Raw genomic sequence first — 71937 nt, forward strand, 5'->3', positions numbered from 1 at the left:
ATATGTGTGACTAATTGGTGGTGTTAAAACATTACTCTTAATTATAAATAAGGTTTATAATTTAAAAAATCAAAGACTCAATTAAAAAGATACGAAAAAAATGATGTTAAAATATTCTAACTCTTTAAAATAAAAATATTCAAAATTTAATTAAAAATTATTTAAAATTTAAACTCAATAAAAATTTATATTCAATGTGTTTTGTATTAAATATATTTAATAACCTATTATATCATATTATATCATATTGGTTGAAATTAGTTTTTATAATGTTAATTTTTTAATAACACTTTATTAGAAAAAACCATCTTTTCAGAATTTTTTAAAAACTAATTAATATTATATATATTTTATTACAATATATCTTGTTATAAAAAAATTATTTATTTCTAATGCTTATATTAAAAATAAAAACAAAATTTAAATTAGTAAATTTTAATCTATAATATAATAATAATATAGTAATTATTTTATATATTATACGGATAAAAATTAATTATTTTTTTATTTATAAAATTTTTTAAGAGCTTTTATAAATATATATTTTGATAAATGTGATATATTTTTTTATGTAAATAATATTTAAAAAAAATCTAATAGTTAATCTATTACCTTTTTTGTTTTAGTCCAAATTCAATGTTTTTTATTGTTTTTGGAAAGAAAATCTTTTGAAGAATTTAATAATATGTGATGAGGAACACCGAATAAATTATACCAAAACCAATTAAAACACAACATAAAGACATCTTTAAAAAAAGACGTTTTAGGCGTGTTTATCTGAGTGGCCTCCTAACAATAAAATTGTTTTTAACACGTTGTCTACCTCACAATTTTGTAAACAGATGCTGCACAGATTTTTTAAAAGTTCAGATATTTTTCGCGTTTCATTTTTAATAATGTGAAATGTGTTAGCAACATGAAAATGATTAGGTTTGTTGAGTTTATTATTATTCGATCTAAAATTTGTCTCAAGAGATGGATAGTAACGATGCTTGAATTTTTTTATTGATGAAACAAATAAAGTTAGAAATAGCATTCTTATTGTGGTTAAAATACAATATAACTATGATGCTAGATGGGTAAAGAACAATGGAAATTAATACTTAAAAATAACACGCAAACATTACGTAACGAACCTTAAATATTAAATATCGAAATCGGGTTGCATATCTTGAATTTTAAAATTCATACTGTTACGATTTATGTGGATGACCTCAAAATTCAAAAATAACAACCTAACAACATAACCTAAAATTTTAAAATACCAACCTAAATAAAAAATGTATATAATTTAAAACAATAAGTTGTAAATAACTTAAAATTTAAAAAAGTTACAACGTAAGCCACTAACGCAAATAAATTTTTAGATTTTGTTGTCTATATGCTTGCTAAAAAAAATCGATGGAATAAAAAAAATGTAAAGGAATCCGTGACTATCGAGTTTGTAGAAACTGAAAGAGTTAACTATATATTATAGGGTAATTAACGTTCCAAAAAATACATGCATATCGCTACGTTTGGTTAAATATATGGTAGTTATAATGTGATTTTAGTTTCGTATAAAACTATAATTTATTTCTCCCGTGTTTAATTAAAGGGTGATTTATAACATAATAAGAGTAAAAAGGAAATTATAATTTATAAATAGTGCAAATTACCAACATAATGTCTTCATTTATTAGTAATTTTTTTATTAAATTCAATCACATTACAAATTTTTAAGCCTAATAACCTAATAAAGCGTCATTTCAAATTAAAATTTTTCATATATCCGAAAATAAAAATTTTCCATTTAAAGAATTTTGTTTTATTAATTTTGAGTGGCAACTGGCTACACCATAATTTCTTCTTCGGTCCCACGAGGCAGGCAACCAATTGGCTTCTAGCAGAAGACTTCATCAAAAGCCCACGGCACATTCTTCTAGGTACTGCAATTCTCAATACACCTAATGAGTTAGATAAGATCTCCACCTGATATCCGCCTGATTCATAAGCTATCGACTCTGAACAGGTTCTTCTAACTCAGAATATCCCTTTCATCCACTGTGTTGGTGCCCTGACGAAGAGATGGCCGAAGCTCACGCCAAAGGTGACGCCCTTAGGGTTATCAAAGCGGCCGGAGAGATGTCGCGGCCGATGGTAGGTTGTCGACTCCGCTTCTTATCTTTACGATTTTTTCTTACTCTAATCGCGGGATTTTGTTTTATCTCTTACTCGCACTCCTCATGTTCCCTTTTATGCAGCGTCTGCCTATACCGAATGGGCTCCTCCCCAAAGATAGCAACCATCTGTACATTACGGTCGCCGATGGGTCAAACCATTCTTACAAGATTGCATGCACCCCCAATGGGTGGAAAGAGATCACTCTCGGCAGGGGATGGCAGAGGTTCTATCATGAATACAAGCTACATCCATCTAACATTCTGCTGTTCAAGCACAAGGGCAGAGACGACTTCAGCGTTCGCATCTTTCAGTCGCCGGGTGTGGAAAGGACGTATGATACGACGGGTGATGACTCCGGCGACGAAACACCCCCCCAGGCGCCCAGGAAACGCACAACCACTACTGAAACGCCCCGGCGTCGAATGGGATGTATCAATGTCCCCAAGAGCTCGGCTGCAGCTGAGGTGGAGCAGACTTTTCAGTCCGAGCACCCCTTTTTCATCATGCACATCACAAAAAGGCTATTGGGCATCCACTTCCTGGTAATGGCTTTGTCTCTACACTCTATATACACCTATTTCTTTCTTTAAGTTTGGGGACCACATTATCTGTTTTATTCCCCTTAATTACATATGATTGTCCATTATGGTTTGGTCAGCCAAATGTCCCGCACTTTGGAGACGACGTCAACGATGATGCCATTGTAAATCTGAGAGCGGGGGAGATCTCCGTCCAGGCAGTCTACGGAAGATACGTGGGCAAAAGAAGGCGCAATTGTGGCAGCATTAGTCAAGGGTGGGGGGATTTCTTGAGGAAGTGCAACATAACTGCCACCAAGCTGGCCGTCTTTGAGATCTCCCGTACCCAACCTGAGGTGGAGCTGTTGGTCCAATTTGTTGATTTTGAATGAATCAACATGGGTTAAAGAGGATGTTGACTTTCTTGTTTTGGATTGTCCTGTTTCATTTGTCAAAAACTTTTTGTCCTGCGTTGTGAATGGTGATTGTATTGCGACGGCTACGCTTAACTCATTTTGTTCCTCTTAAAATTTTCTGTCCTTTAACTAAGTAGTTTTGACATAATCTGTGTGCCTTAGATTACTCTACCATATGAATTTCTCCAGCGCGGTGCAATCATCTCTTTAGTTGTTGTTTTTGCGGTTACTCTCCATTTTCATCGACTGTATGCACTTTTGTGGGGAAGAGCCAATTCTTCTGCTATGTTATATTTTTGGCATTGAAACCTTAGTTAGCATTGGACAAGCGCATCATATTTCTGAACTGTTTTGTCTTCGTGCTTCACTATTACTGTTTAACATGGGTAAAAGTGGAAGCTTTCCATCTTTCTCATCGGTTTTTGTTCTTCTACATTGGTGGAGGGTGCAGGTTCGGTTAATTGTTGTAATGACGTCACCATAATTTGATCCGGATTACAAGGCATGAGTTTTCCGATTAGTTTACTTGCATGCAAACAAACAGGTTCCTCGGTTGGAAGTAACCCACAAATTTTATATAATATCTATTGTTTATCGTTTTGCAGATTACACTTTGGTATGCACAATTTCATCTCTGCTTAGTTGTTGCAGGTGTAAAACGTTGGGTTCAACACTACAATGTTTATTTGGCACACTTGCATAGCATAGTTGCATCTCGTCTTATCAGTTCATAGAGCATTAAGCAACATCAAATTTATGTTCTTTTTTCGCAACACATGAGTTCAACGAACGATCTTTTAATCAGAAAAACTTTCGGGAGACACTAATACACCAGTAATTACCGTTGCACACCATTATCGTTTCACAATCTAAGCACGGGAAATCATTAGCAGATTAACCCTAATGTAATGTGTTTCTCGATGCCATGCTTCATCAGGACATTGAAGATACACAATGATATACAAAATATCTCAAACATAAAAGTCTTGACAACCCTACATAAACCTCCTCCTAGAGACACGGAAATAACAAAGTTTTAGGTAACCAAGGGATTAGCAGGAATAAAGCAACCTTTATGGCTGGGTTGTTGCCATGATTTTAACTTCGATCTATGGGGTCATACAATCAAGGCTATTGTCGCAAATAGATTCAAGCATGTGTATCTTAGACTCCAACCTCGTGATCTCTTCCCGAAGATCCGCGTTTTCCCTCTCCAGAGACTTAGCACGAAGATAGTTGAAGTCTCTGACGTCATTACCCGTGTATGCTAAAAGAACCCACAACATGCTGAACGCAGCGTCCTCCCTCGCGTCATCCTCCAGAACCGTGTAACGACCCTTCGCCCGTAGGTTTGGCCCAAACGGGTTTCCAAGGATTATAACATTGAAAGCATAAATTGGTCCCAGCTCCCGGTGGAATTTTTCCTCACGAAAGAAACACGGGCTGGGTATTTTAGTGTCGTAGCAATACATTGATAGCCAGAGCTCCATGCTGTTGCTAAGGGCGAAGTTATGCGACGCACACTCATCCGCCGGGATCATTGGTGCTCCTGTAAGTTTAAAAAAAAAATTAGCCTGAATTTGGAATTGTTTGCCTGTCAATAATAAACTAATTGTGAATATAGTGACATTCATGGAAAGGTCATTCTGAACTTTACCACCAACAACACAGGCAACGCGCCCTTCGAATGTTGGTAGGGTTCGGGGCGTCCGCATTGGTGATTCGACTGTGCCCGTCTCGGACATCATTTCCGCAGTTGCCTCCTTGTCCTCCTGCAGCGTTTCCATCCTTGATTCGTAGGCGTGAAGTGCCATGATGTAACTGTTGAACCCTGCGTACTCCGGTTCGGGGTGGCCGAGAATCTGCTTGTTGGCTTCTTCAAAGGAGATGTATACTCCCGTGTTGTGACCCTTCGTGACAACGAAAAAGGTGAATTGCTTCATGGTCTCCTCCATTGGGTCAGGACAAGCTAAGGGAGGCTGACTTACTTTTTGGGTTTTTACGGTGGGAGGATTTGGGGATTCAAATTTTGTTTGGTTTTGCTTCCGCCCCCGTCATCAGAAATAATGTCTTTGTAGGGTTAAGCAGTCTTCCTGGGGAAGCTTTGAAAATGATATTTTGGGTAACAACACCCTCAAAAGCATGAAATCAGCGCCTCCTCTCTTCACTCGCGTCACATCAAAATCTTTATCTGATTGATGTGTCACTGGTAATTCGACACACGTACCCTTCCCGGATCATGTAGGTGTTGGCCAAGTTGATACAAGAGTATGTGCTGACGTGTAATGAAACTTTTAATGCCTACTTCTCCTGCTCCCCTAAAAGTACCGGGTTGCGTTCAAGCCTTGGCCACTAGGTTGGTAAAGGCTATCAGAGTTAATTTCCCTGAAAGGGAACTACGGTACGTGAGTGCAGACGATGTTTGGTTGCAAATCCATGCTTTTTTATGGGCCACAGACTCGTGCTAGGAGGAGGGATTTCGGTTCAAATCCGGTTATTTGTATTGAAGACAGTAGCCACTTCAATTCGAGATTTATATACATTCGAAGAAAAAAATTATACAGAATTTCAAATAATTTGGTGACAACAAATTGCATATTGATATTTACTAATGATATTTACTTGTAACTTGTAGGTAACGATGATGGTAATTTATATTAATTCCCATTTCAAACCTTAGATATTACTTTCTGTTTTCTGTTTGTCCTTGTTTTATTGTTTTAAACGTTATATCTACACTGAACAGATATGACCACCGAAAGAAAAAGTAAAGGTTAGCAACGATTTTTTTAAAGTAATATTTTTTATTTTCAGATTGGTTCTTTGAAGAACTTTTGTTTTTTTATATGGAGAAGAGGATGCAGTAATACAACAATGTGGAGAAGAGAGATATTTTACATATATATGGTGCTAGCAGAAAACGGACCCTCCGTTTTCAGTTTGAAAAAAAATAAAAAAAGTTAAAATTACAATACGGACGGTCCGATTTGTAATTTCAAAAATAAAAAAAATTTTAATGTTGAAATCGGACCGTCCGATTTCCATTTCAACAAATTAAAAAAAATAAAAAATACAAATCGGACCCTCCGATTTCGTGTTTATTTTATTCTTCAAGCAAATCGGACCCTCCAATTTGTGGTTTATTTTTTTATCAAACAAATCGGACCGTCCGATTTGAATAAAACACCATATAAAAAAAAATACCTAATTTTCCCATAACAATGTATTACACCTATATTTAGCCAATATAAAAAAAATTAGCCGTTCTTTGAATATCAATGGGTTTAGTTTTATTAAATTGTATTGCCGAAAAAGACAATTTTTTTCCATTTGTAACACATCTAAACTAATGAAGCCGGAAATTAAATTTTAACCTAAAATAATCAGGATGTATAATTAGTATTCGAATAAAAACACAGCTTAAAATTTTTTATTTATTATATTATGTATTTCTTTATTGCAGTGAATCATGAAGCCAAATTCGATAGATTTCATTCAATAAATGTGTATCGAACATATTAGTTTTATAACGTATATGTTTGACGGACCTTACATGTGTGTCTTAATATTTAAAACCCTTCAAAATTATTAATTGATTGTAAATTTTTTAGTTCCTTAAATTTACCTTCTTTTTATTTACTCTGATTTTGGATGTATACATAAATTTAAAACGACAGTACATCTAGTTGGATATGTTTCTTTTTGTTTCTGTGTAACTTTTTTTAATAAATGGGTGATTAAAGTACAGCTTACAAATGAAACTTAAGCGGACCGTAATTTTTAATACGAGAATGTTGGCAGTAACTGTGATGTTACGCTAACAAATGTTATCTTCGTTACTGTAACGAAAGCAAATTTCAATTTTAACCTAAAGAAACCAGATAATGTAAGCATGATAGTAAAATGGTTATGATGGAAACTTATTTATAACGAGGCCTGCAATATTATTTTGTTGGAAACTGGCAAGGCTTCCTGGTAGGGAGCTGCAGCATGGCCTTTGTTTGGCATGGCGTGTTCCGGTCTGTTATAAAAAACGTATTGGGCCCGAGACATTTAAACGCTTTAAAACGTTAATGGCCCAGACCCAGCACAAGTAACTGTATAACAAGCCAGAAGTGTTAATAAATATCTCGGCTGGCATCTTCATAATGTGGGGCGTACACATCGCTTCAACGTCGATAATAAACTACTCATCAAACATAACTTTTTTAATTTAAAGTATCACTTATTTTATCTTACTATGTATAACAAGTAGAGTTAGCAAGGAACACAAGATGAAAAAATAATTTGAAGATGTTAAACACGACTTACGTTCAATAGTAAAGTTCGGCAAACGTGGACAAACAATTAGTTACGTTTCGCTGTTAGTGTAGATATATGACATATATGGTTAAGGTTTTTGGCCGTTTAGAGTAAGATATTATTGGGTGATTATGTTGGTTTGTAGCGCATTGCCCACCAATTAAGGGTTAAATTTGAAGATAGCCCAACCGTACTGACAACCCGACTGAAATATTGATATGTGAATCGAGTCTCTTTTCTTTAATGTTCCTCCGAAAGTTGCCAAAACCAAACCTGTTATTGAACCGGTCTGGTGAGTGGGTCACTGGCTCAATGCTTAAAGCAGTTGTGCTATATAACATATATTAAATTATTTTCAAATATAATTACAGAAGAGAACCCCAACATGGTTGCGTAAATTATTCGAACGACCCAAGCAGTGCCGCGTTGAACTATGCGAGCATTCATTTTTTGAAATTGGAAACTACATAGCGCCGGCAGGTTTCATCGAGTTAGTCAACTGCTGCCAAAGTTTAAGCGGTTTGAGTATTTATTATAATAACAGAGGCAACCGAACCGAGGTCACCAAACGTGCTTTGGTCTTTTCTAGCCCAATAGGGCGATCCGGTCCAGTTATTACAAATGTTGTTTCATTTATGTCGTTGCGTTTATGAAATTATCTTTAATTAACTCTACAACCCTAAACCGATGACATGTATGCGGAATTATTTTAAGATGTGCTTAGGGGTGGAAATAGGCAAGGCGGCCTGCCAGGGACCTGCAGCCTGGCATGTGTTTGGCCTGGTCTAGTCTGGCCTGATAGGAAATAGTTTAAGGCTCAAGCTATTAAAAAAGTCTATATTATTTAAAAGGCCATGCCAAGTCATTTGAAATAGGCTCTTGGGCCTGTCAGGCCGGCATGTGCCAGCAAATATATATATAGAGACTTTTATTGTACTAGTTGAAATGCTAGTAAAAAGATTTGATCTTGGGTTTGCTTTCTTATAATAATACCTTTGTCCACTAAGCCATTTGTCTCTTTAATTAGATATGTGTACTTTGCATCAATGTTATCCATATATTTATTATTTTATGTGCTGTAACTTTAAACATTAAAATATTTTTTAAATTTAATTATGATTTAAAAAAAAACAGGCCTATTGACATGCTTCAGGCCAGGCCAGATTTAATAACAGGCCAGGCACAATCTTCATAAAAAAACCTGTACCAGGCAACAGCTCAGGCTATGGCCAATATACTCTAATACAGGCCTGGCCTGTTAAGATGTAACCCCTGAGCTGGCCCGGCCTGTTTCCACCCCCATGTACAATTGATTTTATAGCCAGTCCGCCCCGTTTGTCCAGATTGTATTCGCCTGGCTGCATGGGTTGGGATGGGTTGGCCCACTAAGGCACTCCTTGTTAGCAGTGTTCTTAACTTCTCACTCAAGTTGTTGCTATCCTCTGTGAGAGCCAGGTTGGCGGAGGGAATAGTTGAATGACAGACACGTCCAGAGTTTAATTTGTTGTGAAATGCATATACTTTGTTCGGTTAACAAAAGTTCAATAAAATTGAAAATATCAATTACGATTTACTTGTATTTGCAAATTTAATTATATTAAGGCTTGTTAGTGTTCAATACGAACCGAATGAAATTGTAGTATTTATCCACGCTTATATTGAATTTACTACATTCAATAAAATGATAGGGATGTGTTTGTTAAAATGTGACTTTGGGTAAAATTAATTCCTTTTTTGAACAAGTTAAGTATTTAACCAAAAGTAAATATATATTTCAAAATATTTATTTGCCTACGAAGGTGCTGCACCTTCAGCCATAAATTAATATTATCGTTGCATGGAAAACATGTTTAACATCTATCCAATACTTATTTAAACAGAATTGCGTCAAAAATTCTCTTTATTTCAATAATTGGGCCCAAATAGCTTTCCAGCAAAATCATCTTTTTCTTATTAATTGGTGAATAACCGATGAAATTCAATACAATGAAACTGCAAAAAGTTTTTTTATTACTACAGTTAAAAGCTTTGCTCGAAGGTCTTAAAATCAAAGTCGATCCAAATGAAACCGATATTACAATTCCACCCATACCAGAACCGATTTAAACCGAAATAGTTTAGATTTGATCTGATTGGATTTTTGTACATACGGCTGAATTGGAGCGGATTTCGGATCGACTATTCATAAAAATTCCAATCCAATCGAAACCGAACAATGGCTGATTATATTATTATATTAACACATTACTTAAGATTTTAATTATTAAATGTTTAGCTTAGTAAACATGTCTTTGACATTATGCATATATGAGAATTACTGAATTAAAATTTAATGTTAAAATTGTTATTTAATATTTAGTTTTACAATTATATATTTTTGATCTTATGTTATGTTATCGTTGGAAATGGCAACCTGTGGAAGGCAAGACTGTTCAAACTCTACACAAAATTGCAAGTGAATCAAGAAATATATTGTGAACATTGAGTGTTTCCACACAGATTGTCAAGGGGTGGGTAGCACAGAAATAGGTGGGTCAACCTGAAAGGGTCACATCAATCAATGTTGGCACAAACGCTTCAGTCATGGGATCTGTATAAAATCAAATCTTAGCTTAAGCAAGAGTGTAACACACAACCAAAAAGAAAGCCTAACCACGGTACTCCAGCCAATTACCAAAGGCAGACATTACCCTAAACGAACAAATGGCGATAATGGACGACGGGGAGAATCTGCCGGAGGAGTCCCAGGAGACTGAGACCAATGATGCGTAAGTTAAATGTTGCTTCGTCTATGTTGCTTCTCCCCTGTGGGTCTTCAGAAGCTTACACCTTCTTCGGCCTAAAGGGTTTCTCAAAATAGTGTGTTTGTTCTCCGGTTAAGCACTTTGTTTAATTTACTAACAATTTTGACGTTGTTTTCCAGCGTTGTTCCCGCGATAGACATGGAAACCCTTCCCAAGGCCTCGGTCGCAGATGGAACGTCGACCCTTAATCTAGAGCTAACGATGAACGTGGTACGACTGAACCGTCTTTCTGACATTGGTCTACCCTCTTACCTTTGTACGAAATCGGAGTGTGTTATAATGTTTGTGTAACATTTTTTTTTGGTACAGAGCCCTAATGGTGGTCAGGGAGAAAACCTAACTGAAGATCCCAAGACCCAACATGATGGACTACTGCTCCTCGCAGTGAAGCTGCTCGAGGTACGTGACCCGTTTTTTTTTTTTCGTCCAAGAAATTTTAGTCCAACTATGTTCGAAGACATATTTATGAAATGTGCCTGGGTTTGGAACAAAGGCACCACCTTTCGTAACATATATTTGACATGCCCTATTTTAATGAACATGTGGTAATCCATTTATCGTCCAAAATAATTTTAATGTCTATTGTTTGACCCGAGCAACAAAAATATCCCACGTGACCATGTCATACCAAGACCACATTTGACCCATTCTAACATGGTGGTTAGGTCGAAAATGGTATTCAAATGCGATGTTGTTTGATGTTTGTGTTTTTTGCTTTCTTGACTGAGTACACAGAAGATCGATGCGCGGACAGTTGCTTTGGAGGGTCGCATGTCGGCGCTGGAGCGACCAACGTACCAGACGGGGAAGTCCGTTACTGAGATCCATTCACTACTAACCACCCAAGGGGCGAGTCCAACTTCAGCAGCCGCTATACCATCCACAGATAAGACCACAATGGCAGCTGATCGTTACCCGGAGATTGAACCCAACCTAATAGGGCAAAGACAAAGTTTAACAGCTGTTACTAAGGATATTGGATCACCAGCAGAACAAGTGAAAAGCTTGGAGAAAGGAAAGTGGTTGGCCATGTCAACTGTTACTCTCCTGGTTTTGACGACGACGTCATCATAGACGAGGCACTTTCAACTCCTCGCGCTATTAAGGGCGTTGACAGTTCAGGAAAGCCAAAGCGACCACTTGCGCAGTACTGGTGCTCTGGTGTGCCTAAAAGGACCACCCACTCTGCGACCATTACACTCGACTCAGTTGACGGAGTCTGTGAAAAAGTTAGTTACACACTTGCTAGCTTACCTAACTGCCTTTCTTTGTCTTATAAACAAACGACTAAAAAAACAAACGGGGGCTGTGCAGATTTACAGGGACCTACCGAGCATGTCTAAGCTTGAGTGCACAACAAAAGTATGTGAGATGTTCTCTCCCCCAGAAACATGCGGCATTCCACTGAAAATTCCAAAACTGGAGCCAATCGATTCTAACCATATCGTTGGGGAAGAACAGACTGACTGTAGGAAGCCCGCAACGACTCAGCAAAATATCCAGGCGAATGTTAATGTCTCTTCTGTAGGGGTTGGGAGTGCATTCAAACCGTATGGAATGATGAACGTAATGGAGTCTCCCGTTCTATTAATTCCACTGGCAAGAATCCCCACCGTTGAATGCTCAGTATACTACTAATTACGCATTTAATTTATTAGAACATCGTATGCTGTGGCTAACTAACATTATATTGCCTCTTCTTAAGGGATTCCAAATGGTTTTTAGGCCAACCGTTCACATGGACCTGACACTTGACGAATGCAAGATGGCCGCTTACATTTTTGGAAAAAATGATCAATATTTGTGGGGATAATCTGTGGTTATTAGAATCTTTATAATGTACCTAATATATTTTTTGTAGATAACGTTGTAATGGAACTGAATGTTGTTCCCCAAATTCCAGGGAAATGCTGTTCAAGTTCTCAACATTGGAAGTTCCTAGAGCAGGATTCCATTCGTTATCGCCGGTTTATATGCCCAATGTTGACGTGAGTACAACCCGACGGTGCCGAAAATATTAGAAAGATGAGATAGATAAGAAGACTGACACAGTTGTTTTCCTTTGTGCACAGATTATGAACATAATCCTCATGAGCGCCTCCATGCGAGCCTGCTGCGTTCTGCCACCTCGTGTTTGGTACACACCTTCGCTGTTTGCCGATGACGTCATAGCAATGAGGCCATTCGAGGTCATTAGGAGAAAATACATGAACAGATGGATGCCGGCAACTAGTCGTCTCGAACACGTTGTTAACGTAACCTTTAACTCCAAATTTTACCATTTTTCATTCAACTTATAGCCTAGCATTAATTTTTGCTGTGTTGACAGGTTTTGGTCCCGGTGTGCGAAAAAACATACACCTGGTACCTGATGGTGGTGGACGTTAAGCATGGGAGGGTCTACTACCTAGATGTGACAAGAGCTCCAGAGCACAAGGAGCGGAGGGGATGCAACATGCGAACCATTGTTAGTCTAATAGAATTTGCACAACATTCTACCTCACTGCAAATTTTCCATAACTTTTATAGACGTGAATGCGGTTATCATTCCGTGCCATCTTACCCCCCTCTGCTTTTCTTGAATGCAGCTATTGTTGCTCGCCCAGTTTTTCATGCTGGAATCTAACATGCTGAGCTTTTCCCATGTTAGTGCTGATCCGACCACTTGGGGACCAATTAAGTATCCCGATGGAGTCCCAAGTTACCAGGAATGGTAATGATTTCTTTTATAACCTCTCATCTCTACATGGCCAACGGAATTCGTGATTGAAATGACATGTTCCGAATTTGCAGCGATGATTCATGTCTGTGGATTTTGAACTGGATCCAAACAGAAGGCAAATTCAAAGTTTCAAACCTTCCCTGGCAGGTTCGTCCTCCATTATGTTAGCATGTTGTGTCTCTACGAAGGAGTACATGCATTTTGACCCTATGTTTTCCTTACAAGCAGATGGACCCGTTGAAATTAAGGATGAAAACTGCAACAAAGATTGTCCTTTTGGATTGTAACGAGGTGAAGGCAACAGTGGCCTCCAAGGCAGATGCAGTGTGGAGGAAGGTTATTCGCATGAAGGACTGAAAAACTTTCGAAATCTGGTCGAAACACGAATGACTACTGCATTTTGTTATAGATTAACGTTTGATTACAAGCAGGAAACTGTGATCTAAGTAGAAATCGTATTAGTTGTTTGGCTAACTTCTATTTCGTACTGTGTGGTACATGTATGTCTGGTTCTATATGTGTTTGATGGCTACTTTTGAGTGTGGATACTAGTGGTCCTGTCGACAGACTAGAGCACAACATCCACACCCCCCGAGGTACACCTACTGGTATTGAATGGGGATCTATGGCCAAAACATATTTGTACGTAGGTTATGGCAATTTCATTGCCATTGATGTTATATATGGCTGCTGCCTGCTTTTGCTAGGAAAACTATGTGAACCGTATGGAGTTTATTAATGAATGAAGTTATAGCTATTTTAGAAGTAATAGCAGGACCTGTGTCATTTTGCATTTGTTACATGGTAGTCGAACAAGAAAAGGGATCAAAATCTGACAGTCGATTTTACTCCCCTTCATTAAGAAAAGGTTTAACGATGATATCTAATTGTTGCTATATCCACTCTGAAGCAATATTACGGTATGGTATGAAATGATAATCATAAAAATAGTTTTGGAATAAATTTTAGATCTAATTAAAAAGACACAACACTCGTTCATCCATACGACTATTGATTATATGAATAACATTTAGGAAACAATAAATGTTGGTTCACTATTAATAATCATAGCTTAATCTGTTTAGAGTAATACTACCGTAAATGCAAGCTGTGGTAGATTAAAGGTTTTTTATTCTTCTAAAGTTTTAATATTCTTACATTTCAATTTCATTGCTTTGAAACTGTAACCTATTATGATATTTAACAATAACAATCAGCTCTTTTAGGCTAAAGCTTCTTTATTTTTGAATGTTATAGATATAAAATTTTAGATTATATATGTTTGCAAAAACAAAAAATAGGCCATATTAGAATATCTGCATTTAATGAATTGTTCACATGATTTTTTTTTTTTTAACTATTAGGGTATGAATGCATATAGTTAAAATACTGAATTTGGATCGGTGTACTCGTGGACCAATGAAACACCGATCATTGGGTAACTGGACAAACCCCATCTGAAACGGTTTACCGGTTATGACGTTGAATATATAAATATTAATAAACCCAAATGGGTGAAAGGGCAAACCTTCATGCACGATTTATGTCACTTTTGGGGCCATATGGGAACACATCACGGTTTACATTACCTAAATCAATACCTTCATGCATGAATCCTCAACGCAGAACGTCAAAATCATGGGTAATACAGCACATAAAATACAACTAATCCGCATAATCCCGTCCATTATGGAATTTATTATAAGAAACCACAACTGACCTAGTGTTCATATGAATAAACGTCAGTACGAGCAGAGTCTAACATTGTAGCCACCGAATAACATAGAAATTAGATTTACCAGTTTATTATTAACAACATCCTTATATGCAAACATAAGAAATCAGATAATATTCGGTTTCAGGCTAACATGTCGTCCTTAACATCGTAGTTGGAATAACAGCCCACAACTAAGTCGACCGTCGTCAGGGGTCTGCAAGCGAAAATTGTTCCCATAAGTCGCATCCAGCTTGACATGCATTTTCAGGCGGACAATTATCTGGGACAACGACGGGTGCCTGTTGCATATTAACAAGCATGTCAAACCACATAGCTGTTAAGACACTAATTAGGCAATGATAAGGGAACGCCTTGCAGCATGAACATTGTAGTGGCTAAATCATACTTATGCACACAATGATTAGCATGAACGATTTGTAAAGACGCTGCCTTAATAAAAGCCCAGTAGTATCTTGTGAGTTTAATCTTATTAAAACGAGGACTGCCGCTATACCATCGTCGGGCATTGTATATACCGGCAAAACAGGTAACATGTTAACACACAGTTCAATGGGAATAAAAAAATTTACACATAGAGAATGGCCTGCGTGCATTAATCACTAACTGTATTTTATTTACGCACACACTAATTTTCTAAAATTTTTAGAAAACATATGTGCAGGAACATAATAATGAAATAACTACTGCTGCTCCAAAAACACCGTTTAGTTGAGTTCAGAGATTTAAATGGCATTAATATTAAACCGTTCCATAGAGTTAGTTTTATTGGTAACGTCGTATACTAAATAGACCATGCAGGAATAAGTTAGGTGGTAACCTTCGTTCGCTTGCGTTTATTTCTCCCAGCAAGTGATTCTTTGTTCCTCGTTGAAGGTTGCGCGCCTCCGTTGGGGCATCTAGTCCTCCGGTGCCCGAGCTTCCCGCATGTGCTGCACTTTCTTTTCGTTTTCGGCGCAGAACCGCCTGCTTGACTCATCCGAGCCGTGCCTTTTGTCCTGACACGAATGGGGTCCTTCACCCCGCAGTCATTTGCTGTTGTCATATTATCCGTTAATGGTCTTAAGCCGTACTTTATTTCAAGGAACAGAGCATCGCTCATAAGCTTGTTTGAGTAAACCTTGAAGTCTTCATCGCTCATGCAAGCAACGCGCCCTAAACGCTTGCACAGCTGGGAGAAAGCACCCAATCGTGTCCTATAGGTCACACTTGGTTCAGCAGTGTGTTGCTCACCACATTGGTTATGTATCTCTAATTTGGCTGCCTTAGACCACCTACGCAGCACCAGGCTTTCAGGGATTTCCACCAAGTCTAGCCTTACACAAACGGAAAGGATATGCACACAAGGAATGCCAAACGACTCCATGCGCATGCAGCTGCAAGTAAATCTGTTCGAGATATGGTCCCTATAAACCTTCCAATTCATCTCAGGCCTCCGATACTTCTGAAGAGTATATGCATGAGGGTTGTCACTGTCATCAAATTCACATATTCTAACACAAACACACCGTTTCAGGCTATCCCGGTATCTGAGAAACATTTCGCGGGTGAACATAGTCCATCCAGACTTTTCCAGCTCAACGAACTCCGTTTGTAGCACAGGTGTTCCATACCATGAACGAAAGTCTAGCTCATCCTCGGTGTCACGCAGAAAATCCACACACCTTTGAAAATTTCTGACAAATTCTAACACCCCGTACCTGCTCTCAACAAACCTCCCTAGTTTGGCGTGTAGTGACTCGCACCTAGAGGTTGTCCGTACTCCAGCAAAAAATCTACCACAAATGTATGCGGTTGCCCAAGCGTGCTTTTTGGTGTACAAGTCCTTAACCCACTCAACCTCCCTGACACCGCACTCATTGACCATTGACTCCCAATACGCTTCGAACTCTTCGATTTCCATATCTGCCAGCATGCAGTGTCTAAACATTTGTGTGAATCTCGGGTCGCTTATGTTAGCAGTCGAGTTCCTCAGCAGATGCCAGGCACACAACCGATGATGTGCGTCAGGAAAAACGGTGCGGATTGCTATACGCATGGCCGGGTCGCCATCCGTGATGACTGATTGCGGTGCCTTACCTTGCATGCATTCCAGAAACTGGCGAAGAACCCAAATATATGACTCCTGCGATTCGCATGACACCATTGCTGTTCCGAATACGCATGTCTGGTTGTGGTGGTTTACTCCAGAAAATACTACAACAGGTAGGTTGTACTTGTTGCGGCCATAGGTAGCGTCGAATGCTAGCACATCGCCGAATATCGCATAATCTTCCTGACAACGACCATCGCTCTAAAACAAGTTGCATAGGTGTTGCCCTGATCCCAACTTGTAGCGCCAAAACATTTTCCCATCCATGCGTGCCAGACCTTCCAAGTACCCAACAGCTGCACTTACGTCTCCGCCTTGCAGACCTCTCTGTTTCCGTATCTCATTATACATATCTTGCTTTGTGAATGTTACCAGGTTAAAACCCCCTAGTTGTGCTGCGAAGGACTCATAAATCTTAGGTATGCTAATCCCAATCTCTCTCATGCTTGTTAGCTGAGCAACTTCTACCTCAGATATCTTCCTGTGTGACCGCAGATAATCAACAAGCTTCCCATACGCAAGTTCGTGGTTATGCTCCTCGACAAAACGCGACACATACCACCTCCCACTACCCTCTTTCCTCTTTATCCTCATCTCCGCCAAACATCCACATCGGGTTACAGCCTTATGCTCCCTTTTGCGATCAACCTTTTCCAACCATTTCTTCTCTCGAAATCCTTGCCTATTACAAACAAACGTGTACCGCACTATCTCTCCGGCAGTGTTTCTAACCGTCTTGCCTCGCCTTGATGCAAAGCCCTTTAGTCGGCTGTAATTGTTATAGAAGCCGCTAGCCTCCTGAGGTGAAGAGAACTCCATTTCAAGAACATCTTCAGCTCGCAACCCATCCAAACCCAAAAAAACGGGCAACATTGAAGCCCCCCTACCTTCCCAATCGGATGACTCAGCATCTTCCTCCACTCTGGTATCATACATTGTGTCCTGAAATAAGAAGACAAACATTATGCTACCAGCTGCCATTATGTGGAATGCATTCTGTTTAAATATTGCATATCCATGCATATTAACACTAAATAACATCAAAGCCTTGCATTTTAAATTAGTCTCAATGTATATTTTGCAGATGCAATCTTATACGCATCAGACTCGTCACATCATAGTCACCACATAGAATATAACTTCTCACAGCATAACCCTCACCCCTACTAAGAGTAAAACCAACTCCATGAACAATACCACCCAGCTGGTGTAACAGACCGTTCCCATCCAATTCGAATCCACTCACACACTATACAGATTGGCACGTATACCCGTCGTACCTGTGGATTCGACACACCAGCATTGCCCTCCATCCAGTTGTCCACAAGAGGCTCATTCCACATACACGCATCCTTGCAAAACTTGCTACTTGATGCCATTATTATCTGAAAGCCAAACATGTCAAACTATAACAAACAATAAACTAGGGATTGCACAAACTTCTTTGCCACAGTTACTATAATCAACTTGCCCGAATCAAAACTGACTCAGCCTATCAATGAAAAATTATGACACTTACATACATCAAAAACCCTTACTTTACCACCACATCTACTATCCAACATGCTTCCAACATCCTCACAGCCTCCACTTCCCTACTACATACACAAACTTCCAAAAACACAACATGCATTACAACTACGACACAAAGAAGCAAACACGTTCACCGTTAACTCCTAACATTACTAACAATACAGGTAGGTACAAAGCAATTTGTAAAAAAATAAATGCCGACGGCTTTTTCTTAAAAAAACAGAGTACAATAACGCATTCTTTGGAGCACCAAATTCAAGGGTTTGTAACCGGATTAAGCAACAAAATCAATTACCTCAACTTTTTTCAGACGACAATTTTTGCTCAATCATCTCATTAGATCAAGAATGGGGTTAAAACAACATTAACACATCACACAAATTTTCAACAACCTCATACGATATCTTTTCATAATTATCAAGAACAACAACAACATCAAATTAGGGTAGTAAAAACTCCATTATTTCAGAGACATGTTAAACTTTCAGCAACAATGTCACAATGGAAAAATTAAATTGAAAACAAAACGGAAAATGGCAGAATGAGTTCCACGCATCGACGGACTTACACAGGGCGATCGGACCCACGCGTCGACGAACAAAATTGCGCGATCTCCACCGCCTTTAATTAACACGACCCGCGATCTATGGTGAGAACTCGTGCGATCGGGCGGGTGAGATAAACAACGCCTCCGTTGCGATAGCCATTTACTTACATTCCAACCTCCGCCGTTATCACCGATCCACAAGTCGAAGGCCACCGTCACTTTAACTACATACACAAACAACACAAACGATGACGGATGAAGACGGCCTCGAAGCCTCCATGGGTGAGACCACACTATCAGATTAGGGCATATGGGGTTTTCCAAAACGACAGCGTATTACAGCCCAAGCACTCTACCTCTTACGCCAGCTTGCTGAGGGGCTACTCGGCTTCACTTTTCCTTTGAGCTGAGCACTCCTCCTGTCGTCATTTTTGCCTTTCTTCAGGGACATTAACGTAATTTCACAAACCGCTACAGGACAAACTCAAAAAACGTTACCGGCCGTACATGGATCATCAGAGATCCAGAAAAGTGGTCTGGACCACTTGAAAACTTTCCATAACTATATATTAGCTCAACTTTAAAATAACTAATAAAATAAGAAGAAAACGTAGGCTTGGTAGAGTTCGAGGTCTTCGGGGTTAAATTAAAATTTAAAATAAAGAATAAAATAGGGAAAAAAAGGTAGACTTGGTCACTTGGTACTTGGTAGAGTTCGAGGTCTTCGGGGGGAAAATTTTAAAAATAATAAAATAAGAAGAAAACGGAGACTTGGTAGATTTCGAGGTCTTCGCCCTCCCATGATTCAATATTGTCCATCTAAATTAAATCAAGAGTAATGCTACATAATTAATAAATTTTATTATTTTTAGTTAATAATTAATTAATAATAATTTATATTTATATTTATAAAAATTTTATATATAAAAATATATAATTTATATTTATATTTTTTAAAATTTATATATATAAATTAATATAATTTTTATTTATATTTTTTAGAATTTATGTACATAAATTAATAAAATTTATTTGTTAAAGATAATTTAATTACAAAAAATAGAGATAAAACAAAAAATAAAAAATATATATTAAAATTATTATTTTTACATAATATAAGAGTCAAATTATTTATGCCAATAAGTTATAACTCAAATGGCATAGTCTCCCCATATTTATTTAAGAAGTTGCGAATTCGAGTCTCTTATCTTTGATAAAAAAAAAAAAAGTCAAACTATTTATAAAAATATTATTAACTAATTTTATAAATATTTATTTATTAACTATTAACTCTCAATTATTTATCATTACTTTAATATTTAGTATTTATGATGATCAAATAATAATAAAAAATAATAAAAATTATTAATCCCTACAAATTTTTCTTAAATAATTTTTTTTAATTTATATCCTAAAAACATAAATTAAACATATTATAAATTTTTTTATAAAAATTAACTTTTATATTTTCAATATATTAAATACATCAAAAATATTAAAAATTTATTATTATTATATTTTTAAAATATAATAATAAAACACAAATTAATTAAATCCTTAAATCAATTAGTAGTAGATCAACGAGCTTGACACAGACTCCGATCCTCCTGATAATTAAAACAGTAAAATGGCGAGTCTTAATAAAAAAAATAATACCAAAGTCAACGAGCTTAACTGCTACTAATGGGAATTTTAAATTCTATTATATTCTAGTACCTAGTGAAGAGATAGGCATAATATTTTAGAAAATAAGACTTAATTTTGTGTTTTAATTTTTTTTTATATCTATTTGGTTTTTGTATTATATAATTATGAATTTATTATACAGATTTTTAGTAGATCATTGGTTGGTTTAATATTTACTATATAGGAGCGAAACCTATTTATTTTTGTGAGTATCAATTTTTAAATATACATTAAAGATTTTATTTTTGAACAAGACCAAAAAAAAAAAAAGTAAACTGAAATTTAAATGCTTGAATTAAAAAAAAAAAAGGCCAAAGGCACATAAGTAAAGAACTTGAGAACAAAAGAAATAAACTATAAACTTCCACGAAATCAAAATACTTTAAAATTAAAATGATTATTCTAAAATTTAAAAGAAAGAAAAAGAATATATTGCAAAAGGGAAATAACTTGTTGAAAAGAAAAATTAGAGAGAATTTAAATGAAAAATAAATATATGAAAAGAATTTTACAAAAAAAAAAAATTCTTGACAGATTTAAAAAGTCACTGGAATATGAGCGTGCGAGAGTGTTTTCTGAAATCGAAATCTAACCCTTATTCCTTTCAAACCTTGCTTATTTATAGACTAGTTCGATCAATCTTATACTGCCAAATGTCATCTCTAAACAATCACAAAGTAACAATTTCCGCCAAATGTAGACCTAAGAAACTGCCATTTTCGCACAGCTTGCCTTCAATCTTGATATGTCGATTTGTTAACTTTATTCTTCAACAGATTTTAATAAATCGAAACCTTTGACTTCCTTCCTCTTGACTCGACTTCTTTATCAATCTAATCAATCAAAATATTCGACCAACAGAATTAAATTGATTTTTTTTACTAATTTAATTAATAGAATGAATATGTATATACATAAATTATTCTCATGCTTTAGTAGCTATCTTACATGACATTAAAAATATTAAGTTGTTTACGTAAATAAATAGAAAATGTTAAAATTCTGGCTTATATATACAACAACTAACTTATTTACTAACAAAATTATTTAAATAAAATTTAAATTTATGACAGATGAATCTTTAACTGCCTGATTAAAAGATATCATAAAAAAAATTTAAATTTAATTTAGTGTTACTCACACATTTAAGTACAATATCAAGTAATCATTAGGCTGTCATAATAATAATTGAGAAATATTAGGTACTAATATTTTTTTATTAACATTAGCAAATATTTTGAACTAATACTTTATTTTTATACTATAAATAATATTAGGGAGCTAATGTTTTTAGTTAATATCAGCTAAGTTTTTTTAATTATTTTATTTATCTTAAACTTTATACCCTAAATCATAAACTCTAAAATATAGGTTTTAAATACTAAATTTTCTAAAAAAATAAGAATTTTTAGAATTAAAAAAATTGGTTAATGTTGGCTAATTAAAAGCTGATTTTCTATATTTTTTTATTATACTATTAAGATTTAGAATTTAAGATTTAGAATTTAGTAGTTAGAACTTAAAATTGGTTAAATATTAGCCAAAATCATAAATGTTATTGGCTGTATAGCATTTTTTGTAATAATTAATGATACACGTTTGTAATTATTTTCCTACAAATATGCACTTGAGAATATTATCTTTTTTTAATAATTTTTTAAGTTTAATTTTGATATACTAAATGTGTAAAGTGTTTTATACAATTGTGCAATCACATCTGTTCTTTTAGATGATCATTCATATAGTCAATATAAAAGGTAATTATTTTAACTAATATTGCGTTATATAATTAGATAACAGTGTCAGGTATCAGAATCTTGAGAGAGAAGAGGAAGAGATAAGAGTTTAGAAAGTTTAGAGAGAGAAGAGGAGAGAAAAGGAAAGAAGAGTGTGGAAGAGGAGAATACTATTATTCTTTTCTGATTTCAAAAAACTGAGATGAAAAGAGGTATAGTGCATACATTTATAGAGTGTGATTACATATTGTTGAGACTGGGAGTAACTAACTAAAGATGAGTGTAACTAATTGCTGAGCTATCATTAACAACTATTGTAATTATTCTATAATTAGTACAGATTTGTTTATATTATGACAGATTTGGTGCAGATTTGTTTTGAATAGCTTTTATTACCTGTTATTTTCTTTCCTTAAATTAGGTTGTAAATAATCTTTATATTCTGTATGTAATCACACTTTAGGTGAAACAATTCAAGAATAATATTCAAAAATCTTCTTTTCAAGTTGGTATCAGAGCTCCCAATTCTAAAAGCTCTGCTTCCGCATTTTTCCAGCATTTTTCCAGGCAGCCTTCATTGCTGCAACTATATCTGTTTCGGTGCCCTGCCGCTGCCACACGCCGCCACCGGAATTTTTTCGGCGAGTTTCTGAACGAGACCACTACCATCAGAAGCGGGATTTGTCGATCTACAAAGCCCAGGAGATTTCGTTGCCATCGGCCACTCAGCATGCGATCTCTTTGATTGCGACACTGCTTGCCTAGACACGATCGTCGGTTTTTTTCTTCTTCTGTCTTCCTTTTGCTACCGATTCTTACCAATGACGGATGATAAGACTGCGCCTCTCGTCAGCCCCAATGATCTACTGGTGTTACAAGGGTCGTATCGTTTTGATGGGCGCAACTACCTCCAATGGTCTTAACTGGTTCGCACTACTCTCAAGGGGCGAAAGAAATTAAATCATCTAGAAGGGAACTCTTCAGTCATGACAGACCCCAAATATGAAGCCTATGATGATGAGGATGCTCTTATCATGACCTGGTTATGCCATTCTATGACACCAAAAATCAGCCGTAATTATATGTTCTTCCCCACTACTAAGGAGATTTGGAATAATCTAAGTCAGGCATACTCAATGAAGAAGGATACTACAACATGTTATGAAATAGAAAACAAGATCTTCAATACCAAGCAAGGGAACCTCTCCGTAACTGACTACTATGGGACACTGAATCATTTGTGGATTGAGTTAAATCAGTATCAAAATTTGACTATGCAGTGCACACCTGATTCTACTACATTGACACAATTTATTGAAAGGATACATATATTTAAATTTTTGTCTGACTTGCACTCTAAATTTGATGCAATTTGGGTTCAAATTTTGGATAAAGAAAAATTTTGTTCTCTCTCAAAAGTTTTTCATATTGTACGAGGGGAAGAAACTCGGAGGTCAGTCATGTTGGAAGGAGGAAATTCTTTTGATGGTTTAGCTCTAGCCACCGGCAAAGGTCCTTTAAAAGGTCCCTTTTGTATGGAAAGCCTCCCTCAAAGACTCACCGTGATGATCGCTGGTGCAGTTATTGTAGGAAAACGTGTCATACTAAGGACACATGTTTTAGACTTCATGAAAAGGAGAAGGTCCTCGAACGTATTGGAGGATTCAAATGTGCCATACAAAGACGTGCTAACCACACACTCTGAAAGTGTGGAAGACCCAACTATCTCACAAGCTGCAAAGGAGGCCCCAGCCCTTAGCAAAGAAGAATTAGACCGTTTACGTGGTCTTATGGACTCACTTAGTAAGACATCTAGCCCTTGTGCTTTAACCATGACTGGTAAGGGTTCTAGCTTCTTATCCTTTAATTCTCCTAGCACTGAGAGTACCTGGATTGTAGACTCTAGTGCTACAAATCATATGACACCTCATTCCCTTTCTTTTTCATCTTACACTAATTCATCTGGTCACAAACAAATCACTATTGCTAACGGTTCCCATATTCCTATTACTGGATATGGTAACATCCACCTTCAACCTTCTATCCATTTAAAAAATGTGCTTCATGTTCCAAAATTATCTACTAACCTCTTGTCTATTCATAAGGTTACCAAAGACTTAAATTGTGCTGCAACTTTTTTTCATACTCATTATGTATTTCAGGATCTTGCCACGAAAAGGACGATTGGAATTGCTAAAGAACAGGACGGGTTATACTACTTACCGCATGAAAAGAGTACCACACAAAAGACACTTAATTCAAATCATCAGACAAACATACCGTCCTGGGCAAACTCTTAAATATGGCTTCAGCATAAACGTCTTGGTCATCTTCCATTTAGTACCCTAAAGTCTTTATTTCCTTTTTTATTTACAAAAGTGTCTGTCGAGTCTTTTCAATGTGATGTATGTCAATTAGCTAAACACCATCGAGCTACTTTTTCTCCCAGTAATAATAAAAATTCTAAACCTTTTGATCTTGTTCATTCTGATGTGTGAGGACCTTCAGCTATTAGTAATATTTCTGGTGCAAAGCGGTTTGTTTCTTTTATTGATAATTGTACTCGAGTTACCTGGATCTTTCTCATGAAAGATAAATCTGAAGTTTTTCACTTGTTTAAAAATTTTTACCAAATGGTTCGAATACAATTTGGAAGCCTGATTAAGCGATTACGTTCTGATAATGGCAGAGAATATGTGAACCAAAAGTTTTTCAAGTTCCTTAAGGATAATGGAGTTATTCGTGAATTGACCTGTGTAGACACCCCTCAACAGAATGGGGTGGCAGAAAGGAAAAATCGTCATCTTCTTGAGGTTACTCGAGCATTACTCTTCCAAACGTCTGTTCCTAAGTCTTACTGGGGAGAAGTTGTCCTTACGGCCACTTATTTGATTAATAGATTACCATCTCGGGTCCTAGACGGTGTTAGCCCTGTTTAATTTCTGACCAAAATTTACCCCTCTATCCCTATTATGAGTAGTCTTCAAAGTCGTATCTTTGGCTGTCCTATTTTTGTTCATATTCATAGTTCTCATTGGGGTAAGTTGGATCCTCGGGCAATCAAATGTGTCTTTATAGGTTATGCTTCAAACAAAAAGGGATACAAATGCTATCATCCTCAAAGTCGTAGATTCTATATCTCCAAGGATTTCACATTTCATGAGTCCGAGTCCTTCTTTCCTAGTTCTCAGCTTCAGGGGGAAAGTATTCCAGAAGCTGAGTTCCTTGAGTCGTCACCTTTTCCCTTGTTGTAGAATTTCACTTCTCCAGAGGATAATAAAGACCCTGAATTAGCATCACTACTAGAAAAGAATAATGAGGAGAATAATGAGGACATGTTTTTTGGAAAACAATATTAGCGAAGGCAGCAAGAACCCGTCCTGGTCAACCAGCAACTTCATTCGTCTGAACCGGAGGTAAGACCTCATACTCTTGAGATTCTTGACACCTTAAATACCACTTGTGCAACTAACCTAGATGAATTACCTATTGCCATGAGAAAAGAAAAAAAGATCCTGTGCCAAATATCCTATTTCCAAATTTGTGTCCACTAAAAATATTTCTGTACAGTACAAGAATTTCCTTTCAGCTATTGATTCTGTCAGAATCCCTACATCACTACAAGAGGCCTTAAACGATGAGAACTGGGTTCGAGCTATGAATGAAGAAATGGGTGCATTAGAAAGGAACGAGACTTGGGAGATTGTAGAAAGACCAACGGACAAGAAAGCAGTGGGTTGTAGGTGGATATACACAGTTAAATATCAATCTAATGGCACACTGGACATGTATAAAGCAAGGTTGATTGTAAAAGGATATACCCAAACCTATGGAATCGATTACGAGGAGACATTTGCTCCGGTGACAAAAATGAATACCGTCAGGATTATCCTCTCCTTAGCAGCACACTTTGGTTGTGAGATGTATTAATCTGATGTTAAAAATGCCTTCTTGCATAGAATTCTGGAAGAAGAAGTGTACATGGAGATTCCACCAAGATATGGTATCACTAGTGAAGAAAATAAGGTGTGCAGACTAAAAAAGGCTTTGTATGGTCTTAAACAGTCACCTCGTGCCTAGTTTGGAAGATTTACTTAAGCTATGATATCTTTAGGGTATCGACAAAGTCAAGGTGATCATACTCTGTTTATAAAACATTCACAGGAAGGCAAACTCACTCTACTCTTGGTCTATGTAAATGATATGATTATTGCAGGTGATGATGAGTTAGAAAAACAGACTTTGAAAGAAAAGTTAGCCACTCAGTTTGAGATGAAGGATCTTGGCAAGCTAAAGTACTTCTTTAGGATAGAGGTTGCTTACTCTAGACAAGGCATCTTTATTTCCCAAAGAAAATATATCCTAGATCTCCTCAAATAGATTGGTAAGTTGGATTGTAAGATCACTGGAGTGCCCATAGAGCAAAATCATAGAATTGAAAATGATGAGGAAAGCCCAAAGGTGGAGAAGGCACAGTACCAGAGGCTTGTGAAAAAAACTCATCTACTTATCACACACTAGGCCTGACATAGCCTATGCAGTTAGTGTGGTTAGTCAATTCATGCATGATCCAAGAGAGAGACATTTGCAGGCTGTAAACAGGATTATTCAGTACTTGAAAGCCTCTCCAGGGAAAGGACTGCTATTAAAAAAGGAAGGGATTCTATCCATGAAAGTATATACTGATGCTGACTACGCTGGATCAATTATTGATAGGAGATCCACCTCAGGATATTGCATGTTCTTGGGTGGAAACTTGGTAACATGGAAGAGCAAGAAGCAAAATGTAGTTGCAAGATCAAGTGCAGAGGCGGAATTTAGAGTCATGGCCCAAGGAATTTGCGAATTATTATGGATGAAGATCATACTCGATGACCTCAAAGTAAAGTATGAAGCTCCTATGGAATTGGTTTGTGATAATAAGTCTGCCATTAGTATTGCACACAATCCGGTTCAACATGACCGAACAAAGCATGTAGAAATAGACCGACATTCCATTAAGGAGAAATTGGACAATGGTCTTATAGCCACCAAGTACATTCCTTCAAGACTCCAATTGGCAGATATGTTCACTAAGGGACTTCCCACAGAGCACTTAAAAGACCTTACTTGCAAGCTGGGAATGATAGATATACATTCACCAGCTTGAGGGGGAGTGTTGTAATTATTCTATAATTAGTACAGATTTGTTTATATTAGGATAGATTTTGTGCAGATTTGTTTTGAATAGCTTTTATTACTTGTTATTTTCTTTCCTTAAATTAGGTTGTAAATAATCTTTATATTCTGTATGTAATCACACTTTAGGTGAAACAATTCAAGAATAATATTCAAAAATCTTCTTTTCAAGTACAACTTAACAACTTTTAACTACTTCTGCTACTTTCTTTTGCGTATGAAGCTGTCTATTTATATACACTTGTGAGTCTTTTTTTATAAAATCTAAGATTATGACTAATGAAGGCTTTGCTAGGGTTTCTAAACAAGAAGAAGACTTGGTGCAGCGTAGCACCAAAAAGGTGAAAACGCGTGCCAGCGTTGATCTTAATCAACCAAGCGAGGACATGGAAGTTACTGGTCCTGGTGATGGAAATAAGTCGGGAGCTTCCAAAATCTCGTATAAGGATACGCTCCTCACCGTGGCGGGCTCTATCATTGAGGATGAGCATGTTGACATGGAAGAGGTTAATGAAGACATACCGGATCCAGAGAATAGATGGTACCAAGATGCGGATAAAGACACCCATGAAGAGGAACCGTTCAATCCTTGTCCCACCATTCCTATTTCGAAGGAAGAGTTCGACGAGTAGTGTAAACCATGGAGATCCGCATTCTATGTCAAGCTTTTGGGCAAAAGAGTTGGCTTAGGATTTATGGAACAACGTTTAAAGAGAGACTGGGGTAAGAAAGGCTCTATTAATGTTATTGATATGGATCGTGATTATTTTTTGGTTCACTTTGCAGATGCGGAAGACTACTCTCATGCTTTAATGAAAGGACCTTGGATGATTGCCGGACACTATCTCATTGTGCAAAGATGACGACCTTTTTCTTGGAATCTGAGAAAGCAGTGAGGAAAATTGCTGCCTGAATTCGGATACCAAACCTCCCTATTGAGCTCTATAACCAGAAATTTCTATGGAGAGTTGGGTCTACTATTGGTCACATGCTCAAAATTGATCGGTCAACCTCAATCCATTCTAGAGGACGCTTTGCTAGGATTTGTGTCGAAATTGACCTTGCCAAAAAACTTGTCCCTAGGATCTCGGTTCTTGGATCAGAACTCTATATTGAATATGAAGGACTGCACCAAATTTGCTTCTCCTGCGGCAAGTATGGTCACAGGTCTGATTTGTGCACTGATGAGCCAGTGGGAAAGACGGCGAGCCAGGAAGCTGGCGCGGAAGGGAACACTATGGTTTCCGAAGATCCACCATCCGTCGAGACTGAGAACCAAAATGGAAAGAATCAAGATTCTAGCGGTGGTAATCAAGAGAATCAAATTTCCCCTGATTTTGGGCCATGGATGTTAGTTAAACGTAACTTTAGGCAGAAAAAGGGCATGAATAATCAAGGAAAGATTGGAGGCATGATTGGTCAAGATCTACCTAATAATCAGGAAAGAGAATATGAGGAAGATATGCCCACCAATGCCAATGGCTCACGTTTTATTACTTTGAATGAGGAAGGAATAAATTCTTCGGCTAAGAATTCCATGCAAGAGGAAGCCATTATAGCTTCAAGTGGGCCCGAGGCCTCAAAGGCCTTGATAGTGAATAAAAAATCATTAAAAAAAAGTCTTACGGGCTGGTGCAGGTAAAAATCCACAAAGTGGTAAAATGGGCCCCTTTAATAAAGTTGGGCCACAAGGATCTGAAAAAGGGTTAAAGCCTAATCCTAAAATGATCATCAAGAATCCTTCCTCCTCTCTTGAAGCTTCCAAGAGCTTTGTCACCGTGTCTCCTATGAAAAAGTCTCCTGAAACTAATGAGATGGAAGGGGTAGTGATAGAGTATATGCGAAAACTTCAAAGAGAGCAGAATGAGGCTTTTGTTGCTATGAAGCAAGTTGCCACAGGTCGTGAAGGTTTTGTGGTGAGGAATAATCCTCTACTGATGAATGCAAGCTCCTCTGAATCTCATATGAAAATAGAGGCTGTGCGGAGTCCAGGGAAAGATCTTGATAGGCCCCCAGATGAGAGTATGATTGATTCTGGTGGTAAGAAAATCAAAGAGAGGGATTTATCCCTTGGTAAGCAGAATGGCAAGTCAGGGTCTCATACCCAGGTGTAACGTTGTCACTGGTGACTCTCCTATCCTTTTTTGCTTGTTATAATGAATGTTATCTGTTGGAATTGTCGGGGTGCCGGTAGTAAATTTTTCCACTCTCTTATTAGAGACCTCAGAAAAGAATACAGTGTTAATTTCATTATTCTGTTAGAGCCTCAGATAAGTGGGTCACGTGGCTTTTGGATTAGGAATAATATAGGGTTTGATAGCTCTTTTAATGGCAGATCTGGTGGGATCTGGTGCCTCTGGGATTCTGGTACTTGGAAGATTGATGTCCTGGATCATAATAGCCAGATGGTGCATCTCAAGGTTGTTGGTGGCAACTCGACCCCCTGGCTCCTATCTGCGGTGTATGGTAGCCCCCATCGCGTTAACACAAGAATCCTTTGGAGTAAGTTGCGATCCCTGGCGGGTAATATTACCATTCCTTGGTGTCTTCTAGGTGATTTCAATGCTAAGCTCCACGATTATGAACGAAGGGGAGGCTCTACTAATGTTGTTCATAGTGCTTGTCCTGATTTCCAGAGTTGTATCTCAGACTGTGGGCTTATTGATCTGGGTTTTGTGGGTTGGCCATTTACTTGGAGAAGAGGTAACATTGTTGAGAGATTGGATAGAGGGTTGAGCAATTTGGAGTGGCAATTAGCGTTCCCTGAGGGAACCCTGAGGCATTTGCCCAATTTTAATTTTGATCACTCTCCTATTTGTCTGCAACCACACGTTGCTTCCTTTCAAAATAGGAATTAGAGGCCTTTTCGGTTTGTTGCGGCTTGGCTGGCGCATCCGGACTTTTCAAATTTGGTTTCTAATTCCTGGGATGTCTCTTCTTCTTGGAACAGTGGAGTTGTCAGCTTTAAAAATTATTTAAAATATTGGAATACAAAAATTTTTGGGGATATTTTCAAGAGAAAAAGAACTCTCTTGAGAAGGCTTCAAGGTATTGCCTCCAGTTTGGCTACTAGTGTTAATCATAATTATTTTCTGGAGAACCTTCAGAATCAGCTTTGGGAAGAATATGAGGAGGTTCTGACTCATGAAGAATTATTTTGGTTTCAAAAATCAAGATGTAAATAGATTGAATTTGGTGACCGAAACACAAAATTTTTCCATAGCTCAACTATGGTTAGGAGAAGAAGGAATAAAGTAACTTCCCTCATTGATGATTTCGGTAATTTGATCACTGAGCCAAAGTTATTAGAAGACTTAGCTAAGAATTTTTTTGTGGATCTTTATAAGGACTCCTTGCCTGAGGTTCCCTTTGTTCTCAATAATTCCTTTCCTAACGTTAGTAGTGAAGAGCTCAGTCAGATCGGCAGCATGGTTTCTAATATGGAGATTAAGGAAGTTATTTTTAATATGGGAAGTTTTAAAGCACCGGAAAGAAATGGCCTCCAAGCTGTTTTTTATCAAAGTCAGTGGGATCGTGTTGGAACTGACCTGTGCTCCTTGGTGCAACAAATTTTTGTGGAGCCAGAGAAAGTTAGGGAAATTAATGAAACACTTATCACCCTTATTCCTAAATCTAACCCGGTTACCAGCCTCAGGCAAATGTGCCCCATCAGTCTTTGTAATGTTACTTATAAAGTGGTTACCAAGATTATTGCTAATCGACTGCGGAAGCTCATGAACAATATTGTCTAGCCCACCCAATGTAGTTTTGATCCAGGAAGACAAAGCTCTGATAATATTATTATTGCTCAGGAGGTGATTCATTCAATGAGAAATAAAAATGGTTCGAGAGGGTGGATGGCTATCAAAATTGATTTGGAGAAGGCTTATGATAGGCTCAAGTGGGGTTTTGTTGAAGACACGCTCAAGGATATTGGTTTCCTTTCTCAGATGGTTAATCTTATTCTTCATTGCATTTCTACAGCCAGAATGAGAGTATTATGGAACGGTGAAGAACTTGATGAATTTACTCCTTTTAGAGGCATTCATCAAGGAAACCCTATCTCCCCTTATATTTTTGTCCTCTGTATAGAAAGGCTCTCTCAGCTCATTAATGCGACAGTTGATCATGGCTTCTGGAAACCTATTCACCTTAAAAGGGATGGGCCTGCCTTATCTCATTTGTGTTTTGCAGATGATCTCATTCTTTTCTCAGAAGCTAGACTTGAACAAGCTGAGATTATTAACAAGTGCTTGGCAGCCTTTTGTGATAGTTCTGGTTAGAGAGTTAGTTAGAAAAAAACTAGAGTGTTCTTCTCCAAGAATGTGGGTAGCAATGTGCGCATCGAAATCAGTAGTGCTTTGCACTTCTCCAGGACGGATGATCTCGGTAAATACTTGGGGGTTCCTCTCTTACATTCCAAAGTTTTGAAGCATACTTTCAACGATATCATTAACAAGTTGAATGCGAGATTAAATTCTTGGAAGGCCTCATCCTTATCCTTAGCTGGCAGAGCGACTTTGGTGAAATCTGTTCTTTCTTCTTTACCTACTTATACTATGCAAACTGCTTTGTTACCTGTCTCTACTTGTAATGTTATTGATTGTAAATGCAGGAGTTTTCTTTGGGGTGAAACTAACAGCTCCAGAAGGATTCACCTTCTAAGCTAGGATAAAGTTTGCAAGCCTAAAAAGTCAGGAGGGTTAGGTATTCGCCACGCCAGCACTATGAACCACGCGTTCATGGTGAAAGCGGGTTGGGGCCTAGTAGAAAGGAGGGATTCTCTTTGGGCGAAGGTGGTTCGCTCAAAATACAACGGAGGGAATGACATTATTCCAAGAGTGGAAAGGAAGAGACAAGAATCAAATTTTTGGAAAGGCATTTGCAGAGTTTGGCCGGAAGTTCAACAAAACCACATCTGGAGAATTGGAGATGGATCCAAAATTAATTTTTGGAACCATAACTGGGTCCCTGAGTTAGGGCCGTTGGTGCCACATGCTAATAAGGTTAGTTGTAATATTGATGAGTTTAGTTTTCTTACAGACTTTCTTTTGGTCACAGGGAACTGGGACGTGGGGAAGCTAAAGGCTTGGCTGGCCGAGGATGTTATTAAAAAGATAGTGGCTATTGCACCCCCTCACCTTGGAAACAAAGTGATCATATTGCTTGGAACCTTTCCTCAAATGGAGCCTTCAACCTGAAGAAGACATACCAGAAGCTCAATGGAGACTCTTCTAGTCAGAATGATAGGTTGTTCAGCCCGATCTGGTCTTGGAAAGGACCTGAAAGGATCCAGTCTTTTATGTGGCTGACCTCTCACGGTGCTATCTTGACAAATTTGGAAAGAACCCAACGTCACCTTTCCAATATTGCAATCTGTCCGTGTTGCAACACTTGTGACGAATCCATCATTCATGTCCTCCGCGATTGTCAGTTTGCTAGGAGAATCTGGGTTCCCCTGTTATGTAACGTTGGTCTTGTGAATTTCTTCAATCTGAACCTTTACGACTGGTTGATACTAAATCTTACCTGGAAAGGAGATTGGCCTTGTCTCTTTGGAGTTACTATCTCCTCCCTATGGTATTTTCGTAATAAGTTTGTTTTTGACAATGATAATACCCCAGCCTCTGTGCGGCTGGTTCAAGTGAGGGTATGTCATAGTGAGTTCAATAAACTTATCAATAATTTTCAACATTCACAATATAATGCTCCGACAGAAAGTAGATTGGTTCGCTGGTTTCCTCCTATAGAGGGTTGTCTCAAGCTCAATGTGGACGGTTCGTTTGTTTCTCACTCAAATGGTGCTGCTTGTGGTGGTGCTATTAGAAACCATCTTGGTCACTTTTTGAAGGGGTTCACTTGCAATTTGGGGAGCTGCTCTATAATGCAAGCAGAGCTCTGGGGTATTATTCATGGCTTACAAGTTGCGACGGCTAATAATATCACGAACATCATTGTGGAGTCAGATTCTATCTCGGCTTTAAACTTCATTAAAAAAGGGTGTTCTGATTCCCATCCTTGTGCTCCTCTGGTTGCTGATATCTGCATGTTAGCGGGTCGTATTCCTAATATTCAATGGTCCCATACTCTTCGTGAAGCAAATTTTGTAGCGGATCATCTTGCCAAAAAAAGGACATAAGTTGCCTTTTGGTGTCCACCTCTTTGATGCTGCTCCTCCTGACATCCTCCATATGTTGGCGCATGATTGTTCGGGTATTCCTTTTGTAAGGGGTTGTAGTTAGTTTTGGGTTCTCGACTCCCTGTTCATCAAAAAAATATATATATATATTTATATACACTTGAATCAAAATTAAAATCTATTTTTCTAACGATAAAGACTTAGTTATAAACTTTTGTTAAGGTGAAAGACTTCAAAATTTTAAAATAGAGATCTATTTATAAATTTAACTCAACTATTACATAACCTTAAAATTAAACCTAATATCAATTGATCTTGAGAGAGCACAATGTAGATTTAACTTAAATTTAAAGAACATAATTTGAGTACATATGTTCTTATGAACATTACAATGTCAATGAATTATTGCTTGAATTACTAGATCAGTTATAGTAGGTGTACATAAAAAATCACTTATCTAATCAACTACAGCTAATTTGATTGTTGATTTCTAATGTTGATAGCAGTTTTGTTACTGGATCTTTCCCTTAAACTCGATTCACTTGCGTATCAACTTTTTCCTTCCATGCCCCTCAGATTTGAAACTGATCCGTCATACCAAGATGTGCCATAAGAAGCCAAACATGTGTAAGAAGCTCTCCACCACGCCTTAGCTGCTGAGCATGATGAATCCCATTACAGTGGCAAGCAGCATAAGCCAGCATTTCAACCCACACTTCACTAATTACCTTCCACATCTGGTTTTCCCTCCAATCTTTCTTTTCCTTCAACTCTCTGATTAGTGTTGCCAGCATGCACCCTTCGAAAAACAGTGACTTGCTTTTATCTCCTTTTACCTGTGAAGGAGGAACCTTCTTACTCTCCTTGCAAATCTTGAGTAGCTTCTTGCAAGCTTTGTTCATGTTCTGTATGGATCTTCTCTCCTTGAAAAATTCAATCGCCTCCGCGCACGTGTCTTGGAACCTGATCTCCCCAATTCCATTCGGCAGCATGAACGGACTCATAACCAAAAGATGCAGCATATAATCTGATAATAATTTGCTTGCTTTTTTGTAATTCGGTTTCCCGGTTAAATCACCGGTGTCTGAAATGTAGCATAATTCAGTTGCTATGTGCCAAAGAAGAACGCTCTTGTCAAATTCTTTCTCAACACTCCACCTTACATCATCATCATCTAAAGTTTGAAGCACTTGGCCGCCTCTGTGGTTGCAAAATTTCTTTATCTCGTTTGCCACCTTCATCTCATCCTTAATCTCTTTCGCGACGAGTTCGATTTTTGTTCTCAAGTGCTGAAAGATGATATTCTTGAGGTCATCATCTACAATCTCAAAATCGTCATGCGTGAATTTCTGTTAGTCTTGATAAACACCTTGAATCATTTGAGCAACACAACACTTGGCCACACCATTTTTGAAAGCATTTCTACACTTGAGGCAGAATTTATGTCTTGAAATCTTGTAAAGGACGCCGCATCTTTCCCTCTTGGCTTTCAAGCAAAAGCTTATGAGGTTAAACTGGCCAATTCTCCCTGACCACTTGTTGTTTTCTCCGAATTGGAGTTTCGAAACGGCCGAAATCAAAAGAGAAGCCACTCTGTTCTTGTGCTTACTCAGCAATAGTTTTGTCCAATCTGAGAAGAATAAAGAAAATATTGAATACAATTCTAGGAAGACAGATCCATACAGCAACACATATGTGATGATCAATTCGGCTTTCGGATACGGACTCTTCTCCATGACATAGAACGCACACAGCACACTGACACTGCACGATAGCGTTAAGAAGCGGAAAAAAACACCAATAGAGGAATAAACCAGTTTCGCCTTTGTGTAGAACAGATCATACATGAAACCAAGCTCAACCTCCATCACCTCGAAAACTTGCTCGCTTTTCGCATTTTGTAAAGACAGTCTGCTTTCCAAGACATCGTGGACGGTGAGAATGAGATCAGCGAAAAGTCGCTTGAAAGTCTTCAAGAACTTGTCAGCAGTGGTCACAACTTGAGTTCCACCGAAAGTGTCGGTTTCCGGTAACGGAATAATGTTCCCTTCAGCGGCAGCATGAGTTTGATCACCGACATAGGGAGATTCAATTAGGCTTTCTACGTTAACAGAGAAACCTTCTCGAGATGCAGCCATGTAGGACTCCATGTATCTCGCATAATTAGGCCCTGGATCCGGCTCCGGAAACAAGGATTCCTTGAAACGTTGGTTGCTTGCTGATCTTAAACCCCAAATTCTCTCCCCAATTTTGACAATACCAGCTATTAATATTGGTATTGCCAAAACATTCAAGTCGGTGTTCGGCGTCCATGCTCTGATAAGGATATAAATGGCAACCATGACTTGAAAACCAAAGGTTATCAATTTCCTTGGCCACAGCTGATTGTCTTCCATTGAATAAGCCGTTATGGTGTCCGGGCCGCCGAGGTGAAGGAGAAGAAGTGGGGCCCAGAGAGCCATAACGACTTGCTTTGGCGCAACAGAATCACTGTTCTGTTCTGTTACTTTGCTTGAAATGACGCCGAGTGAGATTGTTGCAAGCCAATCTGCATACATGTAGGATATCCAAAGTATGAATCGGAGCAAGATGTTTCTGCTGCGCTTTCTCTTGCTTCCAAGAAAGATGAGGATGGTTTGCAATGTGAGGCTCCAGAGAACCATAATGCGGATCTTCCATTTGTCCCAGTTTTCCTGCCAGGTAGCTGAAAAAAGCAGCATTGAAACCTGAAAATGTTTGGCGGAGAGTAATGAATAATGCTTCTACTTCATTTTCTTGTTAGAGAAATGACATATATAATGAATAGCAGCATCGTTCTCGTGAGACCTGAAAATCCTTGGCGGAGAAGAATATAATGAATAAAGCTTCTACTTATTCATTTTCTTGATATCTGAAAATTTAGTTTTATCTCCAATGTGATGCTTGCTTATGTTGGGGAAATGACATTCACATATATATGCTGCTTAGGATTAACTTAAGTATGCAATTAGAGAATGACATTTGAAGCAATGATGCCACAAACCTGTGACTAGAACTTCTGCAGAAAGTGGCGGTTCGAAGTTCAAAACAATGAAATGCCTGTACTGTAAGAAATTCACATCAATGGTAGAGTTAAGAAATTGTCCCGACAATAACTACATATATGGCATTATCATCACTTGTTTAGAACAGAATGCTGGTGAATAATAAAAAAAAATATGGTGACTTCCCTCGAACGAAGAATAGCGTCAATAGAAAAAATATTAATTTATAAAATAATGGAAAGGAGAAATTAAAGTATCATCCAACCAAATAAAAAAAAAACAAAAAAACAAAAATACTATTTGTACCCCAAAATTAACCAGTAAAATCAACTACTAATATATTTGTGTATAAATACATGTGTAGTTCAATTTATTTTCAAAGTGTATTTATATTCTAACATGTATTTTATATTAGTAACAAATTTTGATGGTTGATTTTAGTATAAACATAGTATAATAAAAAAAAAAGGGTCATCCAAATTTATGAAGTATGATGGTTAGGTAAGCCACTGAGAGAACTCTTAGCGAGGGATTTGAGTCCACTATGCTATATATCTAACATAAAATAATTTGTTCATTGGTATAATCAAGGTTCTGAAATCAGTTCAAATTGACTGGATAACTGCAAACTGATGGAAATAACAGTTCTAAAACCAAAAATTTAAAAAATTGACGTTGAACCGTCGAACCGAAACTCGGCCAATGTTTTAAATTTTTGCAAAAATGGCGCCATTAAGAGCCCTAACTATTACCAACCTAACCATAACTCCACAACGCGTAGCACTCCTTCCAATCACCTTCGAGCTCACTCCCTCACTTCTGTCGAGCCACCGGTCTACTCTCGCCGCCGTCACAACTTGGATCTTCAAATGCAAAAAAGAGGCAGCCCTAGGCCTCCATCTCCTCGCCCTTCTTCAAGTTGTCCAGCCACCGGCGCTATTGTGTCTGCTCCGCCGCCGCTCGCGCTGCTCTAGCGTCACATCAATGCGTCTATTCCACCTCTTTTTGCCGCGTTTCCGCTGCTTTTCAACCTCTGTTCCATCGCGTTTCCATCGATATTCATCCTCTGTTCTGCCGCGCTCCAGCCCTTGTCTTCCACTTCGAGTTCCTCATCTGTGCTCTCTCTTCCTCGCATGTTTGAGTTCCAGTCCTCGTTTGTGCTCTCTTTCTCTCATCTGTTCGAGTTTGTGCTCCATCTTCCTCAACTGTAAAAGGTAATTTTTATTCATTGTTCTTGTTGGTACTGGTTTCTTCTTTATTACGTTGTTTTTCTTGCTACCGTTTAAAGTTTAATTTAACATTTGTTGTTTTTTGTTTTGTATCTTACATTTTAAACCCTTGTTTATTACGTTGTTGTTTTGCTTTTGTTTCTTATCTAGTTTTGCTAGTTTTTCACTGCTATTTTTAAAATTGCCATTGTTGTTACTGATGGTGTGAAAACTCTCGTTAATGATGTTGTTTTATTAATTTCTTTTTACCTGCAAAATTCGAACTTATATTTTTTATTTCAACATTGAAAATAACAAAAGTTCCATTAGTGTTTGATGCTGTGAAAAATCTTGTTGCTGATGCTGTCTTATTAAGATTCTGCCGTTGTAGCACTCATACACATGGTGTTTGATCAAATGCCTAAAAGAAATTAGAAAAATCTTTCAATGAATGTAATGAATTAATTATTTGACTTTAGTATTTGTATTTTCTTTTTGAATTTTTTAGATTTTGATGGATAAATGAATATCATAAGTATGTAAAAAAAAATAGTAGTACTGGAAAAAATTTATTATTAGGGATGAATGTTTATCAATTAATTTGTACTTGGGTTAGTTATAGTAGTGGTATGATTTTGGAAAATATATGAATTAAGTTAAATAGTCCTATAATTTAAATGACATTTTAAAGTTTATATTATACTATAATTATATTTTAGTGTATTTATTTATATTTTAAATATTAATTTATTATAAAACAGTTGTTTCGATTGAATTATGATTAAATCGGTTGAATCAACGAATTAATGAATTAGTAATTAAAATGATTTGATAATCAGTTCGATGACCGGTTCGATTTTTAAAACTTTGGGTATAATACATACTAACGGAGGCAAGTTCAAACACTTTTTTTTTAAATTAAATTATATATTTTTTAAAATTTTAAATTTTAAATTATTAATTAAAAAATAAATATTAAATTTAAAAAGCTATAAATTATTTAACATTTAGAATGTATGGAATAAATAAACTTAAATTAAATAAGATATGACAAAAAAAAAACTGTTACGTTCTTAAAAATATGTAACAAAAATATAAAATCAAAATGAAGATTTATACATATTATTTATGAAGTAGTTATTTATAAATGTTGTTAAATATATTTGTTTTTTTTAACTTTATTTAATTTAGAATATATATAAAAATTTATATTTAAAGTATTTTTTATTATAATTTTAATAGATAAAAAAATTGTATTTTTTAAATTTTATATTATCTTAAATTATTTTTAATTTTACTATACTTTTAGAATTATTATTTTTATTTTCATTATATCCTTTTTTGGTATTATGTTATTCTCTTCTCTAACTATTTTATGTATATAAATCAATTATTATCTCATCGCTACTATTATTATATTGCATTATTCTCTTAATCTTCCTTCTTTTTTATTCTACTTCCACTACAAAAAAGGTTAAAATGGCAGTTTTTTTAGAAATTACGGCGGTTCCAACCGCCATTATTACCAAAAACAGTGTCTCCAAGAAACGTCGATATTCTAGACGCGATGCTGATTATTACGGCGGTTTTCAGAAAACCGCCACAATTACCTATAGATAATACAGTGATTTTTTGAATTGTTTAAAATGGCAGCTATAACCACCATTCTTACCATGATGTAGTGGTAGGGGTGGCAAACGGGCCTAAATCCATCGGGTCGGCTCGCGTAACCCGCCAAAAAAGGCGGGCTGAGCTGGAAAATTGGGACCGCCAAATAGCAAAAGTCCGCCTAACCAGCACTGCTGAAACTGCGGATTTTGGCAGGGCGGGGCGGGCTTCCCCGCCGGGCTTAGTATTTCTTTGGCAAGGGGTATTTTTACAATTTTTTTGCCAAAATCTAACTTCTCCCAACCCAACTTACAAGAGAATGAAGATGAAAATTGAATATTTTGGACTATGTTTATTTTGTTTTAGAGACTATATTTATAATTATGTTTTGGATTATGTTTATTTTGTTTTGAGAATATTTATAATTACAAAGACTTTAATGTTTGTGAATATAAAAATTATAATTTATTTATACTTTTAGAAATTATAATAGTTAAAAGTAAAAAATAGAAGAAAATTTTTTATGCCTTTATATATATATTATTTAATAGTTAAAAATAAAATAAAAAATAGGATATTTGGTGGGTTTAACCCGCCGGCCCGCCAATCCGCCATTAGGCGGGGCGGGCTGAAATTCTGGGACCGCCTCACTAGACGGGGCGGGGCAGGTCAGCCTGCCAAAGGGCGGGCTTCTGGTAGGGCGGAGCGAGGCTGGCTTCCCCGCTTGCCACCCCTATGTAGTGGCATCATTTTTGTTTAAAATGGCGGTTTCTAACCGCCGTTTTTACTATTATAACCGCCATTTTTACCATTTTTACCAGGATATAATGACATCTTTTGTGTTTAAAATGGCAGTTTCTAACCGCCGGTTTTACCAAAATATAATGGCATCATTTTCGTTTAAAATGACAGTTTTTAACTGCCGTTTCTACCAGTGTATAATGCCATCATTTTCATTTAAAAGGGGGGTTTCTAACCGCCGTTTGTACCTAATTATGATGACAATTTTATGCTTTTTAAAATAAGATTGAAACCACCAATTTAAAGTGATATTTTCGAAACTCACTTAAAAATCTCGTAATAACCAAAAGGCATAGCCATAAATCAAACATCATAAGATAATTTTTAATTCATACATGATCCAAAAGTCATAATCCAAGTCATAATTAAAATGGTATAATCCAAAAACAAAGTATCAAAGATTTTTCAATAATACGTCTTAACATATAATCCTTAATACATAAATTCTTTATCATGCAAGCATGTCATGCTTCCTTGTTGTTTGCTCCAGAAGACCTACTTCCTAACTCTTTTGGAGATGGAATCTCACTCTCTTGATCCAATCCCTACAACAAAAATATAATTATTATGAGTACAAAAAATACAAGAAAAAGACATATATTGATATATATTTTAATATAGAATTTTATTTTTTCCTATAAAGTTCTCTACCCTTCCACCTATCACTAATGCTATTGAAATTTTCCTTATTAAAAACAGAACTAATCTATCAAAGGATTTCTCACAGCCACAAACTGAAAAGTTCCATTCCATTTCCTTCTTTCTTCAATTATTTATGAATTAATTGAGCTAATATGAAAGCGCTCAGCACAATATTTCATTATTGTACTAGTGTACTACAACATTATCTGATCAATAGCAAGAACTAAGAAATAGAGGAACGATAAGAAAATCTATAATCAAAATTAATAAAAAAGGTTTTAGAGGTTGATGGTTTGCATGATTTTTGGACACTATATGATTTTTGGCTAAGTATCTCAAATCCATGCACAGTAATCATAATATCTGAGTTCATAAACTATTATGATAGAACAAGATATTAGTTATTATATCCACAAATACTAGCTCAATATTAGCAAAAAAATTATCACTTTTCTAGTTACCTGCGTAGGAAACCAAGTTACAAAATCTTTATTGACTCTTTTTTCTATCTTTACATTTGAAGGCTTTCTACCTTTAGATCGTCTTCGTACAAAATCTTTGAAGTCACTGTCAAATATGAAAGTTTAACTCTAACTAAACAACTATTTTCAAGTAAATAAAAAAATATGTACACAAATCCGTAAGCACTTACTCAATGAACAGTTTAACATATGGACAATTTAGAATCACATAACGATGTGCTTGTTTTTTTTTTCATAAGTGACAACTCAAATGCTGTGAAAGTTCCCTTAGAGTTACCCATTTGTGAAAAAAGCGAATCCACATGTGTACTGTAATTACCATCTGGACAATCATCAACACGTGGTGGCCTATTAAATCTTGTCTCAATCCTTTCTAAGTATCGAGAGCAAAATGTAAGAGCTTCTTCAGCTACATATCCCTCAGCTATAGAACCTTCTGATTTAGCTTTGTTTCGTACATAGAACTTCAAATGTCCAAAATACCTAGTTTGTATAATTGGCTTTAGTAAGCAAGATATAACTAAGTGACAGGTTAAATGAACAATGTTTGAAAAGAGATATTTATCTTTCAATAGGATACATCCACCTATAGTGTACTGATCCTCCAAATTTTGCTTCATCAACTAGATGACAGGTTAAATGAACCATGATTGTAAAGAAAGAATGAGGGAACAACATTTCTAAATGACAAAGGGTAAGGATTATTCAAGGTTGGAGCTTCTCAAGTTCTGTAAGACTTAAGCTTTTAGAGCACAACTGCAGTAACTTTATCTGGTAGCACATTACGTATGGAAATGGGTAATAGTTGCTGCATAAGGACGTAGCAATCATGGCTCTTCAATCCAGAGAGCTTTCTTTGCTTCAGGTCAACACACCGTGAAATATTACTCGAGAGACCATCTGGTACTCTAATATTCTTTATAGTACGCAAGAATATATCTTTCATAAAATTTGACATTGTGAACAAAAAGGGATGATATCTCCCATTTTCATCTGGCTATAAATCTTTCCTTATACCCATTTCTTTAAGATTCTTACGAGCTTTGAGATTATATCCTTTGACCTTCCAGTCTCATTGAGCAAAGTGTATAACACATTGTCGCAAACATTCTTTTCAATATGCATAACATCTAGATTGTAGCACAATAAGTTAGACCCTTAATAAGGAAGATAAAAAAAATATGCTTTTCTTCCTCCATATCCCCGATTCATCATCTTCTTCAACAACTTTTCGTCGAGTCCTCTTACCTTTATTTGCATGTAGTTCCTTCCCAAATGAAACATTGATGCCTTCAAGTTGTTCCAATATTTCTGACTCTGTTAGTGCTGCTGGAGAATCCCTCAACTCAACTTTTCTATTAAATTTTGCACGACTTAGCCTAAACTTATGACCCCTTTCTAAGAAACGGCGATGCCCCAAAAAACACCATTTTCCACCATGCTTTAATCTATATGAATCAGTGTTAAAGTTACATGTGGGACAAGCATATTTACTGTGTACGTTCCACCCAGATAAGTTACCAAGGCCTGAAAAATCACTAATTATCCATATTAATGCTACTCGCAATGTAAATATTTCATTCTTGAACCTATCTAATGTTTGAACACCATCATGCTATAACTCTTTTAACTCTTTGATAAAAAGTTGTAAGTATACGTCTATGTTGTTCTCCGGCATTTTCTCTCCGAGAATAATCATTGACAAGATAAGTGATGTTGGCTTCATGCACTCCCATGGAGGTCGATTGTATGGAATAAGCACCATTGGCCAAACGCTATAGTTTGTACACATAGCTCCAAAGGGGTTGAATCCATCAGCTGCAAGACCAAGACGTATATTTCGAGGATCTTCGGCAAACCTATCATGAAGTAAATCGAATGTCTTCCAAGCTTCAGAATCCCGCGGATGCCTCATCTTCGAATCTTTCTTTTCTGCCGAAGCATGCCATCGCATTGATTGAACAGTCTTAGAACACATGAATAATCGTTGAAGTCTCAGTTTTAGTGGAAAATATCGCAAGATCTTTGCCGGTTTATTCTCTTTAGCATCGCTCCATTTAGATGTCTTGCATCTTTTGCATTCTTGCAAATCTTCATCCTCCCCCCAATATAACATGCAGTCATTAGGGCAAGCAGGTATCTTGGTATAATTAAGCCCTAGTTTGTTTATGATTTTCTTGGCCTCATAGAATGTATTTGAAATCTTTGCATTTTCAAAAGCATCTTTTATTAACTTGAGGATTTCGGTCATGGTTTTGTCGCTTATTCTGTATAAACACTTTATATGATACAGACTAATCAAGAAAGATAGTTTTGAATACGTTGTGCACCCTTCATACAATTGTTCATTACCATCTTCCAACAACTAGTAAAATTCTAATTTTCTCCATTATGCTCTTCATTTTCTGCATTGTCTCCATCTCCATCTCCATCTTCATTCAAGTCAGGTCCAACAACTCCAAACGCGTCATTGAGGATTGTTACCATTGGATGTTGAGATGTCGAATCATCTTGTACAATATGACTAGTTTGATGAGCTTGTGACCCATCCAACTCCAACTGCTTCTTCACCATGCCAATACCAAACTTTGTAATTTTCTGGAAATGGCTTGACTACTAAATGTTCAAAAACTTTTTCTCTTGTTTTCCACTTGCCAAAACCACACACCGGACAAGAGCATTTAATCTGACGACCCCCGAGAGATCGATGCTCAAAAGAAAAATCCAAAAACTTGTTTAGACCATCTTTAAACTCATGCGTATTTTGTGGTTTTTCAATCCATGACTTATCGATTGACATGACTAAGAGAGACTACAAATAGGAATTATAAAAAATCTATTCATTAAATCTCTCTCTCTCTATATATATATATATATATGTGCAAGAAAATTATTCTTGTATGCGCAAATTAGATATTAAAAACTTACTTTCTTAAATAGTATTCTAAAAGAAAATATAAGAAAATTATAATTACCTCTTTCAAATGATAATTCTGTGACAGTCATAATAGTTTTGTGAATTTTTTTTTTCAAGTAGTTGTGTATATGCAAATTAATTTTTTCTACAAAATATAGAAGGAAAATAAATGAATAAAGATTATAGTCGCATCCTACTTAATAACTGAAATTAAAATAAACTTAAAACAACCAATTTGGCTAAAGTGTGAAAACCGAAAGATGGAAAATGAGGAATTGGGGTCTGATTCTAATGCTCAAATTGATGCTGAGACGACTTTAGATTCCTTGGAAAAAGTTGCGTGCTTGGAATTCTTTGCTTTCTTATAATTGAGGAATAAAACTACTTATGCATTAAACAAGGAATATATAGACTGAAGAATAATTAGAAAAATTTTAGAAAATTCAAAAAGTTACAATTGAAAAGCAATACAAAATATATATCCTAACAATTGATTTAGAAAATTTGCATGTATCTGAGTGTAACTAGTGTCTATATTCCATTACTAATTAACAACAATGTTATTCATAATTTGAAACGCGCAGCTTAAATCTTAACAACAATTCATTCCAAAGTCATCAAATCCGGCAGCGTTGTTCTGTATTGATTCTTGTTCCATAAAATTCAAAAACAAAGGGCAATATTAATTTATTTTTTCCATAAAACTCAAAAATAACAATTAGAGAAGAAAGGAGGAGGGAATTGATTTAGGCACATCTATAATTCTTGTATTCTTTAAAAATAAAAAGAAGAAAAAAAGGCAGGGTTTGAGTTCACACACAATGATGTAACAAGGGTTTGAGTTCACACACAATGACTGCCACAGAACTATAAAGATTTGAACTGATGAATATATATAATTAATAAGACTAAGACTGGTGGTCTTGGAGCTAGTTCTGGACTATATTCACATTGCTCAGAACCACCATAACCATTAACTCTTACTTCATTGCTCAATGCCAGCAGCAACACCAGTGCCACCTAAAACAGTATATCACTTACAGATTCATTGAATTTCTCCTAGATTAAGAATTTTCTCCAATATGCAAACAACAAAATCAATTTTTAACCATATCACCAAATCAAATGTGTTGCATTAGCATCAATTTTTAACCAAAGATAAAAAATTAAAGTTAGATGAAAAGAAATCCTCAGCGAAGATATAACAGCCAAAGGAAATATCATAACAAGGCTTCCCAGTTTAGGGGAACTATCAATTTTGATTACCCTTGTAGTAAGAATCTAAAATAGTTTTCTTTCATTTTCTAGAAAGCATTCTGCTTCACCTAAACACATATACTCAGGTTTAAGGGAGCTATTGAGCTTACCTTGGTAGCAAGAACTAAATAGTTTTTCTTCTTTTTACAAACAAAGATCCTGTCTAAAAACTTTTAAGGCTAGCAAATGGTTAAAATAACAGGTTATTTGAGATCTCATTTTATTATTAACTTTGAAATCACGGTCTGATGTTCATGATAATCTCAATAATTTTTTTGTTTTGGGATTAAAGAGAAAATTAGACAGCAAAAGAGGAATACAAAGGACAACAGATTCTCTTTATAAAAATGAGCAATCAGAAGAAAGGGTCACCTAAGAAGTAAACAGCAGAGAGCAAAAATCAAAGTTGAACAAGTGAACATCAGATCTAGAAAAGCAAGAACCTTTTTAAGTCTTGCAACTTCTTCAAGGGTCTGTGAATTCACAATGGCAAACTGCACACAGCACAAAAGCAGTATATTCACAATGTTTATAATTTATTTTTTAAGCAGTATATTCACAATGTTTATTACACAATGAATGGAATGGGCCCTCCAATGTGGTTGTTGCTAAGATCACTGCACAAGAAACAGAAAGTTTAATTTTTAGTTCAAATAATTACACAATTGGTGCTTAAGAGGTACTAAACTCTCTCGATTAATCAAACAGAACAATGTTTAACATGTCACTCATCAGTAAACACAATAATGAAATTGAAACAACACTTACATTTCTAAGATGGATGGAAAATTCAAATTCCTACCAAGCTCTCCACCTAAATTCAGGCCATCAAGTCTTCTGTCAACCCAAAATACAAGTTTTACTTAGCCTTATTGCACTTAATTAAGCTCTATCAATCAAACAACTAATGAAACATTGAAAATAATAACATTATCATTTCCAACCAATTATATAGAGCATGCAAACAATAACTCAATATTAACCAAAAATAGTTTAAAAAGAGGAGAACTTATCAGTATCATTTGATAATTGATACCATACAATCACCCAAAATATTAAATATCCAACTTCAGATAAGGATGAATCTACAGTTTTACCACTTCAAAGCATTTGATATTCAGTAACCATCTACAGTTTAGGAGCATTATTTTCATTTAACTATTTTCTCAATAGAATTGCTGCTCGTCACTTTCAAAAGTTTCTTCCGAACCCTAAAAGTTGAAATCGGACAAAATGTCCAAAATATGTATTGCGATACCGTAAGAGGAGGAATGAACCTCTACACCGGTTTTGGTTTGGAAGTTGACAAAGGAATTCCTTTTCTGCGGAATGCAATCCCTAACGGCGGATCTGAATGGAAAGGAAGGAAAGGAGAGACTCGTCAAAAAGGAAGGAAAGGAGAGGAAAGGAAGCTGACCTGGATCGTCGTAGAGGAAGGCGTTGATGATTTTGGCAGAGAAGACACAGAGGACGACAAGGAGAGGAAGATGGAGGAGACGTCATCAGAGGAAATCGCCACTGTAGGAGATTTCGTCGATGGAGATCGATGCCGGAGGAGATGTCACCGGAGAAGATCGTCGGAGAATGCAAGAGGATCGGAGATCGTCGCAGAGGCCATCCAGGAGAACAGCGTCACGGCGTAGTGTTTCAACGAAGTAAGGGTTTCTGAAATTAGGGATTGATAATTCTTGTTTTATACTTAGGTGATAATGGCAGTTCAAAACCGCGCTAATTATAAAAATCGCCACAAATCCAAAAATAAATTATGGCATCAATGAAAAATGTTAGAATATTCAAATGTTATGGCGGTTCTTTAAAACCGCCATAATATAAATGCCATTTTAATCCCTTTTTTTTGTAGTGTTTTATTTTCTCTTTATCCGACTACGTAATTAATTATGATCATTAGTTATATTATTTTTACGTATGCTTGGTAAGTCATTTTTTATTGTTTTAAGGAAAAATTTAAGACGTAATGCATCCAAAATTTTGGGTAAAATTATTAGTATTTGATATCAACAATCTTAAAAAATAGGGTAATTCACACCATCAATTCACTTGAGGATCAAAATTATACCAATATTTTAAAGTGAATTAACTTATATGCATAGTCGTAAAATAAATCTATGTAAGTTAAATCAACTAAATTTGATTTACGTTAATGTAAATTAAATAAATTTGATTCGATTTATTACTTTTGCAACATATACATGTAAATTGAATCTAGTTGATTCGATCATAGTTGTCAGAATCAAATCGGTGATCTAACCGATCAAGTTACTGATTCATTGATTTATTGGTTTAATTGATAAATTACTGGTTGAACCGATAGAACCGGTCCTACGTAAATAAAAAATAAAAAATAGTAAAAAATGAGTAAAGTGACAATTAGGTCTTTAAAGTTTTTGACTTCAGATTAATTAGCTCTTGAAAAATAAAGTACCAATTTAGTTCTCCATGCACGATAGTAAAACGGTGGACACGTTATATCCCTCTATTAATTTATTATGTGAAATTTAATAGTGATGTTTATATATCCCTATTAGTCCTAAGTCGAAATTTTCGAAGACCTACTACTTAACTCAATACTCTAAAAAAGTTTAAAATAAATATCTTTACTAACATGTTAATATGTAAATGTAAATATTAAAATATTTAATACTTATTTTAATAATGGTATAAATTCTAAAGAATTATAAATTAAAAATGAGTATAAAACTAAAATTAAATTAAATAAATATAAAATAATTCAGTTGTGTATGTATATAATATATATAATAATTAGCACATAAAATAGCAAAAGAACACAAGAGCCTGATGGCATACCTTGTTGGAATGCAATAAGAGCACATGAGTTCAGGCTTTAACATAAATGTCAATAATAAAATATTCCTATTTGAATTCAAATAAACTTATGAATGTAAAATAGAGCATTTTAAAAATCATCATTTGACACATTAATATCTAAAAAATCATTATCAGAATTTTTAATGTTTAAAAAATTAATATAAAATATAATTCTTTAAAATAATATAAGAGCCAGAAATAACATATAGTTATACAATATATAATGACCAACTATATTTATATAATATATAATTAAAAAAAAATTAAAATACTATATCAATTAAATTATCATTTAATTTGTGAAATTAAATATAGAATTATTAATTTGATGACGTTAATTCTAACTTAAACTTAAACTTTTCAGAGCATAAAATCATTAAAGCATAAGTTTTAAAATTGGAGTAACGGTAGAATATATATGGAGAGAGGGCAAGGCAACCATCAGTGTTTTGAAAATGATAATAATACTTTTTATTAAGGACAATATTGAAAAATAAAATTAGATACCAAAATTTATGTTTTGCTATTATATATTATTATATATTATTAAGATTTAATTATTTTATCGATTTCTATAGTTTTGCGAAATTTTTAATTAAATTCTTATATTTTTTTTCAATTGAGTTTCTATAACAAATCAGATTTTATAATTAAATCTCTACTAGAATTAACAAAATAATCTGTTAAACAAAACAAATATGCCTAACACTTGACTGAATATTCTATTTTATTTAACGTAATATTTTGTTAATTCTAAATTTTTGTCACATTAGGAACTTAATTATACAATTTGATAAGGTATAGATATCCAATTAAAAAAAATATAGAAATATAATTAAAATTTGATAAAACAATAAGAACTGGCGGAATAATTAAACTTATTATTAAAATATGAATATGATTAAACATTTATATTTAAAGTATAAATAAAAATATAAAAATACAGTGATAATTAATTTTTAGTGTTAATTGAAAATCGATTATACTATTGTGAAAATATTTAATTATTCTAATAAAATCTTACTAATAATTAGGAGTTTAATTTTGATGCACTAACAGTGTAAAACGGTTTACATAACCATATAATAATCACATCTATTATTTTGGATAACCATTTCTAGCACTTCTCTTAGTCATCCTTTTCCCTTATGACTTATGAGGTCTCTTTTTCATAAAACGATTCAATGTTATTGTCTATGTCAGGGACACAAAAAGAGGTGCTATCATTTCATTATTGATTGCAGTGTATTTGGCTTACCAGCATTTTTCAAAAACAAGTTTACAGAAATCACTTGATCAAGGTTCAATTGTTGCCACCATAGCTGTTGTTTGTATCACTATTATATCTTTGTTGTTTCTGATTTGAGTTGCTTTAGAATGTAGACTCATAATATGTTATACATAATAATGCCTAACTGTGGTGATCATTGTGTAATATATCATATTTGAATTTTGTACTTTTTTCACTAATTATTATTGATTCTATTCCGTTCGAGTCAACCGAGGTATGTGTCTCCGACGAGGTTGCTTAGCTCCTGGTAGAGTTATATGTTGTCTAAGAGGTAGTTTCCAAAAATGACCTCGGCGCGATGAAACACGGCGGCGGGAGCACCTGCAAAAAGCACTCCGACGCTCAAGTAAGTATATAAAGTATGAGAGATGAGAATAATAAATTAGAATGGATTCTGTCACCTGTCTTTCTGGGTTATTTGGGATTGGTTTTATAGAAGGGTGAGGTGGTGTCCGTTGCTTTAGTTGTTCCGATATTAGTGGTTTGAGGGAGTGAGTTTCGTTGTAGTTGGTAACGGTCAATGGATAGTCTCTGACTTGCACGTGTGTTTTAGTCAAGTAGCTCGTTTCTGTTTTGATTATCTGTTTCCGTGATTTATGGTCGGTTACTGATGTTGATAAGAAATCCGAGCTTATCGGGGTACACGTCATAACCCCCAAGGTCGGCTGGCATTGTGTGCAAATGGTAGGCGAGCTTATTTTGTCTTTTCGTTCGTGGTTTTTTATCCAAATGATATTTAGAAGAATTTTGGGTGACCTTTGAAGACCATCGTTTCTTCTCTTGCAAAACGTGCCCGCTTTTAATGCGTTCCCTTGCCGTTTGGGTTTTCCATGTCTTTTAGTGGATGAGATTTAAGTTACCCACTAAGTTAGTGGGCTTGCAATAATTTTTCATTGTTTCGGGAACTGCTGTTTCAAATTCTTCCTAGTAGCTGACTCTTGCTATGACTTCCAAAGGTTTGTCCTTTTCTCTGTAATTTCTTTTTCTTTCACTGTTCTTTCTTCTGAAATGGCGAGAGATAAAGAGAAGGTTGTGGAAGATGACAAGGCCAATCCGTATTATTGGGTGCATGATGACGTGAGGACCCGTTCCTCCTCATTTGTTAATTCTGACTCTATGGGTGAGATTCGGGGTTTGAATGTCGTGAAGAGAGGGTCGAATGTTGTTGTTGAGTTCCTCCCATGCTCTAGTGAGGATAGGGTTTGTGAAAGGAGGGGAGATTGGCAATATTTTTACTTTTATACTCTTTGCCTTGTTGAACTTCATGTAAAGTTTCCATTTTTGGCATTTGAATGCGACGTATTGACCCAGTTAAATTGCGCGCCTTCACAGTTGCATCCCAATTCGTGGGCTTTCCTGCGTGCCTTCCAGTGTTTAATGAGCTTTCTCTCTGTTCCCTGCTCTCTTGCTGTATTTTTTTCTTTGTTTCAAGCGAAAGGGGTAAGAAAGGGGTTGTGGGTATGTTTGAGTAGTTACCCTGGTCGTTCTCTCTTTCTTCTTTATAAGTCTTCCTTCAAAAACTTCAAATCCTTGTTTGTTAAAGTGAGAACAGCAGAGTCCGAATATCCTTTTTATCTTGATGATGAATTGATAGAGAGGTTCCCCCTGTACTGGTGCTCGGAACCCTGTCAGATACTTGAGGCTGTGGAGCGAAGTGAGGAAGAAGAGCGTTTGTTGGACTTTTTGGTAGAGAGTTTTGCTGGTGGGGAGTGTCTGTCTATTCCTGATCTTCTTCACTATCATGACTCTGGTGATATGGAGGGTTTGAGAACGTATTTAGGTACTTTCTTGAATGTTCTGTGTTTGTTTTTCGTATGTTTCATTTATTCTGATCTTTTTGTTTCTGTGCAGGTGGGCGAGTTCCTCTTCTTGATCCGTCACGTCTTCAGTCTTTTCTGAAGAAGAAGAAGGAGAAGCTTACTGATGCCTCTGCGGCCGTGAATGAAGTGGGTGGCGATGCTGCTCAATCTGCGGCTCAAGCGGCGTCTTCTATCAAAAGGAAAAGGGATGATGCTGAAAACTCTGTGGAGGTGATCTCGGAGGAGACCAGGGAGGTTGCTGGAGGTGGTAGGGTTGCTTTTGATCGGCAAAAGAAACTTCATAGTTTCATCCCTGGTTCTGGTTCGCATTCTCTGTGGAGTGACCAATTTGACTTTGCTGATCTTTCTGATAAAGTGTCTCAATATCCTGGTGACATGTTGATGACTCGTCGTATTAGTGTGGAATCTCTTGGTAAATTTGTTCAGGTAATGTTTGCTATGGTCCGAACTTTTTTATAGCTTTTTGGTTTGTCTTTTGATTTTTATTTTTTATTTCAAATTTGCCTAGATTGTTGCTTCTCGCCTAATGTGTGTTGGTCGTACCACCGAATTCATCGGCGCTGAGCAGCAGGCGGCTGTGAACAAGGTTGCTGATCTGGAGAAGTCGTACACCATGAAGATTGCTAATTTGGAGAGGGCCGCTAAGGAAAAGGAAGATGTTGTTATAAGTGCTGTGGCCAAGGCAAAGGAGTTTGAGGAGGAGGTTACTCGCTTAAGAGATCAGATTCGTCTTCTGCAAACCAAAGTTAAGGAGGGTGATGTGGCTAAAGGTCGTCTTACTTCCCGTGTCCATGAGCTGGAGGAGAATGGTATGGAGATGTTTTCTTATGGATTTGAACGAGCTGTAAGTCAGATCGCTGTATTGGCACCAGATTTTGACAGTGATCAGCTTGATATGACTAAGATAGTAGTTGGTGGGAAGTTGGTTGTAGATGGTACTGTGGAGGAGCATGATGAAAACGCTCCTCCCTCTTAGTTTGTTTATGTTTTGGATATGTATCATTGACTGTTTTCTTTTGTTTGACCGAGGTTTGGTCTTCTTGTTTCGTTTGCTATTTTGAACTTGTTTTGCTCTGGCCGAGGTTAGGCCAAGTTAATGTTATCACTTTCTTGTGATTTTGTATACGTAATTCCCTTTTGTATTTTGTTCGTTAGGCTTAGATTCACTTGATAGAAACAATTTCGATAATTTGGATATATTGGGCGTCCGGCCTCGTTAAAACCCTTCCTTAGGCAAAACCCTTTTTGTTTTGGGAGAAAAGCTCTAAGGGGGAAAAAGAGTGCCTTCATCCGCTAATTGTACAATTTATGACCTATACATTTTCAACGAGAAAACATTCCAGTTCCCTGACACTAGGTTGCCCTGTAGTGTCTGGAGTTGATAAGCCCCCATTTCGAGTACTTTTGCTATTCGGAAAGGTCCCTCCCAGTTTGCGGCGAGCTTGCCATGTGAAGGAGGTCGTCTTGCATCTTCAGTTCGCTTGAGGACAAGGTCGTCTTCTGAGAAAGTTCTCGGGACGACTTTGCTATTGTGTCTTCTTGCGGCCAATTGTTTCATGGCTCTTTGTTTGATTGCTGCGATATCCCTGTCTTCTTCGACGAGGTCAAGCTCGGCGCTTCTTATAAGAGTGTTGTTTTGTTCGTCATATAGTTCGGATCTGATTGTGGGTGTTCCGACCTCTACTGGAATTAGTGCCTCTGACCCGTATACCAGCTTGAAAGGTGTTTCGCCTGTGGTTGTTTGTATTGTTGTATTGTAGCTCCATAATACCTCTGGGATTAGCTCGGCCCATTCACCCTTCACATTGTCAAGTTTTCTCTTTATTGCCTGCAATATAACTCGGTTAGCAGCTTCGGCCTGCCCATTGGTTTGCGGGTGTTCGACCGAGCTAAAATAGTGCTGTATATTAAAATTGTTCAAAAATGAGCCGAGTTTATTATCGGTAAATTGCCTACCATTATCTGATATTATTTCCTTTGGTATTTCAAATCGGCATATTATGTTTTTCCATATAAAAGATCTTACTTTTTCGGCTGTTATCTTTGCTAAAGGTTGTGCTTCTATCCATTTTGAGAAGTAGTCAATTGACACTAAAAGAAATTTTACCTGACCTGGTGCTACTAGAAATGGGCCGAGGATATCAAGTCCCCATCTTTGAAAAGGCCAGCTTACCTCCATGCTGTGCAATAGTTCGGCTGGCTTTGTAGAAATGGCTTCATGCTTTTGGCATCTGTCGCATGTCTTGACTTTTGCTATGCAATCTCTTTTCATGGTCGGCCAAAAGTATCCTGTTCGGATGATTTTTGCGGCTAGGGCTCTTCCTCCGATGTGGTTTCCACATACGCCCTCATGTACTTCGTCCATTACCTCTCTCGCCTCCTCGGTGTTCAGGCATTTTAGCAATGGTTGTGAGATGCCGCGCTTGTACAGTTCCCCCGCCACACTTGTATATAGACTTGCTCTTCGTCTGAAGTGTTGTGGATTAAGCTCGTTTTTAGGCACGGTACCTGTATTGATGTACTCAAGAAAAGGTGTTCTCCATTCATGGAGATGGTTAATGTTTGTTATAGATATAAGTTCAATGCTGGGTTTTTTAAGTGTCAGCTGTGTTAGTGCTGATGTTTGTGTGTCTGCCCTAGTGGCAACAAGTTTAGATAATACGTCGGCTCTAATGTTCTTTTCCCTATGCACATGTAAAATGGTGAATGAACTAAACTTCGAAATAAGATCCTTTGCTATCAGCCAGTATCGCTTTAGCAAGGGATCTTTTACCTGATATTCCCCTCGGATTTGTTGTACTACCAAGAGGGAATCACAATGTGCTGTCAGGCTTTGTATCTGGAGGTTGAGGGCGAGCTTGAGTCCGGCTATGAGGGCTTCATATTCGGCCTGGTTGTTGCTTGCTGGGAAGTGGAACTGTAGCGACTGCTCGGCCACTACGTTTTCTCCTTCTTTCAGAATTACTCCGGCTCCGCTTCCTCCTCGGCTGGATGCTCCATCTACATGTAACTCCCAGTACTTGCTGTGTTCAGCCGAGGTTAGTTCTGATAAGAAGTCGGCTAGGATTTGTGCTTTTAGTGCCGATCTTGGTTGAAACTGGATATCGAATTCTGAGAGCTCTATGGACCATTTGGTCAGTCGTCCAGCTAATTCCGGCTTTGTTAGTATTTGTCGTAATGGTTGGTTTGTTCGTACTATTATTGTGTGGCTTTGAAAGTAATGTCTAAGTCTTCTCGCCGTCGTTACAAGCGCTAAAGCTAGCTGTTCTATTTTTGGGTACCTTTGTTCTGTTGGCTGCATGACTCTACTGACGAAGTATACTAGTTGTTGTGCTTTTCCTGATTCGATCACTAAAGCCGAGCTTATAGAGTGCTTGGAAACAGATAGGTATAAGTATAAGGGCTTGCCGATTTCATGTCTTTGCAGTACTGGAGGTGATGATAAAATAACTTTGAGCTCAGTGAATGCTTTTTCACATTCTTCCGTCCATAGAAACTTCTTGTTCTTTGTTATTGTCTGGAAGAAATGATATGATCGGCTTGATGCTGATGGTAGGAACCGAGATAGTGCTGCTACTTTTCCTGCTAGCTGTTGTACTTCTTTTACTGTTTTGGGGCTCGCCATGTTGAGTATGGCCTCACATTTTTCCGGGTTTGCCTCTATTCCTCGCGATGTTAGCATGAATCCGAGGAATTGCCTCCTCGTACCCCAAAAGCACATTTTTCTGGGTTGAGCCTCATTCTGTATGCTCGGACTTGCTCAAATATCTCTTTAAGATCATCGCAATGTGATTTCTCATGAGTGGTCTTGGCGACCATATCATCCACATAGATTTCCATGTTCCGACCTATCTGATGATGGAACACATTGTCCATTAGTCTCTGGTATGTCGCACCTGCATTCTTTAGGCCAAATGGCATTACTCTATAACAAAAATTTCCGTGTTCGGTTATAAATGCGGTTTTACTTTGGTCTTCTGGATGCATGAGTATCTGGTTGTAACCAGAGTATGCATCCATGAAGCTCAAACTTTTGAAACCTGATGCACTGTCTACGAGTTTATCGATGCATGGTAGAGGATAAACATCCTTAGGGCATGCTTTATTTAAATCTGTGAAATCGACGCACATGCGCCATTTACCTGAGTTTTTCCTTACCATTACCACGTTCGAGAGCCATGTAGTGAATCTAATTTCTTTAATGAAGTTGGCTTTGAGGAGCTTTTCGGTTTCTTCCAGTGCTGCCTTTGATTTATCTGCTCCGAGATTCCTCTTTTTCTGAGCTATAGGTCGGCTTGCTTTGTTTGTCTCGAGCTTATGACAGATGATGTTCGGATTTATTCCTGGCATGTCCGCCGGAGTCCAGGCAAATAGGTCGGCGTTGTCTTGTAATACTTTTACGAGTTCTGACCTTTCCTTTTCTTGCAGTGCCTGGCCGATGTATGTGAACTGTTCTGGCTTCTCTGTTAGTGGGATTTTCTAAAGCTCGTCTGCTGGTTGCAGTCTTTCTTGGGTGTCCTCCCGGGGATCAAGCTCTGCCAAGGACAGTATCTCAGTTGCGTTATGGATTGCTTTGACTTCTTGCTGGAATTCTAGCCTTGGAGCCGACCTTCTTAGGCTTGCGTTGTAACATTTCCGAGCTTGTTGTCGGTCTGAATGTAGTGTCGCTATCTTTCCGTCATGTGTCTGGAATTTTACACATAGATGAAAGGTTGAAACTACTGCCCTGAACATGTTCAGAGCAGGTCTTCCGAGAATGATATTATAAGGGCTAGGGCAGTCAAGTATAAGGTATTGTATGTCGACGGTTCGTGACAATGGGTGGTTTTCCATCATTGTCTTCAACCATATGTAGCCCTTTATTGGTACTCTTTCTCCAGAGAATCCGACCAATTCTCCGGATGAAGGTTGTATAAGTTTTTCAGATATTTTCATTTTTAGAAAGGTGGTGTAAAACAAAACATCAGCATTACTACTTGGGTCCAGGAGGACTTTTCTTACCAATAACTCGCCTGTTTGGATAGAAATTACCACTGGGTCGTCTGTGTGTGGCGCGGCCGAGCATATGTCCTTCTGATTGAAAACGATTTCTAGGTCTGAAGCGTCCTTGTTGCTATGTGGTGTTGTTCCTTCTATTGTGAGCATTGCGCGGTAGCTACGCTTTCTTGCCGAAATTGTTTCTCCACCCCCGGCGAATCCTCCCGATATGGTGTTTATGATCCCCTTGGGTGGCGTGTTAGTTGACCATTTGTTGGTTTCTTTGCTTCCCGAGGTCTGTTGGCGCTCTTCTCTATCACCCTCTTTATGCTTCCTTCCTTCAATGTATTTGTCTAGGAGGCCTTGCCGAGCCAATCTTTCTAGTAGGTCTTTGGCTATTACGCATTCGTCGGTTGTGTGGCCGTATTTTTGGTGAAAGGCACAGTGCTTGCTCTTATCGACGAATCTCTGGTCTTGATAACTCCCAGCTCTTGCTGGCGGTTTTATAATTTTGGCGTTAAGTATCTCTTTGATTATCCTTTCCCTCCTTGTGTTAAACTTGGTGTAATTGTCAAATTTCGGGGTTAGCCTGAAGGGCCTTTTGAGGTCCTTGACATTTGCCGATTTTGTGGCCTTCTCATCATCTCTCTTAGGTTGTCTCTTCTTCGTTTTTTCGGTTTCACAGAGCTCTTCAATCTCCATCTGTCCTGCCGCCCTTTCTCGGAATTCTTCCAATGTCTTTGGCTTTGTTACCGCAATTGTTTCCGTGAATTTTCCAGGTCGGAGTCCTGCCTTTATGGCGTGCAGGTGGACGGCGGGATCTAGGTCGGGTATTTCCATTGTTGCTTCTGCGAACCTGGTTAGGTAGTCCTTCAGGCTTTCTTGGGGACCTTGGCGGATGGTGCCGAGGTAGTCTGATCCATGCACGTATATCCGTGCTGCTGCGAAGTAGTCTATGAAGGATTTCGCCAACTCCTCGAAAGAAGAGATTGATCCTGCAGGTAATTTTGAAAACCAAAGTAGGGTTGCGCCGTCGAGATAGGTAGGGAAAGCTCTGCAAAGAACATGTTCGTTATTAGGACCATTAAAGAACATCATAGATTGAAATTTCTTAATATGAGCCCGGGGGTCACCAATCCCCTTGTATGGCTCAAGTGAGGAAGGCAGTGTGAAGTGTTTAGGCATCTGGTAATTAGTAATCTCTTCGGAGAAAGGGTTGTCCAAGGTCAGCTTCTCTTTTGGTGGGTTGACACTTAGTAGGTCTGCGTTGCTCTTTCCTTTGGAACCGTTCTCCTCACACTTGTTAACGCTGTTTTGAGTGGATAGTTCGGTGAGTCTCCTTACTTCAGCTTGTAATTCAGCCATTTGTGCCAAGAGCTCGGCCTGAGTGAGCTGAGGGACTCCATTATCGGCCATGCTAGAAGGTTGAGAAACCCTGTGTAAAAAAGAAAGAAAATGGAGTATGGTAGAAAGCAGTGGGGTTAGATTAACTTTCGGGCCCCACGGTGGGCGCCAGATGTTCCGTTCGAGTCAACCGAGGTATGTGTCTCCGACGAGGTTGCTTAGCTCCTGGTAGAGTTATACGTTGTCTGAGAGGTAGTTTCCAAAAATGACCTCGGCGCGATGAAACACGGCGGCGGGAGCACCTGCAAAAAGCACTCCGACGCTCAAGTAAGTATACAAAGTATGAGAGATGAGAATAATAAATTAGAATGGATTCTGTCACCTGTCTTTCTAGGTTATTTGGGATTGGTTTTATAGAAGGGTGAGGTGGTGTCCGTTGCTTTAGTTGTTCCGATATTAGTGGTTTGAGGGAGTGAGTTTCGTTGTAGTTGGTAACGGTCAGTGGATAGTCTCTGACTTGCACGTGTGTTTTAGTCAAGTAGCTCGTTTCTGTTTTGATTATCTGTTTCTGTGATTTATGGTCGGTTACTGATGTTGATAAGAAATCCGAGCTTATCGGGGTACACGTCAGATTCAAATAAAGAGGTTAGCTTTGTTTTGTGATAGAAATTGGCATTTAAGAGTTATGTCTTATATTGAGAAATTGTGTTATAAAAGATTTAGTTATAAATTAATTTGAGAATATGTAAATGAGATGAGATTAATAAATGATTTGAAATTAAAAATAAATAAATAATTATAGAATTTGTGGAGGTTTAAAAATCTCACAAAATAATTTAAAATCGTTACGAAAGTTTAATATAAAATCCTCACTAAACACACACAATGCAAAAATCCCACTGAATAGATTATGGAGATTTTTAAAAATTTTCACAAAAAATCTCGTAGCACCTCAAATTTTAGAGATTTTAAAAATCTCTACAAATTATTTGGTGAAGATTATAAATCTCTATAAATAAAAAAAAAAACTGTCCCAGATAAATAAAAATATTGTAACGAGAAAAGGAGAAATTAATAAAGTATCATGCAACTTTATGAAGGTTAGGTAAGCCACAGAGATAGTGCAGCACTCTGATAGCGAGATGTTTGAGTCAACTATCCTACATGAACATAAAATTATCGGTCGTCAATGTAATATAGTAGGAGTCTTTATGGTTCTCTCCGGTTTGAAAACCCAGTCAGATGCGGTCGATTTGAGATAAATTGGCTTCGATTTTATTCGAATTCGGTCGAATTTAAAATTAAATAATTTTACTCGATTAAACCATTCAATCCGGTTAAGATTAAAGTTTGAATTATCCGATCCTGTGCTGTGGTTGAACAAAAAATTGATTTAGTATATATTTATTTATTTTGATTATGATATTTAATGTATTATTTTTTGACAATGTAAATTTTTAATAGGTATTTTTGGTTCATTAAATGTGATGAACTAATATTAAACAATTTCAATGCATTTTTTTATATTCTTTTAATAAATTTAATTTTGATACACTACTGTCAATGTAAAATTATTTTACGCATGCATTCAATCACATAATGCTATATTAGCAAAAACAATTACTTTTAATATTGATTGAGTAAATAATCATAAAAATAATAGTTGTGATTACATAACTATGTAAAATATTTTACACCGTCAATATATTAAATTAAATTTTTTTTTAATCTATTTTCCTTTAGTTTTTTCTCTATTAGCATACAAACTTAACATATTCTATCTTTTTTATTTAAGTTTTGTCTAAGCATGCACAATTTTATCGTTTCCCGAATAAAGTTTCATTATATTTAAGTAAGAATTTTTAAAATAGATCAAGTCAATATTTAAGATCAAATCTAAACTAAAGCAAAGTCAATTTTATTCAATCCATAACGCTCTTATAATACATATTACAATATAAAATAATTAAATATTTATATTTATAATCAAAATATAAATAAAAATATAAAATTCATTGATATTTAACATTTGGTGTGATAGACAAGTATTGACTGAACCAATATACCTTATCGTGTGATAGCTTTTGAATTCTCATCTTTTGATTTTGATATTTATCTTTTTTTTTTTTTTAACACCTCAGAAAACATTTTCTTCAAATCTAAACTTAAGTCACAAAATCAAATTACAACTTTTATCTTTTACTGCACTGCTCACTGGTTTAAAAACTTGGATAAATTTTCTAAGTTCATTTTTTTGTATCAACAAATTTAAGCACGATTTGCAAAATGGAATATTTCATCTTTATCTTCAAATAGCTTCTCCAGTATCAATATTTACAGATTTTCTTTGTTATTCCTAACTATAAGGGTTTTATTATCATTCGTCACTACAAGAAAATGAAATATTTATAACAAAAAATTTGTATCAAATTTAAAATTGTTACAAAAAAATAGTTTTTTGTAATAATAATTAGTGATTATTACAAAAGAATAATGTTTTGTAACAACATTATAAATTATTACAAAATATGATAATATTTTATAATAACCTGTTTTATTTTGTTACAAATTAGGGCAAAAAACAGAAATAAGCCAAGGGAGAAAATAATTTACGTGAATCAGCCAAAATAAAAACTGCTTCATGAATCCACCAATGCACGTTTATATGTAGTTCGAACCAGCTTGGTTCGAACTCCATTTCTACATAATTCGAACCAGCTTGGTTCGAATTATACACAAACACACACACTAATTCGAACCAGCTTGGTTCAAATTACACACAAACACAAGCACACACTAATTCGAACCAACTTGGTTCGAATTACACATACAGTAATTCATGGTATAATTCGAATTATGCTGTTAAAAAATTAATAATTTATTAAAAAAATTTTATTAAAAAATTTACTAAAAAATTAATAATTTAAAAATTAAAAAAATATATATTTTATTTCATACGTTAAAAAAAGCTAACAAAATATTTAATTACGAGACTTCTTTAAAATATTAATGAGCTATCAATTCGAATTCCATACAATACTTTTCTGTCCATTTTTAATAGCTCATGAATATTTTTTAATAAATTTTTTTAATAAATTTTTTTAAATTATACTACAAAAAATATTTTATCCTATGCAAAATAATTTAAAAAAAATGGCTTAAAAATGTTAAGAGTACTATACAAATTTATAATGTTATAATAACTTAGGTAAATACATGCATGTATTCAAATTTTAAATAAAATACTCTACATAGTCAATAATAATTTAGAAGTGAAAGAAAATATTTTATTCCATACAAAATAATTAAAAAATATATTTTATTCTATACAAAATAATTTTAAAAAATGGCTTAAAAGATGTTATGAGTACTATAAAAGTTTGTAATATTCTAGTGATTTAGGTAAATACATGATAAAAATATTTTTTCTTTAATTTCTAAATTATTAGTGACTATGTGGAGTATTTCTTTAATGTCCTAAGTCATTAGGACATTACAAATTTTTATAGTACTTCTAACATCTTTTAAGCCATTTTTTAAATTATTTTACATAAAATAAAATATTTTTTTGTGGTATAATTTAAATAAATTTATTAAAAAATATTCATGATAATTTTTTAATAAAATTATTTAAATTATATGGTGAGATATTACATGATTCGAATTACGCACAGGGAAGTTTGAATCACTCTGATTCAAATTATATGGTGAGCAATTCGAATTCTATACAATACTCTTCTGCCCATTCTTGATAGCTCATAGATATTTTTTAATAAATTTATTTAAATTATACCACAAAAATAAATAAAATATATATTTTTTAATTTTTAAATTATTAATTTTTTTAATAAATTTTTTAATAAATTTTTTTTAATAAATTATTAATTTTTTAACAGCATAATTCGAATTGTACCATGAATTACTGTGTGTGTAATTCGAACCAAGCTGGTTCGAATTAGTGTGTGTCTGTGTTTGTGTGTAATTCGAATCAAGTTGGTTCAAATTATGTAGAAATGGAGTTCGAACCAAGCTGGTTCGAACTACATATAAACGTGCATTGGTGAATTCATGAAGCAGTTTTCGTTTTGGTTGATTCACGTAAATTATTTTCTTCCTTGGCTTATTTCTGGTTTTTGTCCTACAAATTATGTTAGTTTTTGTAATGAGATGGTGTTTTGTAATATTTTATAACAAAAAAAAAAGAAGTTACAAAAATTCAAAATATTTTGTAACAATTTTTTTTTTCAAAAACTCCAATTGTTTTGTAACAAAAAATTAATTTGTCACAAAATTTAATATTGTTTGTAACAAGTTAATTATTTGTCACAAAATATAAGTATATTTTATAACAATTTTTTTTTTCAAAATGTTATAAATACTTTAAGAATAAAAAAAAATTATGTATATAATTTTTTTAAAATAATTTTATTTTGTTTCAAAAATTAAATTTTTTGCATTATATTTTTTTCATTAATTTTTAAAAATCATAAATATTATTTTATATTCTTTTAAAAAATTAATTAAACTTAACAATATGTTGATAAATAATGTTCTTAAATATTTTTTATATATATAGAGTATATTTGATTTTAAAATTACTCTATTCTCCAATTTCATCAAAATATCTATTCATATTTATTTTTATTCCTTTATAAAATCCCTAATTTCTAACCCTAATTCCCAAATTGAAAATCGAAAATCTTAATTTCCTAAAATGAAACTCTAATCCCCTTCACTATACTCAGCTGCACCCCTTACCCCTCTGCCTCACCCTCATCGCGGCACACACTTAGAACACCACACCCACTCAGCTCACACTCCTTCTATCACACACCCACACACTCTGAACGGAGCTGCACCACGCTCAGCCCGTTCCGCTGCCACTGAACTGTCGAGCCCAGAGAAGAGAGAGTTGCTGCTGTGCTGTCGAGAAGAGAGCTCGCGTAGAGAGGGAGGACTCACGAAGGAGTGGTTGTTGCCCAGAGTTGCCGCTATTTGTGTCTTGCCGTCGCCATTCTGCCTTCTGTAACATCCCGCATTTTTGAAAATCTAAATATAAATAAATTGTGATTTTATCTTATTAAGTTTAAACTATATTTTAGAAATTATTCTGTTAGAAATAATTAAATAGATTTGGAGATAATTTTATTTTGAATCAATTAATATTCTTAAGTAATTTTATTATAAAGTAATATTTTGTATAATTTTAGTAATTTAAAAATAAGAAAGAATTGTATAGTTTAATTTAAGTGACTTCTATTATGAATAAGCTACGATTTATTTTATTTTGAACTCCTTATTTTTATAAACTAATTCATTAAGAGTAATTAAATTAATTTTATGAATATTTGGAGTTAAGTTAATTAATATTCTTATGTAATTTTATAATTGCTATTTCATATAATTTGAAATTAAATTTTAGTAATGTAAGCAACATATAACTTAATTTCTACTATGACTAAATTATGGTTTATTTTATTAGTTTGAATAGATTAATTTATTATGAATGATTAAATTGATTTTTATAAATACTTTGGGTTTAAGTTAATTAAGGTTTATGTACAATCTTTACTATAATTAGTTATTTTATATAAATTGGAATTAAAGTTTTGACAATAGAAAATAATAAAAAAATTATATCATATAATTTGAATAATTGATATTTTTGGATTTAAACCATATTTTATAAAATGTGATTAGTATGTTTACTTTATAATTCAAATTAAAAATAATTATTTGATCTTATTGATATATTGATAATTAAAATCTTATGCGTCTTGAAAATAATCTTTATAGTATTATATTTGATTTCTGAATTGTTATTTTATCTCAAATATTTTATAAAAATTGTTATATTACTCATGTATATTTTACCCTAATCCTAAAAACCCCTAATTTAAACCTTAATTCCCACAATCCCTAACCCTATTACACACGTACAGAAGAGAAAAAGAGAGATGGAGAAACAGAGAGGGGAAAAACGGGGAAGAAGAAGAAGGAAAAGAGAGGGAGGGGATGGAGGAGAAGGCTCCGGGAAGACCATCGTCGCCGTTGTCGCAGAGTGGAGGTGGAGGAGTGACCAAGAGAGAGAACCTAACGCGAGGAAGAGAGAAAGTTGCGCGTGAGGGAGACAGAGGCTTTGACGGAGTTGTTCTGCCACCGATGCCGCGTCCTATCACCGTCGCCAAGCTTCCATAGCCGCCGTCGTTGAGGGAGTGACCACCGTGGAACCCTGGCCGTCGCTGGTGCTACTCCACGCGAGAGGAAGGAGAGCGATGAGACAGAACATGACCGAGGGAGAGGAGAAGGGGGTTGTCGTCGTCACCGAAATTCTTAGTTGCCGCCGTCGTTCCTGCTGAGTTAATTGTGCATAGCTAACATAATCACCACCTGTGAACCTTATTTACTCTATAACAACCCTCTGTTTGCCTCTGATATTCCTGGCTCTGTTGTGTTTGTTGGAATTATCACAGTTGAAGCTTGTCACCGGAGAAGACAAGCTGCCGCGCCATCCTTTTTGTTCCGACACCAAACCTCCTGTTCGTAATGCTTCCATTCATGCTTTGTTTAACACCCTATTTCTCTGCTATATTTTTATCTTAATTTCAATAGTTGATATCTTCATTTTAGTATCACTGTATTCTGCTGGAATCGTCGAAATTGTGGTTGCTGTGAGTGGGATTAAAATTGGTGCTGCTGCCGCTGTCTTGGTCATGTTGGAGTTGTCGCTGTTGTTGTGGATTCAAAGTAAGCGAATTTATCATGGTTAATTCCTGCGGGTTCAGCTAATCGAGGTAGGGGGTTTAACTTAAACGATTTTAATTTAAGAATACTCATAAAGTTTATTGGATAACTGCAAATAGGTATAATAGTCGTGAGTGATTGATTGATTATATGAATGTTGAATTGTGGATAAGATTGTGATTGGAATGGTTGAGATTGTGATTTGAATTGTTGATTAGTGATATTGATTGATTATGTGGATTGGAAATTGTTTGATGACCAATTGTTGAGAATTTCTGAATTTTGATGATTATATTGGATTGTTATCGTTGAGCTGGTTATTGATGTATTGTGATGGTGATGAATTTGGTTGGTAGTTGATTTAGAATTGATTTTGAAATACTAAACTACTTGTTAAAAATCTAAAGTTTTGGAATGAAGCGGCAACTTTGAAAGTGAACTGGCATCTTAATAGTGATTGGAATGATATGCGACTAAAAGCTAAGCGAACTACAACAAGTATAGTTATTAATATTCAATTTTCAAGGTTTTGTAAATTCGTATTAACTACAGAATTAGTTATGATTTTTCAAAGTTGTATTGTAACATCAGATTTTCTGCATTACTTTTAAACGAACTCAGAAACTTTGAAAAGATATAACTAATTTTGTAATGATTGGAATTACGCGGGACCAAGTCTGGATTAAACCTGGGAATGTATAGAGTTGGACTGAAAAATTTGAGATATTTTTGTTAAATACAAAATTTATGGCGAATTTTTAAAGTTAGGTCGATAAATCTGTCCTGCAGCAGAAAAGTTCAAACAGGACAGCAAATTTTTTGTCTTGCTGCGATTCCTATGAACTGAGTTTTGAGGCGAAACTAATTTTGTTGTAAACTTTGATTAACTTGGTTCATTGTCATAAAACTTCAGAATTTTAGGAGTTAAGAATTGGGAGTTGTAAATTTTTTAATTTTAATGGTTAAAGTTGGAGAGAATCAGTTTTCAGTAAGTTATGCAACAACTTCCAATGCTTGTAACTCTTAGAATTGAATAGCAATCGGGTTGTAACCAAGACACACTTGTTGCTAGATAAGTTAGGAGTCTATAAACCAAACTTTAGCCTTATAGTCTATTTGAAGTTTTGTAGTAAAAGTTATACAAATTGAAAGATACTAAGTTAGTTGGTTTCTAAAACAAATTTTGACTTATTTTTACATAACTTTTAAATTATGTAACTTCTTTGTAAGTTCTTCTGAATGTTGATATATGCATAGTGAATTAGTGAATATTTTGAAAATATTTTGATTATATATGTTTGATTAAGAGGTAATAAGTAATCATGCATATTTGTTGATGATTATGAAATGTGGCTTACAACCTTTGCAGGATGTATGCAAATGAAAAATAAAGCTGCCAGTTGGAATTCATATTATTTGATTGTTAGTAGGCTATATTGTGAAATGAAAAATGCTGCTTGCTCAGTCTATTCTAGATTTAGAAAGCTTGTTGAATTAACCTTTGTATCTAAAATAAGAACAGTTAAAACCTTTATGGTTACTTGTTTTTTCATGTCTATATCCAGGTACTAGTGAGATATCATATGTTCAATTTCATCTACGCGGTCTTTGTTTTGTTCCCAAATTCACAATCCTAGTAACTTGTGCCTTGAAATTACTATATTGTGTATTGGCTGAGAAATAAGTAATGAATTGGCTGTTTTTGATGGAACCGTAGACGGTGAAAATATCCAAGTTTTAGGGGAGGTTTTGCCAAAATTTTTATAAAAATTTTGGATAAAAGTTAATGGAAAAAAGTTGTAATTGGTGTTATATCTTGTTTCTAATTTTTTGTTTCGGTTTTTTTTCATTTACAGGAATGCTAAAATGGTGACAACTTGATACCTAAAGGATTTAAGAATATTTTGATTCATAGAGATACTAATCTATGTTACACTTTTAACTTTTGGTTGAACTAGTGTAAGAAATATAACTTGTAGAACTAATCAATGTAGACACTAATATTATTTTATTTTAAAACAATTTTAGTTAAATGAAGCATGTTTGAATTATCTATATTTTTACATATTATATAAATGTTGATTTGTTCAGTAAAGTAGTTAATATGTCAGTTAATTAAAAAAAATAATTTAGTAAATTATACATGCAATTTGTATTAAAAAATAAAAAATTATTACAAAACAAATATTGTGCTTTTGTAACTAGAGAAAAAAAAATGTTACAAAATAAAGTTATATTTTGTAAGAAAATTTTATGATAGAAAAAAATATTTTGTTACCAAAAATATTTTGAAGATCAAAATTTGTTATCACATTTGTAACGAATTTTGGTTTTTGTATCAAAAAAATTTGTTACAAAATATTACTTTAAATCGTAATAGTTTCATTTTTTGTTATAAAAACTTTTTGTAATGAGACTAGGGGTGGCAATGGGTAGGGTAGGGTAGGGTTTGAACCCAACCCTAACCCTACCCGCGGGTTGAGTTTTTAACCAACACTAAACCTTACTCTACCTGTGGATTGAGAAATACCCAACCCTAACTCTATCCGCGGATTGACAAAAATGAAGGCTACTAATTTGTTAAAAATTGTATTTATATCTCATTAAATGAGAAATATTTTTTATAAAAATAAATGAGTAAAGTTTACAAATTTATAAATTTGGTTTAGTGGTTAAGAAGGTTTTGCACATATTTAAGATCCTTGGTTCAACTCCCATATATAATACATATTATAAATTTTTTTTGTTTTAAAATTCTGATTTTTTATAACAATTTTTTTTTGTTACAAATATTGTTTTTTCTTGTAATTTTTTTTTTCAGCTATTCAAGATATATATTTTTTTCAAAATCAATGGATGAGCCGTCCGCAAATCTTTAGTTATTAATTTTTGAGTAAAGTATGGATTTATTTCTTAAAATTTAGACTAAGTTCTAAATTTTTTTAATGTTTGGAATATTCTATTTTTAATCCAAATATTTTATTTCGTCTTATTTTAATTTTTAATCAAAATTATGTTTTTTAAATATATTATTATTATTATTATTATTATTATTATTATTTTCAAATTACTACAACGTAACCACTATAATTACAATTGTTATCACTCTTTAAAAAGAAAATCATAATAAAAAAATATTTAAAAAAAAGTTTAATTTTAACAAAAAAAACTAAAATTAAATAAAATAAAATATTTAAAATAAAAATAAAACATTTCAAAAATTAAAACCAAAAAACCTAAAAATTAAGACTAAAATAGTATTTTACCTGTAATTTTTTATTCACTACTTTGCATGTGTCATAATCACTGGTATGAATCCTAGGAGTGAGTATATGTTTTGATTATTTTATCCCTTTTTCCGAATATTTGGATTAATTCTTCTGAGAGCGCGTAAAAGTCAAATGCAGTTAATCAATTATCTCGAAATTAATTAATTATAAAACAAATAGTAATTTAATACATTATTGGCATGCAAAATTGCATTAGTAAACAGCATGGGAACTTCAATATTTATTCATCGTTAACAAGATCCAAGATTATTGGTACAAAGACTAGGAGTAGAAAGTAGTGGAGTCATATATCTACATAGACATATGGTTATTCAAGTTTTTTCCACCAAAACGAGCCTTGAGCTTCTTCACTTGGTCAATATCGAGGAAGGTAGTTTGTGCCACAATGTCAGAAGATAAGGCATTCCCAAACAGAAGAAGATCAAGAAGCTGAGCACCAGGGTTTGCACTACTGAAAGCAAGAAAAGCAGTGGCTTTTTTCTTACCAGAATTCACCTGAAAGTGCAACTGCCCTTGTGGGAAAACAAAAACATCTCCGGGTTTCAAGGTTTTCGAATAGAGTGCGAATGGTGTCATGAACCCGGCAGTTATCTCCCCTTCCACCATGATTAGTAACTCCGTGGCGCCGGGATGAGTATGCATTGGTATCGATCCTCCTTTCGCGATGTCTAACCTTGCCGCCGATACTCCGAGCCCGTTAACGGCCGGAAAATCGGTGACAAATGCGGAGGTTAATGCAGCTTTGAAGGTGTTGTTGGTGTCTCCGGCAACTAGGCCGGAATACACAAAGTCATCCGCGGTTACTGCACTAACGGGCTTGCAGTTATAGCCTGAAGGAGAATCTGGTCCCTTCAGGTCTGCTACACAGAAATCATTCACAGAAGCATAGGAATAATGGGGAATGGTTGAGAGCAATGAGAATAGGAAAAGAACGTGAATCCTCATGCTCTTCATGGAGATGAATAATGAAACAATGAATGTGTTTTGATGTTAAGGGAACGTGAGATTGCATAGCTATTTATAGACAACAATAATGGATAATGGATGTCCCTTTAAGCCCACTACTTGTTTAATTTAGGAAATCTCGTGTTCAGCGTGGCCATTTATCTTATATTATATGTTATTTGAAAGAATGAAAATATTATTCATTATCAAAATTTATTATTTTTTATTATTATTTAATTATTAGTTTAATTTATTGAGGAATGTTAGGGACTAACAATTTTTGTGATTTGTAACCATCAAATAGCCATTAATGATGGTTTTAATGGTATGAGATTGGTGTGAGCATTCAATGACTCACTTTTCTTTGTTGGTTACATGCTGGTCAGAATTTAACAAAATTGCTGGCCTCCTAAATTTTTCCTAATTTATTTAATTTAATAATTTAATAATATATTTTATTTTTATTTTAAATATTAATAATTAATTAATAATAAAAAATAATAAATTTTAATAACTTTTTAAATATTTTTCGTTTAAAAATGTTAGCTCTTTATAAAAAATTAACAACTAAATTAATCATTATATATTTATTTATAAATATATATATAATTTAATTTATTTTTAATATATATTTTATATTAATTATTAAAATTAATGATTAATTTTTGATATGATGGTATATTATTTGATTTGACAAATATATTGTTATGAATCAACTTGATGAGATGAGCCATTATTTTAAATCATTATAAATTCTGCAGTGAGCAGGGTTTGATTTTTTGCTTATCTCTTACCATTAACTCATAGTGGATACTACAATGAAGATGGTAAAAATATCTTCTCATGAAGATGCTTTGGTTAAAAGTGTGGTTTATTTATTTAGCCACACTTTAAACAAAAACAACACTTTTATAAATATCAAAATCTAACCATACAATCTATCAGGTCAAAAAGAAATATATTCACATGAAGGGCTTGTTTGGGTGAGCTTTTTAAAAAATATCTTTTTTCGAGTTATCTTTTTTTAAAAGATCTTATAGAAAAGTAAAAGTAATTTTATGTTTGGATATCTCATGTAAAAAGGTCTTTTTATCAATCAATTACGTTTGGGTATAACAATATAAAAGTACTTTTTTGTTTATTTATTACATGAAAAACATCTTTTTTTTAAGGAAAAAAGATCTTTTAAAAAAGGATTCCGCTAGAAAGACAATGAACTATTTGTACAATGTGTACAATGGGCTATTGAATTACAAAATGAACATCTCCCATACTATCTAGAATAACCATCCGAGTACTAGCGATAATAAACATCTTCTCAAAAACTTAAACTAATTTTGGTGTTCACCAAGACTCGAACTCTTGACCTTTCGGATCTAGCGCTCTAATACCATGCATGATACCATTCATCCCAAAAGTTTCAGCTGATGGGAAAGGTAACACTAATGATTATATCTCTAATACTCTCTAAACTTCCATTGTACACATTGTATAAATATTCCATTGACTCCTCATACTTTCCCTTTAAAAAAAGATGTAAATTACAGCTTCTCAAAAAAGATCTTTTTTTGATTTTACTAGTGCTTTTACTTTTACTACTAAAAATTTACCAAACACGTCAAAAAATAAAAAAAGATCTTTTTTCAATGAAAAAAGATCTTTTTTTAACAAAATAATGGCGCCCAAATATGCACGAAGACAATTATAGAATATTCATTGTAGTATCCACCTTAACTCATACCTAATACTAATTAGTAGGGTTTATGGGACAAAGATAGCAAGCACATATTCGTATATTCTGGAATCAACACAATTTTATTAATAAGCATAGCCCTTAAATATCACTTCTGATAACTTCACCTTTTATTGACAGAACCAGTGTTTCGTCACCTTTCTCACTATTTATTTTTAGGTGTTTCGAAGCTTGCTCATTTTAAAGTTGGAGTTCTTGAAACTTGTTTTTGACATTCCCAAGGAAAAGATTAAAAAATGTTTGTGGTTAATAATACATATTTCTATAGTGCTACGACAGTAAGTGTTTTTTTAGTAATCAAGTCTCTAATAATTGATCCAATAATCTGAAACCATCACCAACAAAAACCATCCAAAGTCCAAAAAAATGTGCACATGAATTTCGCACTATTGCTTTCATTTCTTTAGCGTGTCTTGGAGTCTGAAAAATAATATTCTACGTTCTACCTAGGATGGCAATTCTTTTTAGTGGGGCGAGTATATGCAAAAATTTATTCGTTAAGAAGTAGATTTGAAGAACATTTTTTTTACAGATAATGGGTATGGATACCCATGTAATAAACAGAACGGGACGGAGATAGAAATACCTGTCTCGGGGGTATTCGTTTAATATCTATATATATAAAATTACAAAAATAATCATATATATATATATTAATTAAAACCCTAATTTCACACCATCACTCCTCACTCATTTGTCTTTCTTTTCTTTGTCGTTCTCTCACGCTCTCTTAGAAGAGCCTCTCTACTCTCTCACTCACAATCTTACCAGTCACCAACTTCTTTAGTCCTTCTTCCTTCTCACGCATCGCCGGCTTCTTCCTCTCAGCCCCTCACGTTATCGTCCCTTACTTTCCTTCGTCGCCGCCGCCGCTCACTTTCTTCCTCTCATTGCGTCGCTGCTGCTCAAAGTTTCATCGCTACCTCTACCTGTGCTCTGTGCGACGCCTCAGCAACAACTCTGCTCCAACAACGCCTCTTCAATACGATGCCTATACTCCATGATGCCTCTGGCCCTCTGCTCCGTGACGACGCCTCAAATTTGCGATGTCAACTACAACTATTCTCTAACGTCACCTCTGCTCAGCGAAGACGATGACAACTCTGTTCCACAGCTGATTTCTGCTGATTGATGAAATTTGTTTTAATAAATATTTTAATTTTTTATTGATGAAATTGGGTTTAGAGTTTGATTTACGGGTTTAGGATTATGATTTTGATTCTGCTAATTGATAAATTTGAATTCATAGTTAGATTCTATTGTTGTAAAATTTAATTTAGGGTTTAGATTTGTAAAATTGGGACATATACTAAGTTTATTTTGATTGTTCTTTGAAGAAATTGAGTTTATGGTTTGATTTATGGGTTTAGGATTATGGTTTTGATCCTGTTAGTTAATGAATTTAAGTTCAAAATTA

At 35.4% G+C, this 71937-nt stretch overlaps 7 protein-coding genes and 2 long non-coding RNA genes across 10 annotated transcripts; 3 read left to right on the plus strand and 6 right to left on the minus strand.

The window, feature by feature from the left end:
• The first annotated feature begins 12080 nt into the window (after positions 1 to 12080).
• Positions 12081 to 13282, plus strand: LOC114925933 (uncharacterized). Its single transcript, XM_072228295.1, has 6 exons — positions 12081 to 12191; positions 12276 to 12449; positions 12533 to 12670; positions 12792 to 12916; positions 12997 to 13072; positions 13154 to 13282. The coding sequence occupies exons 1-6, from the start codon at positions 12111 to 12113 to the stop codon at positions 13280 to 13282; spliced, it is 723 nt and encodes a 240-aa protein (XP_072084396.1). The 5' UTR covers positions 12081 to 12110.
• A 9958-nt stretch (positions 13283 to 23240) lies between these two features.
• Positions 23241 to 24554, plus strand: LOC140182170 (uncharacterized). Its single transcript, XM_072228296.1, has one exon. It carries the CDS (start codon positions 23241 to 23243, stop codon positions 24552 to 24554), a length of 1314 nt encoding a protein of 437 aa, XP_072084397.1.
• A 4616-nt stretch (positions 24555 to 29170) lies between these two features.
• On the plus strand, positions 29171 to 33171 carry LOC140181997 (uncharacterized). The gene is made up of 2 exons (XR_011877759.1): positions 29171 to 29557; positions 29768 to 33171. It is a non-coding gene; the product is annotated as an uncharacterized lncRNA (long non-coding RNA).
• A 691-nt stretch (positions 33172 to 33862) lies between these two features.
• Positions 33863 to 37821, minus strand: LOC112775164 (uncharacterized). The gene is made up of 2 exons (XM_025818653.3): positions 36594 to 37821; positions 33863 to 36297 (listed from the first exon to the last, which is right to left on the minus strand). Exon 2 carries the CDS (start codon positions 36289 to 36291, stop codon positions 34924 to 34926), a length of 1368 nt encoding a protein of 455 aa, XP_025674438.1. The 5' UTR covers positions 36292 to 36297; positions 36594 to 37821; the 3' UTR covers positions 33863 to 34923.
• Positions 34144 to 34812, minus strand: LOC140182171 (uncharacterized). The gene has a single exon (XM_072228297.1). The coding sequence runs from the start codon at positions 34810 to 34812 to the stop codon at positions 34144 to 34146; it is 669 nt and encodes a 222-aa protein (XP_072084398.1).
• Positions 37822 to 40675: 2854 nt separating the features above from the next.
• On the minus strand, positions 40676 to 43586 carry LOC140173174 (uncharacterized). The gene is made up of 8 exons (XM_072228298.1): positions 42958 to 43586; positions 42584 to 42783; positions 42353 to 42465; positions 42102 to 42251; positions 41933 to 41958; positions 41579 to 41818; positions 41315 to 41420; positions 40676 to 40756 (listed from the first exon to the last, which is right to left on the minus strand). Exons 1-8 carry the CDS (start codon positions 43584 to 43586, stop codon positions 40676 to 40678), a joined length of 1545 nt encoding a protein of 514 aa, XP_072084399.1.
• A 1411-nt stretch (positions 43587 to 44997) lies between these two features.
• LOC112777032 (uncharacterized) lies at positions 44998 to 47214 on the minus strand. Of its 2 annotated transcripts, XR_011877399.1 has the most exons (5): positions 46927 to 47214; positions 46278 to 46346; positions 46082 to 46126; positions 45953 to 46003; positions 44998 to 45272 (listed from the first exon to the last, which is right to left on the minus strand). It is a non-coding gene; the product is annotated as an uncharacterized lncRNA (long non-coding RNA). The 2 variants fall into 2 exon arrangements; XR_011877398.1 differs by lacking the exon at positions 44998 to 45272 and having other exon boundaries at positions 45938 to 46126; positions 46927 to 47177.
• An 8732-nt stretch (positions 47215 to 55946) lies between these two features.
• On the minus strand, positions 55947 to 57860 carry LOC112778015 (uncharacterized). The gene has a single exon (XM_025822385.1). The coding sequence runs from the start codon at positions 57858 to 57860 to the stop codon at positions 55947 to 55949; it is 1914 nt and encodes a 637-aa protein (XP_025678170.1).
• Positions 57861 to 68009: 10149 nt separating this feature from the next.
• LOC112776200 (auxin-binding protein ABP19b) lies at positions 68010 to 68817 on the minus strand. Its single transcript, XM_025820252.3, has one exon. The coding sequence runs from the start codon at positions 68774 to 68776 to the stop codon at positions 68114 to 68116; it is 663 nt and encodes a 220-aa protein (XP_025676037.1). The 5' UTR covers positions 68777 to 68817; the 3' UTR covers positions 68010 to 68113.
• Between the last annotated feature and the right edge of the window lie 3120 nt (positions 68818 to 71937).

This window comes from Arachis hypogaea, chromosome 19, assembly GCF_003086295.3.
Source record: "Arachis hypogaea cultivar Tifrunner chromosome 19, arahy.Tifrunner.gnm2.J5K5, whole genome shotgun sequence".
Lineage (NCBI taxonomy): Eukaryota > Viridiplantae > Streptophyta > Magnoliopsida > Fabales > Fabaceae > Arachis > Arachis hypogaea.

Coding starts and splice junctions, on each gene's coding strand:
- LOC112775164 (XM_025818653.3), bottom strand. CDS start 36,291: ATGCTGCTTTTTTCAGCTACCTGGCAGGAAAACTGGGACAAATGGAAG.
- LOC140182170 (XM_072228296.1), top strand. CDS start 23,241: ATGACAGACCCCAAATATGAAGCCTATGATGATGAGGATGCTCTTATC.
- LOC140182171 (XM_072228297.1), bottom strand. CDS start 34,812: ATGAAGGTGGCAAACGAGATAAAGAAATTTTGCAACCACAGAGGCGGC.
- LOC140173174 (XM_072228298.1), bottom strand. CDS start 43,586: ATGACCGAAATCCTCAAGTTAATAAAAGATGCTTTTGAAAATGCAAAG. Junction 41,959..42,101: donor GTAATGTGCTACCAGATAAA/GTTACTGCAGTT, acceptor CCTGTCATCTAG/TTGATGAAGCAAAATTTGGA. Junction 41,421..41,578: donor ACTTTCACAGCATTTGAGTT/GTCACTTATGAA, acceptor CATATTTGACAG/TGACTTCAAAGATTTTGTAC.
- LOC114925933 (XM_072228295.1), top strand. CDS start 12,111: ATGCTGTTCAAGTTCTCAACATTGGAAGTTCCTAGAGCAGGATTCCAT. Junction 12,450..12,532: donor CAACTAGTCGTCTCGAACAC/GTTGTTAACGTA, acceptor CTGTGTTGACAG/GTTTTGGTCCCGGTGTGCGA. Junction 12,671..12,791: donor GATGCAACATGCGAACCATT/GTTAGTCTAATA, acceptor TCTTGAATGCAG/CTATTGTTGCTCGCCCAGTT.
- LOC112778015 (XM_025822385.1), bottom strand. CDS start 57,860: ATGGCCGATAATGGAGTCCCTCAGCTCACTCAGGCCGAGCTCTTGGCA.
- LOC112776200 (XM_025820252.3), bottom strand. CDS start 68,776: ATGAAGAGCATGAGGATTCACGTTCTTTTCCTATTCTCATTGCTCTCA.